This window comes from Saccopteryx leptura, chromosome 1 (genome assembly GCF_036850995.1).
Source record: "Saccopteryx leptura isolate mSacLep1 chromosome 1, mSacLep1_pri_phased_curated, whole genome shotgun sequence".
Classification (NCBI taxonomy): Eukaryota; Metazoa; Chordata; class Mammalia; order Chiroptera; family Emballonuridae; genus Saccopteryx; species Saccopteryx leptura.
Window position 1 is genome coordinate 255,680,716 of NC_089503.1, and position 60,144 is coordinate 255,740,859.

The 60,144-nt window shown below is 50.2% G+C and overlaps 6 protein-coding genes and 1 long non-coding RNA gene across 10 annotated transcripts; 5 read left to right on the forward strand and 2 right to left on the reverse strand.

Annotated features, from left to right (window-relative positions):
* The first annotated feature begins 12,266 nt into the window (after positions 1 to 12,266).
* On the forward strand, positions 12,267 to 21,563 carry ASF1B (anti-silencing function 1B histone chaperone). Its single transcript, XM_066361039.1, has 4 exons — positions 12,267 to 12,508; positions 19,842 to 19,957; positions 20,575 to 20,751; positions 21,113 to 21,563. Exons 1-4 carry the CDS (start codon positions 12,400 to 12,402, stop codon positions 21,317 to 21,319), a joined length of 609 nt encoding a protein of 202 aa, XP_066217136.1. The 5' UTR covers positions 12,267 to 12,399; the 3' UTR covers positions 21,320 to 21,563.
* Positions 21,564 to 23,890: 2,327 nt separating this feature from the next.
* On the forward strand, positions 23,891 to 41,999 carry PRKACA (protein kinase cAMP-activated catalytic subunit alpha). Its single transcript, XM_066347346.1, has 10 exons — positions 23,891 to 24,161; positions 32,550 to 32,611; positions 33,062 to 33,190; positions 36,196 to 36,294; positions 37,235 to 37,317; positions 38,166 to 38,292; positions 38,387 to 38,482; positions 38,583 to 38,705; positions 40,369 to 40,533; positions 41,193 to 41,999. The coding sequence occupies exons 1-10, from the start codon at positions 24,116 to 24,118 to the stop codon at positions 41,316 to 41,318; spliced, it is 1,056 nt and encodes a 351-aa protein (XP_066203443.1). The 5' UTR covers positions 23,891 to 24,115; the 3' UTR covers positions 41,319 to 41,999.
* SMIM46 (small integral membrane protein 46) lies at positions 29,770 to 30,007 on the forward strand. The gene has a single exon (XM_066361040.1). It carries the CDS (start codon positions 29,770 to 29,772, stop codon positions 29,920 to 29,922), a length of 153 nt encoding a protein of 50 aa, XP_066217137.1. The 3' UTR covers positions 29,923 to 30,007.
* Positions 42,000 to 43,503: 1,504 nt separating the features above from the next.
* SAMD1 (sterile alpha motif domain containing 1) lies at positions 43,504 to 46,745 on the forward strand. 2 transcript variants are annotated; one of them, XM_066347359.1, is made up of 5 exons: positions 43,504 to 44,843; positions 45,255 to 45,546; positions 45,619 to 45,736; positions 45,834 to 45,945; positions 46,048 to 46,745. In XM_066347359.1, the coding sequence occupies exons 1-5, from the start codon at positions 43,902 to 43,904 to the stop codon at positions 46,204 to 46,206; spliced, it is 1,623 nt and encodes a 540-aa protein (XP_066203456.1). In that variant the 5' UTR covers positions 43,504 to 43,901; the 3' UTR covers positions 46,207 to 46,745. The 2 variants fall into 2 exon arrangements, with proteins under 2 accessions (XP_066203456.1, XP_066203464.1); XM_066347367.1 differs by having other exon boundaries at positions 45,640 to 45,736.
* A 604-nt stretch (positions 46,746 to 47,349) lies between these two features.
* On the reverse strand, positions 47,350 to 51,747 carry LOC136389239 (uncharacterized). Its single transcript, XR_010748287.1, has 4 exons — positions 51,668 to 51,747; positions 50,997 to 51,230; positions 48,151 to 48,221; positions 47,350 to 47,810 (listed from the first exon to the last, which is right to left on the reverse strand). It is a non-coding gene; the product is annotated as an uncharacterized lncRNA (long non-coding RNA).
* C1H19orf67 (chromosome 1 C19orf67 homolog) lies at positions 47,860 to 50,897 on the forward strand. The gene is made up of 6 exons (XM_066361041.1): positions 47,860 to 48,194; positions 49,167 to 49,311; positions 49,426 to 49,526; positions 49,610 to 49,795; positions 50,136 to 50,270; positions 50,723 to 50,897. Exons 1-6 carry the CDS (start codon positions 47,860 to 47,862, stop codon positions 50,895 to 50,897), a joined length of 1,077 nt encoding a protein of 358 aa, XP_066217138.1.
* Positions 51,748 to 56,352: 4,605 nt separating the features above from the next.
* Positions 56,353 to 58,947, reverse strand: MISP3 (MISP family member 3). 3 transcript variants are annotated; one of them, XM_066347389.1, is made up of 3 exons: positions 57,816 to 58,947; positions 57,243 to 57,316; positions 56,353 to 56,421 (listed from the first exon to the last, which is right to left on the reverse strand). In XM_066347389.1, the coding sequence occupies exons 1-3, from the start codon at positions 58,378 to 58,380 to the stop codon at positions 56,368 to 56,370; spliced, it is 693 nt and encodes a 230-aa protein (XP_066203486.1). In that variant the 5' UTR covers positions 58,381 to 58,947; the 3' UTR covers positions 56,353 to 56,367. The 3 variants fall into 3 exon arrangements, with proteins under 3 accessions (XP_066203486.1, XP_066203479.1, XP_066203492.1); XM_066347382.1 differs by lacking the exon at positions 56,353 to 56,421 and adding an exon at positions 56,468 to 56,636; XM_066347395.1 differs by lacking the exon at positions 56,353 to 56,421 and adding an exon at positions 56,643 to 57,022.
* Between the last annotated feature and the right edge of the window lie 1,197 nt (positions 58,948 to 60,144).

Genomic DNA, 60,144 nt, shown 5'->3' on the forward strand with positions numbered 1-60,144 from the left:
TCATCTCTCCCACAAATTCTTAGAAAGCCCTGGGAGCTGGGCTGAGGCTAGTCCTCCATCCCCACATTTCAAGCTTAGTCTGCTCCTATCTCATCCTTTCAAACACTGTAGTCATGGAAACCAGCAGTGATGACAGGTCTCTGCTGACTTCTCCCTTCCCATTTATATCAATCCACTTCTCACTTGACCTGTGCTCTCCTTAACCAAAACCTTTGCAACTGCTACTCTTTTCTATCTGTCCTGTCCCATTGCCTTCTATCACCCTCTGGCTTGTCCAAGTAATCCCAGCTTCTCACAATTGACGTACTCACGATTTGCTGTAGTCAGACTTCTAAGAGTGAAACACAAGAATAATCTAAAATTTCATCATAAGAAGTTACATAAATTAGCCTGACCTGTGGTGGCACAGTGGTAGAATGTTGACCTGGAATGCTGAGGTCACCAGTTCGAAACCCTGGCTTGCCTGGTCAAGGCACATATGAGAAGCAACTATGAGTTGATGCTTCTCACCCTCTCCCTTTCTCCTCTCTAAAAATCAATAAAATCTTTTTTTTCTTTTTGTATTTTTCTGAAGTGAGAAGCAGGGAGGCAGAGAGACAGACTTCCACATGCACCCGACCAGGATCCACCTGGCATGTCCACTAGGGGGCAATGCTCTGCCCATCTGGGGTGTTGCTCCATTGCAACCAGAGCCATTCTAGCGCCTGAGGCGGAGGCCATGGAGCCATCCTCAGCGTCCTCGCCAACTTTGCTCCAATGGAGCCTTGGCTGAGGGAGTGGAGAGAGACAGAGAGAAAGGAGAGGGGAAAGGGTGGAGAAGCAGATGGGCGCTTCTCCTCTGTGCTCTGGCCGGGAATCAAACCTGGGACTTCCACACGCCGGGCCAACACTCGACCCGAGCCAACTAGCCAGGACTAATAAAATCTTTTTTAAAAGCCACATAAATTATGCACATCAATTCAAACAGAATACCATGCAACAATTAAAAATGATGATGTAGAACATTAAGTGATGAGGAAATATATTCATAATAGTACTAAGTATAAAAAGCTGGATATAAAAACTGCCCCGGTTTTTAAAATAGCATATATATGCAGAAAGTGTGTATATATATAAAATTGTGTATGCAGAATATAAAGCATACACCAAAATATTAACAGTTTATCAGTAGTGGGTAACTTTTCCTTCCTCACAATTCTGTTGGTTTTGTTTTTGCATTAAACACATATTACTTTTGTAATAGGAAAAAGTATTTGTGTGCCCTACTTTCTGTGGAAGAACAAAGACCAAGAATAACCAATATAACTGGAAGAAGGAAAAAACAAGGTGGGAAACTAGTCCTGCCAAGATTGGTTATAGTGTGACAATATTTTAAATGATGTGGTGTTGGCACAGGAAGAGACAAACAGGCCAAAAAAGAGACCTGTGACTAGATGGAAACTTGCTCTAGACAGAGGTTATAAATCACTAGGGAAAGAATACATTAGTCCAGAGGATCTCAAATTTTGTGGGATCCCTTTACCCTCTTAAAAATTAACAAGGATTGGGGGATGACTAGGCAAAGCACAGATGATTTCAGGGCAATGAAAAAACTCTGTATGAAACTATGATAATGGATACATACCACTCATTTAAATGGTAATATAAATAACCTAAATTATGAAAAATATATTGTTTAAAAACAAAGCAGAGAAAAGAAGAGCACTGTTTTACACTTTTATAAAGTTTAATGGAAGAGAGCTGGATTCTCCCATAGGCTTCTGCAAATAATGTTGCAATATGCTGTTTTGGTTGAAGTAATGAAGAAAATCCAGCCTCAGATAGATACACAGTTGTAAAGGAGAGAAGTGTTATATTGCCCTTTCAGCTACTTAGGGATATTCCAATGTGTTACTACACCAAAATTCAACAAGTGGTGGTGTATTCAAGTTAGTTACTATGTGGAATATTAAATTGTATCAATAAACTTTTTTACTGTGTTATATTGAAACTCATTCGTCTATTTTACAGTTTTAATTGGTCTTTTCCCTATGCATGATTTTGTAACAGCATGGATTGGTCTTTTGAAAATACTGATCTATTGAGTTATTACACTTCACTATAGAATATTTTAAAGTCATTATTTGTTAATATCACCACTGAACTCATCAAAAAGCTTTTAAATATTGAAAAGTTGCCAGATTCATATTGGTGAATAAAAGTTTCCCAAATGTTTAAATTTTGCTTGAAAGCTTGAATTTTATCATTGGCAACAACCATCAGTTGGGTCCTTGCAGTGACTCTTCATTCATTTCTGAGAAAGTATCTGCCAAATATCCTAATCTGAGTAACCATAGTCTGTCATTCTTTCAAGTAAAAATGGTGTTCCATGAAAAAACCCCACCAGTTTTACCTCAACTCAAACAATTGTACAAGTATACAGTAGTCCCTCGCCATGTCGCAGTTCACTTTTCACGGTCTCACTGTATCACAGATTTTAAATTGTATATATCTAATTTTGTATTGCGGATTTTTCACTATATCACGAGATTTTACGTAGGTTTAAGAGTGTATAAAGTGTTTAAGAGCATAGGAAGTGTTTATAAGAGTGTGGGAAAGATTAATAACAGTGTAGTAAAGGTTTATAAGAGTATGGGAGGGTTAATAAAGCCTTAAATATATATATAAATAATAAAATAAATATAAGGTCGCTGCTTCGTGGATTTTCGCCTGTCGCAGGAGGTTCTGGAACCTAACCCTGGCACAATAGACAAGGGACCACTGTATTACCTAAACTGCCATCATTCTTCAAAATTCACTTCACCATGCAGAATATTAAAAAGACCTGCAACAGGGCTAAGCTTTAAACAATTACTACTTTTCACTGCTTCTTCAAAAAAATTCTGAAATGAAAGTATTTTATTTAACATTGAGTGTGTGGTGGTGAGGAATACAACAACAATTATTGCTACCGTTCAGTGACACTTCATTGATTTCTGCTAAGGTGCCAGCAGTTTTAACCACCATTGCTTTTATTCCAATAATGTACATCAGTGGTCCCAAACCTTTTTTGGGCCACAGACTGGTTTAATGTCAGAAAATATTTCCACGGACTGGCATTTATCTGTGGGACAAATAAATGCACAAAATAAAATTATGCGACCGGCGTAAAAACTGTGGTACTTTTAAATATAATTGTCAAACTTATGAGGCAAGCGTCAAGAGTAAGTCTTAGGCCTGATCAGGTGGTGGCGCAGTGGATAGAGCGTCGGACTGGGATGCGGAAGGACCCAGGTTCGAGACCCCGAGGTCACCAGCTTGAGCGCGGGCTCATCTGGCTTGAGCAAAGAGCTCACCAGCTTAGACCCAAGGTCGCTGGCTCCAGCAGGGGGTTACTCGGTCTGCTGAAGGCCCACGGTCAAGGCACATGTGAGAAAGCAATCAATGAACAACTAAGAAGGCGCAACGCGCAACGAGAAACTGATGATTGATGCTTCTCATCTCTCTCCGTTCCTGTCTGTCTGTCCCTGTCTATCTCTGCCTCTGTAAAAAAAAAAAAAAAAAAAAGAGTAAGTCTTAGATGGATGTAACAGAGGGAATCTGGTCATTTTTAAAAAATAAAACATTGTTTTGACTTAAATATAAATAAAACAGAAATAATGTAAGTTTATTTATTCTTTCTCTGCGGAACGGTACCAAATGGCCCACGGACTGGTACCGGTCCGCGGCCCAGGGGTTGGGGACCACTGATGTACATGATAACACATATACATTGTCTCCTAAAAGGCTGTTGGGGATCTCCAGAAGATCACATTTTGAGAACCACTGGACAAGTCTATAAATGGAACTAGGACAACTAGTTATCCATGTGGAAAAGTAAAGAAAAATAAAGGCCAGGCAGATTTTTTAAGTGAAATATGAAAAGTCAAACTTCCAGAGGAAAATATAGTAGGATATCTTATTGACCTCAGGGTAAGATTTCTTAAGCAAGGCATTAAAAAAAAAAAACCCACAAAATATATATAGATTGATAATTCTGATGACATTAAAGTAATAAATTCTGAACATTAAAAGTCACCATAAAAATGAAAAGGCAAACTTCAGATGTGAGAAGACAATTCAGCAGGGCAATGGAAAAGACATGAACAGGCAATTAACAGAAGGCAAAGAATCAATAAATAGCTCAATCTCTCTAATAATCAGACTAATGTAAAACTAGCTCAATCTCTCTAATAATCAGACTAATGTATCCTGAAACCACTAATTCATTTCCATCTGAAGGACAAAAATATAAAAGTCTGACAATACCAAGTGTTGATAAGAACACTGAGCAGGCCCTGGCCGGTTGGCTCAGTGGTAGAGCGTCAGCCTGGCGTACAGGAGTCCTAGGTTCAATTCCTGGCCAGGGCACACAGGAGAGGCGCCCATCTGCTTCTCCACCCCTCCCCCTCTCCTTCCTCTCTGTCTCTCTCTTCCCCTCCTGCAGCCAGGGCTCCATTGGAGCAAAGTTGGCCCGGGCGCTGAGGATGGCTCTGTGGCCTCTGCCTCAGGTGCTAGAATGGCTCTGGTTGCAACAGAATGACACTGCAGATGGGCAGAGCATCACCCCCTGGTGGGCGTGCCAGGTGGATCCGGTCGGGCGCATGCAGGAGTCTGTCTGACTGCCTCCCCGTTTCCAACTTCAGAAAAATACAAAAAAAAACACTGAGCATTAGCAACATTATTGGTGGGAGTGAAAACTTGGCCTGACCAGGTGGTGGCGCAGTGGATACAGCGTCGGACTGGGATGCAGAAGACCCAGGTTCGAGACCCTGAGGTCTCCAACTTGAGCGGAGGCTCATCTGGTTGGAGCAAAAAGCTCACTGGCTTGAGCCCAAGGTCGCTGGCTCGAGCAAGGGGTTACTTGGTCTGCTGAAGGCCCGCGGTCAAGGCATATATGAGAAGACAGTCAATGAACAGCTAAGGTGTTGCAACACGCAACAAAAAACTAATGATTGATGCTTCTCATATCTCCATTCCTGTCTGTCTGTCCCTGTCTATCCCTCTCTCTGTCTCTGTAAAAAAAAAAAAAAGGAGTGAAAACTTGAATGATCATTTTGAAGAGCAAACTGTCAATATTTAGTGAAGGTGAGTACTCCCATAACCCAGCAATTCAACTCCTAGGTATGCATCCTAGGGAAACTTCTGCATGTGTACACAAGAAGACATATACAACAATGAACACTGTAATACTGTTTGTAATAGTAAAAAGCTAGAAACTACCTAAATACAAATCAAGAGGTGAATGGGTACATAAATACTGTTCAATAAAACTTTCTGTGATCATGAAAGTGTTCTTTACCCATGCTGTCCAATGCAGTAGCCACTAGCCACAGGTGCCTATTAAGCCTTTGAATAGTATAAACATTCATGTACATTCTAGTGCCTCCTGATCATCCAGAGTATGAGATAACAAAAATTTTTATTTTAAAACTGTGTAAGGCAACATTAGAAAAAGGAAAATGTATGTTCTTCTTGTTTTCATAAACTGGTTAGCAAACACGATTTTAAGTTAATAAAACTGGAACAGGAACTAATTTCATTTTTTGAAAAAAAACCCCACAAAACTCGCTCCTGGGGGTCAGAGAACATGAAAAACACTCACTACTCAAAGGGTTAAACATATAAAACGTGGCTAGCATGACTGGGAAAATAAGTTTTTCAGCCACATGTGGTTAGTGGCTACATCAGTTAGCACAGCTTTCTAGCAATGAAAATAAATGTTTTAGAGCTATACACATATTAACATAGATAAATCTCAAAAGCATTATATTGTATGAAAAAAAGCAAGTTTCATAAGGTGGGGGTGGGGGGACTATAGTGAGGCAAGAGAAATGTCTAGGGTGAAAATTTTAGGAGGCACTCATCCTCAGCATCATGCCAATACAGCCTGGACACTTGAGTGACCCATGTCAAATTTTGTGCCCTATGTGCTTTGCTTGCCTTACCCCTAGATCTAGCCGTGTCAGGATGATAATATGCCAGGGTTCCCTAAATCACCTCCAGGATCAATGATTCTCTAGGAAGACTCATAGGATTTAGCATATAGTTGTATGCATGGCTATTTTTTTTTTCTTATTCAATTTTTTGACAGAGACAGCGAGAGAATCAGATAGGGACAAACAGACAGAAAGGGAGAGAGATGAGAAGCATCAGTTCTTCGTTGCGGCACTTTAGTTGTTCACTGATTGCTTTCTCATATGTGCCTTGACCGGGGGGCAGGGTACAGCAGAGTGAGTGACCCCTTGCTCAAGCCAGTGACCTTGGGCTCAAGCCAGCGACTTTAGGGTCACATCTATGATCCCACACTCAAGCCAGCAACCCTGGGCTCAAGCTGGTGAGCCCATGCTCAAGCTGGTGACCTCAGGGTTTCGAACCTGGGTCCTTCACATCCCAGTCTGACACTCTGTCCACTGCACCACCGCCTGGTCAGGCGGCATGGCTATGATTTCTTACAATGAAAGAATGCAAAGCAAAATTAGCCAAGGGAAAAACCACATGGGGCAAAGTCTGAAGGAAACCAGGTGCAAGCTTCCTAGTGGAGTGACCTGGGATGCACTTAGTTCCTGCAGCAGAGCTGTGACAACTTGTGTGAAATGTCTACCAAGGAAGCTCATTAAAGACTTAATACTAAGATATTTATTGGAGCTGATCAAGTACCAAAAGTCCAGACTCCAGAAAGAAACAAGTGTTTAACATAAACTGAACTATACAAATAGTTCAGGCACCACAGCCACTCTTATCCTTTATGGACTTATGGGAACCCTCCTAGAATCCAAGTTTCTAGACACCAGCCAAAGGCCAACCTTGCCAATAGGTCTTTCTAAGAATAGCTGTCTCAGTCTTGTTAGATTAACTTTTTATTTTTGCATTAATATCATTTATATAAAATGTAAAACATGACAAAATACTATATATTGCTTAAAGACACATGCATATAAATATATATAACATGCACAGAAAAATAAACACCAAATCCAGGGTTGTGATTACACTTAAGGAAGAGGAGAGAGGAGTTTGAGGCAGGGGCCTTTCAACTGCATCCTTAATGTTTTACTTCTTAAACTGGGTAGTGAGTAAACACATATTTTGTTTTAGCATTTTATAGTTTTTCAAGAGTATACCTGACCAGCCTGACCAGGTGGTGGCGCAGTGGATAGAGCGTTGGACTGGGATGTGGAGGACCCAGGTTCGAGACCCTGAGGTCACCAGCTTGAGCGCGGGCTCATCTGGCTTGAGCAAAGCTCACCAGCTTGGACCCAAGGTACTAGCTTGAGCAAGGGGTTACTTGGTCTGCTGAAGGCCCACAGTCAGAGCACATATGAGAAAGCAATCAACAAACAACTAAGGTGTCGCAAAGAAAAACTAATGATTGATGTTTCTCATCTCTCTCCGTTCCTGTCTGTCTGTCCCTATCTATCCCTCTCTCTGACTCTCTCTCTGTAAAAAAAAAAAAAAAAAAAAAAGAGTACACCTGACCAGGTAATGGAGCAGTGGATAGAGCATTGACCTGGGGCACTGAGGATCCAGGTTCAAAACCTCGAGGTTAATGGCTTGAGCACAGGCTCATTCAGTTTGAGCTCTAGATTGCTGGCTTGAGCATGGGATTATCAATACAACCCCAAGGTCACTGGCTTGAGCATGGGTTCACTGGCTCAGCTGTAGCCCCCCGGTCAAGGCACATATGAGAAAACAATCAATGAACAACTAAAGTGCCACAATTTGAGCTGATGATTTTCATCTCTCTCTCTTGCTAAAAAAAAAAAAAAAAGTGTGCACACCTGAAATGCTAAATAAGAATGAACACTTATCTGCTTGTTACTACATACCACTATTGGTTCATGTTTACTAAGTGTTCTTCACATTCCAGGTACTATGCTAAGCCCTTTATATGGGTTTATATGAGAAGCAATCAATGAACAACTAAAGTGACACAACTACAAGTTGATGCTTCTCATTTCTCTCCCTTCCTGTCTGTGTCTTTGTATCTCTCAAAAAAAATAAATCTACTGAAGACTTTATGTGAGGCCCTATGCTAATCTCCAAAAATACATTGATAGGTCAATAAGGCAGGTGAGATATCTACCTACAACTAGCTTTCAATATACTGAGGAAATGATGAACGACAAGGGTAGTCAACCTTTTTATACCTACCACCCACTTTTGTATCTCTGTTAGTAGTAAAATTTTCTAACTGCCCATCGATTCCACAGTAATGATGATTTATAAAGTAGGGAAGTAACTTTACTTTATAAAATTTATAAAGCAGAGTTACAGCAAGTTAAAGCATATAATAATAATTATTTACCAAGTACTTTATGTCAGATTTTCGCTAAGTTTGGCAGAATAAGTCTTTATAAAACAACTTACTATAGTTAAATCTATCTTTTTATTTATACTTTGGTTGCTCCGCTAACGCCCACCATGAAAGCTGGAACGCCCACTAGTGGACGGTAGAGACCAGGTTGACTACCACTGATGAACAGTAACAAGCACAACTTAAAACCAACATAAGCAGAGATTCTGAGTGCTACTAAGATAATAGAGCAAGATGATGTGATTAAGGAAGGGCTGCTTTAACTAGGGTGGTCCAGAAAGGCTTGAGAGGGGCATTTGTGTTGAATAATAAATGATGAGAATGAGACAACCAAGAAATCAACTGAAGGAAGCAGATCTCAGATAGAGGAAACAGCAAGTACAAAGCCCTGCAGCGAGAATAAGTTTGGTGCGTTGAAAGACGGGAAATAAAGCCAGCAGGGCTTGAGAGTGGTGACAAAAGGGAGACTGGTAGAAAAGGCCTGAGAGGTCAGCTGAGGCCACCATGCAGGGCCTCCTTAGCTAAATAAAGATCTTAGGTTTCATTTTAAGTATGATAAGCCTCTAAATATTTTACGCAGGGTAATGACATGATCTGGTTTACAACTGAGCCAGCTGTATGGGTCCATTTTCTTTATTAGCACCACCAGGCTGATGAGCTTTTCAGGGGCTATGAAGAAGTTGGGACTGGGGATAAAGGAAAAAAGTTCCACAATGCAAAAAGAAAACTGCAAAGTTGGAATGAATAGATATTTAATTAAACATCTAGAAAATGTAATATTATAGCAACTTCATTCATCATTAAATTTAGTATTCAAAAACAATCGAGTTACATTTGGAAATAATTTGAACATTAGATTTTGAGTCACAAAAATTCCAAGGAAGCCCAATGACTGCCAAGGTGTAGATACAAAAATATATCTATTTAAAAAAAAAAAAATATATATATATATCTATAATTATGAAACCTTAAGATTTTAGGTTCTGGCCAGGTGGCTCAGTAGATAGAGCATTGTCCTAGAGTGCTGAGGTTGAGGGTTCAATCCCCAGTCAGGGCACATATGTGAAACAATCAATGAGTGCAAAACTGACTGGAACAACTAAATGGCTCCCCCTGCCCCAAGATCAATGTAAAAATTTTAAAAAAGAAACTCTAGGGCCTGACCAGGCAGTGGCGCAGTGGATAGAGCGTCGGACTGGGATGCGAAGGACCCAGGTTCGAGACCCCTAGGTTGCCAGCTTGAGCACGAACTCATCTGGTTTGAGCAAAAGCCCACCAGCTTGAACCCAAGGTCGCTGGCTCCAGCAAGGGGTTACTCGGTCTGCTGAAGGCCCACGGTCAAGGCATATATGAGAAAGCAATCAATGAACAACCAAGGTGTTGCAACGCGCAATGAAAAACTAATGATTGATGCTTCTCATCTCTCTCCGTTCCTGTCTGTCTGTCCTTGTCTATCCTTCTCTCTGACTCACTCTCTGTCTCTGTAAAATAAATAAATAAATAAATAAATAAATAAATAAATAAATAAATAAATAAAAGAAACTCTAGGGAAGCCACAAAGGTGGCTGGATAAAAAATGCTAGTGGCGGCCTGACCTGTGGTGGCGCAGTGGATAAAGCATCAACCTGGAAACACTGAGGTTGCCGGTTCAAAACCCTGGGCTTGCCTGGTCAAGGCACATATGGGAGTTGATGCTTCCTGCTCCTCCCCCCTTCTCTCTCTCTCTCTCTCCCCTCTCTATAATGAATAAATAAAATATAAAACAAAACAAAACAAAAATGCTAGTGGCTTGGATCAGTGCTATTCAGGCTTACACTCTGTATAAACATTGCCCAGGAACCCTTGGAAAAGCTTTCCTGAGGATAGGACATTTAAACAGAGAGACTTCAGGCCCTAGCCAGTTGGCTCAGTGGTACAGCGTCGGCCTAGCGTCCATGAGTCCCGGGTTCGATTCCCAGCCAGGGCACACAGGAGAAGCGCCCATCTGCTTCTCCACCCCTCCCCCTCTCCTTCCTCTCTGTCTCTCTCTTCCCCTCCTGCAGCCAAGGCTCCATTGGAGCAAAGTTGGCTCCAGCGCTGAGGATGGCTCCATGGCCTCTGCCTCAGGCACTAGAATGGCCCTGGTTGCAACAGAGCAATGCCCCAGATGGGCAGAGCATCGCCCCCTGGTGGGCATGCCGGGTGGATCCCGGCTGGGCGCATGCGGGAGTCTGTCTGACTGCCTCCCCATTTCCAACTTCAGAAAAATACAAAAATAAATACATAAATAAATAAACAGAGAGACTTCAGTGACAAGAAGGTACCAGCCATCCCAACAACTGGAAGAGAGTCTAGGTAGAGGTAGAGGGTCATGTTATATATATATATATATATATATATATATATATATATTTTTTTTTTTTTTTTTTTTTTTTTTTTTGCGTATTTCTGAAGCTGGAAACAGGGAGAGATAGTCAGACAGACTCCCGCATGCGCCCGACCGGGATCCACCCAGCACGCCCACCATGGGGCGACGCTCTGCCCACCAGGGGGCGATGCTCTGCCCATCCTGGGCGTCGCCATGTTGCGACCAGAGCCACTCTGGCGCCTGGGGCAGAGGCCACAGAGCCATCCCCAGCGCCCGGGCCATCTTTGCTCCAATGGAGCCTTGGCTGCGGGAGGGGAAGAGAGAGACAGAGAGGAAAGCGCGGCGGAGGGGTGGAGAAGCAAATGGGCGCTTCTCCTGTGTGCCCTGGCCGGGAATCGAACCCGGGTCCTCCGCACGCTAGGCCGACGCTCTACCGCTGAGCCAACCGGCCAGGGCATGTTATATATTTTTTAAATTTTTATTTATTCATTTTAGAGAGAAGAAAGAGAGAGAGAAAGGGGGAAGGGGCAGGAAGCATCTACTCTCATATGTGCCTTGACCAGGCAAGCCCAGGGTTTTGAACTGGAGACCTCAGCATTCCAGGTTGACACTTTATCCAGTGTGCCACCACAGGCCAGGCCAGCCATGCCATATATATATTTTTTAATATTTTATTTATTGATTTTTAGAGAGAGGGGAGAGAGAGAGAGAAGGGAGAGGAGCAGGAAGCATCAACTCCCATATGTGCCTTGACCAGGCAAGCCCAGGGTTTCGAACCGGCAACCTCAGTGCTCCAGGTCGACGCTTTGTCCACTGCACCACCACAGGTCAGGCCCCATGCCATATTTTTAAGGAACAAAGAGAGAGTCAATTTAGCTGGACTGAAGTTGGGGCTTGTGGGTTGCAGGAAACAAAGCATGTAGAGTCTTAAAAGATAATACAGTAGTACCCCCTTGCCAGAGGAGGATATAAATGTTCCAAGACCCCCAGTGGATGCCTAAAACTGAATAGTACCAAACCCTGTATGTACTGTTTTTCCTATACAATCCCAATTCCCAATTGGGTCTTCTTCCCCTGTCCCCTCTCCCCTCTCCCCTGTCCCCTGACCCCTGTCCCCTCTCCCCTTTCTCAACTCAGCCAATCACCTCTCACAAAATCTGCTTTATCCCCTCCCCATTCCCACCTGCCAATCACCGCGGACTCGAGCGCCTCCCTCTCGCCCTCTTAAGTGAGCGCCGCGCGCCACCACTTGGCAGTTGGCAGCGCTGCTACGGGTGGGATACGTCTCCCGGCTGAGCTAGGAGGAGGGCGGGCCACGCCGGTACGAGAACCCTCGGGATTGGCTGACAGGAGCCCTGCGTCCTGACTCCGCCTACCCGGCCTTTGATAGCAGAGTCTGAGACGCCGGGGATTGGTTCCCACTGCCCGAGCACAGCTCGGCGAGGGAGCTCTGTGGATTCGTCCGGGGAGTCTCGGCGCGCACCGCCCGGCGCTCCAGGATTGGATAAAGGCGTGCTACGCCATCAGGGAACTTTTACGATGATTGGTCGAAGGGTGTGGTCGGCTATTTGAAGGAGGCGCGCAGACAGTATACGCACATCAGTCCGCGGACAGAAGTAGTAGGAGATTCTGTGGACAACGCTGTCCCGCTGACCTTTGCAGGGCCCAAACGTGGGCTTTGCCCTAGCTTCGGCTTCAGCCGCGGCCCGGCGAGGCGATGGCCAAAGTGTCAGTACTGAACGTGACGGTGCTGGAGAATCCGAGTCCTTTCTACAACCCCTTCCGGTTCGAGATCAGCTTCGAGTGCAATGAGGCTCTGGCGGACGGTGAGGCTGGGCGTGTGTGGACATTCCCTTAACCCCACTCCCACCCTGGTCTCCTGGTCGGTCTGACTTTCCCGTAGGGATTCTCGGGGCCAAGTCGACTTCCCCTGTGACGACCCCACGCACCCAAATCACGATCTGTCGCCCCACCCCGCCAGCCCCAATCTCCGCGTGGAGGCTACCTCCCACCTCCACCCCAAGGCCAACCTGACCCGAAGATACCCCCGTTTCCCAAGGTGGAGACCTCATCATCCCCACACTTTTTCTTGGGGAGCTCCTGAGTTTTATATGTAGAGACCTTCTCTGCCGCTATTGAACTTACGGAGCCCCTCAGCCACCCTATTTACTATTTCTGTATAGGAAAATTTCTATATTAACATTACAGCCACTCAGTCCTCTCCATCCTTCCCCTCTGCTCTAGTGAGACACCTCAATTTTTTCCTTCCCCAGCCTCCCATTGCCTCTATGGGAACCTTAGCCTCCTCCCCCAGTTTCCCTGTGGAGGTGTCTCTCCCAGTCTCCCTCCCAGCTTTCCCAGTCGAATCCTCCTATCACCCTTTTATCCTGTGAAGAAAGACCCTCTGTGTGGCAAGACTTCACTCAGCCCCATCTCCCAGTTGGTCTCCCAATAATCCCCTTTTCATCTTGCTATTTAAACAATCCCACCCATTTCTTTTTTTTTCTACCCCAAAGCACATACCCTGGAACCTGGCTTTCCTCCTTAACTTGGCTCCAGCCCTCTACTCTTGAGCTCCACCTGGGAAGGCATGGCCTGGCTTCCAGCTCCAGTCTTTGAAGATAACTTGGTCTCCCCCACCACTCCCGTTCTTCCCTCTTCCCTAACTTTGGTCTTTGATTAACACAAATCTGAAGAATGGGCTAGCCAGACAAGCATTAGCCAGTTATTAGTTTGCCCACCAGGTTCCAGCTGATCTACAGCCCAGTTCTTCCAGCACTTTTGATGGTCTGAGCTAGTCTGAAGGGTAGGAGGGCTGAGCCACGTTGCTAGTCAACTTCAAACAATCAACTGGGAGGTCACAGTCTTTGGGCATCTTTTCCAAGGTGCTTTTCACAGAGGTACTTATTCATCTGTGTAATGATGACATGGCTCTCATCTCACAGGTGAGAAGGTGGTAGCTACAAAGAGTGAAAGACCTTTCGAGGAAAGGTCTATAACAGTGGTTGTCAACCTTCTAATGCCGTGACCCTGCAATACAGTTCCTCATGTTGTGGTGACCCCAAACCAAAAAATAATTTTGATGTATACTTCATAACTGTAATTTTGCTACAGTTATGATTTGGAATGTAAATACCTGATATACATTATGTATTCTCATTGCTACAAATCAAACATAATTTAAACATAGTGATTAATCACAAAAACCATATTTAATTATGTATTGAGAAATATTTATTACTAATGGATCTCCTTACCTAGTGTATTGGGGCTACCATTCCGTAAATAGCTGCTTAACTAATGGATCTGTTTTTTCCAGATTAGTGGCAAGTTTTCTATATAGAACAGTGTGAACTACATCATAGGATACACTGCAGTTTCTGCACAGCATGGTATCTTTCAGGGCTCTTTCACACTATAAAGCAGCGGTTTCTGCGGTGGAATCCACATCTCATTTACTTCAATGGGAGACCCGTGGATTCCGCAGAAGAGAGATCCCCTGTACGGCAGAAATGCAGTTCCGACACATTTCTTCCTCTCCTATTCAAGCCAATGGTAGGCCGCAGCAGATTCCGCTCAAATGTAGAGCGTGTTGCTTAATTTTTTCCACACTAGAACTTTTCCTAGAGCAGAAAAATTCCAAAGGTGGAATCTGCCACCTCCAATAGGCTTCTATAGGAGGCAGATCTTTTACACTGCAGAATCCGCACAGCAGATTCCTCAGTGTGAGGCCTCTTTCACTCTATTGGGGTGGCGGATTCCACCTTTGGAATTTTTCTGCTCTAGGAAAAGTTCTAGCGTGGAAAAAATTAATCAACATGCTCTACATTTGAGCGGAATCTGCTGCGGCCTCCCATTGACTTGAATAGGAGAGGAAGAAATGTGTTGGGAACTGTCATTTCTCCGCCTCTTATTGAAATCAGAAGGAGGCTGCGGCTGATTATGTAGTAACCCGAGGTTCTCGGGAGCTCTCTTCCACAAAATCCGCAGCACTTCCAAATGAAATAATAGGAGGCGGATTCAATGCCGGAAACCGCTGATTTCAGCAGTATCCTCATTCAGAATATGGGAAAATAGTGGGAGATATGGGAGATAATTATACATTGGGGAACTGTGTGAACTACATCTTATAGTGGTCTCTTATAGTATAAGACCGATGTAGTTCACACTGTGTTAATGTATGGTGCTTTGTGTAAGTGTAAGCTGCTTTGTGTACTGTGTAATGATTGCATAAAGCACCTTACACTTACACAGTATTGTGTGTATGGTGTGTGTACTGTTTTTACATTATTAACCTTTTTTACACCAGCAGGCTGTCTCGCAGGCTCTCTTGGCTCTCCGCCTCTTGCCTCTCCGCCTCCGGCGCTTGCTGCACCCGCCCACTGATAACGTCAGCAAGCACCGGACACACGTAATACGCTGCTATGGACTATAGCCTCCAGGGGTTTCCAAACTTTTTACACAGGGGGCCAGTTCACTGTCCCTCAGATCATTGGAGGGCTGCCAAATACAGTGGTCCTCTCACTGACCACCAATGAAAGAGGTGCCCCTTCCAGAAATGCAGTGGGGGCTGGATAAATGGCCTCAGGGGGCGCATTGTGGCCCGCCGGCCGTAGTTTGGGGACGCCTGCCGGTTCTCCCTCCCTTCCCCCGCCCCTTAGGCCCGGGAGGGATGATGCAATCACGTCTGCACATGATGCACATGACCGCAGGCATTCAGTTTGGAACACACGTCCATGACCCATGACGGCGTGCGTTCAAGCTGAATAGCGCTGCTGCAGATGGTAGTGCGGCTTCTCAGCGGCTAAAGCCATCGGAAATATGTATTTTCCGATGGCTTTAGGCGACCCCTGTGTTTTGGTCGTTCGACCCCCACTGAGGTCACAACCCACAGGTTGAGAACCGCTGGACTATAAGAATAAAAAAAATCTAAGGTTGCTCAGGGAGTCTTGGCACCACTTTCAGGAGGAAGTACCTCTGTTTTTTTTGGTTTTTTTGGTTTTTTTTTTTTTTTTTTTCATTTTTCTGAAGCTGGAAACAGGGAGAGACAGTCAGACAGACTCCCGCATGCGCCCGACCGGGATCCACCCAGCACGCCCTCTGGGGCGTCACCATGTTGCGACCAGAGCCACTCTAGCGCCTGAGGCAGAGGCCACAGAGCCATGCCCAGCGCCCCGGCCATCTTTGCTCCAATGGAGCCTTGGCTGCGGGAGGGGAAGAGAGATACAGAGAGGAAAGCGCGGCGGAGGGGTGGAGAAGCAAATGGGCGCTTCTCCTGTGTGCCCTGGCCGGGAATCGAACCCGGGTCCTCCGCACGCCAGGCCGACGCTCTACCGCTGAGCCAACCGGCCAGGGCGAAGTACCTCTGTTTTATTGCACTTCACAGATGTTGCGTTTTTTTAGAAATTAAAGGCAAGACCCTCACCAGCAAAAAAGATCACTATTCACTTTATTGTGGTCTGGAACCAAACCTACAGTATCTCTGAGGTATGCCTGAGCTCCATCAGATTACTTCTTCGCATGGTGGTTAAAAAGAGAAGAGTCAGCAGCTGAGGATATAGAGATCAGTACAGCCCGGTGTACAACTAGCACCTCTAGGTGGTAGCTGAGTAATTTGCTTGCAAAATCAGCCACTTGGGTTAGTTTAGGGTTGATACAATTAGAAATGTTTGTGTGCTTGGGCTGGATGAATAGATCAGTCGCTCCCTGGTTTCTCTTTTTAAATTACGGAGTCTACTTGTGGCTAACTATAGAATAAGTAGTTAAATTCTTCCTGAAACAAGGGAAGGTGTAAATAATTTAAATGTAGAATGTATGGAATGAGATGTAATGTTAAAGCCAAGAAGAGATGTAAGGAGCTAACAGGGTAAGGGATTCAAGGCTCCCAAATGGCAGGAGATCAGGTTTCAATCAGCCTTTTAGTGCTCCTTGCATTTAAAACTGGTTGTGTGATAATTATCTAGTATTTTTGTTCATAGTAAACCTCTACCCTGTTACTTTACTAATTTGTTTATAGAATCAAAAGAGAGGTCCATAGTCAACCTGCTGGTCATTATATTTTAATAGAAATAGAATAACTTCTCCAAGGTCACATTGTTGGTAGAATTATTGACACTAGGGGTTGTTCTGAGTTCTGAGTCCAGGGTTCTCTATCTTTGCCAAAAACTGAGAAAGAAAGGATGCTTCCTCTGTTTTATTTTATTGTTTTGTTGTTGTTGTTTTTAAGTGAGAGGAGGAGAGATAGACTAACTCCTGCAGGCACCCTGGGATCCACCCTGCAACCTGAAGCCGATGCTGGGACCAGCTGAGCTATCCTCAGCTATCCTCGAACCAGTCGAGCCACTGGCTTCAAGAGGGTAGGGATGGGGAGGGGGAAAGAAGCAGATGGTTGCTTCTCCTGTGTGTCCTGACCAGGAATTGAACCCGGGACACCTGCATGCTGAGCTGGCACTCTCTCCACTGAGCAAACTGACCAGAGCCGCTTCCTCTGTTTTGGAAGTAGAACATAAATAAAACTGATCATAGGATTTATTTCCATATCTAGATTCTCAAAAGAGAGTGAAGGGGGTACTATTATTAATTATACCCCGACAGTAAAGCATTTTCTCAGAGAAACTGAAGTTGGAGAGCAAATTCTGGTCTGGAAACCTAGACTCTGGTTCTTCCCCTCAGGGCTCTCCAACTCGAACCTCTCAACTTGCTTTCTGCCTCTTCCCACAGAGCAGAGAATTTGATTCCTGCCTGTCTCCCAAAAGATGAAGTGGGCCTGGCCTTAGAAGTCTCAGATCCTAAAGAAATATCAGTCTTATTACCTCAACACTTGCAACTGCATATCTGACAAGACACCTAAACACCAGTCAGCTGACCTTGTTTCCTAACTGCTCCAAGACCCTTTTGCTCCCTTTTCTCCTCAGCATTTGGAAATAGACGCTTCCAAAATATGGGTCCGCATTTAACACATTAGGTTTGTTTCCTACCCATCCACCCATTTAGTTAAATTCAGTAGGCACTGCTTGAATAAGTCATGGGCCAACTGTTCTGACCTACAGCTGTGGTCAGGTGAAGGTTCATCTGTATAATTATGAACAAAGATGAACTGATAAACAGAAAGAGGCCTACTAGGTAAGTGTTTTTAAAAGGCAGGAAGCAGGTTCCTTAGCTAGTTCAACTGCAGCATCTTACAGTATCTTACATGCTTTCATCATACTGTTGGTTTTGGTTTTGTTTTCATTCATAGTGGAAAAGCATCTTGTGCAGTGGTTATATCATAAAATCAAGGTATAAAGACAAAATGTAATGTCCTCAGGTTACCTTTGAAATTGCCGCAAAGGTTAGCTACACATATTACATATATATAATTGTGTCCTGTATTCCATAGGCGTGAGTTTGTGCTTTATTGGTAACTGATATTATGTATCTAATTCTAAAGAGGGGTTGTACTGAAAGACTGAAGTCACTTAAGTATGCTTGAGCTTAAAACACTTCAACTTTAAGACAATTCCAATTTGTAGGTCCTTATATTTTGTCTTCCATAGATGATTTATCAGCTCCTCGAACTCTCAGGTCAGTATTTCTCTGATCATCTGTTAACTCTCTGGTTAATTTCTCCAGCATTGAGGAATCCACTGCAGCCCATTTGCCTGGCCACCCATCCAGTGTGTGTTTCTCTTCCTGTCAGCACCCACACAGTCTTTGTTTAGGTTTTGCTAACAGTATTGAACATCAGCGGCTGTGCTGTGGCTCAAGTTTGCTCTATTTCAGTCTCCTTTTTATCTCTCCCTACCCAGCACATTAGTTAGGTGCACACATATGTCATACCAATTGGTGATGGGGGAGAGGCTAGAAGGAAAGATACTAAAATCTTGACCTGTATGAAAAAGATGAGAACAGCTAGCTGGTTTTCTGTTTGTTGCAAACGTTATGTCTAGTCATATCACTACTTGTAACAAAAATAAATCCATAAACTTAATCCTCCCTGAAGATAATAAGAGACTAGAGTTTGAACCCCAGTGAGCCCAGGGCTCACTATCTCACAGACTTGCTAGGATCCCTGAGTAAGCCTTGGGGAAACTGCAAAGGAATAGGAAGCCAGTGTATCAAGGAAGAACTTGGGGCTCAGGTGACCAGCCTCTGTAGTTGTGGCCCAGCATAAGTGTGCTTCCAAAGTTGTATGCACTTGCATGACACTGGACCAAGGAACAGGACAGCTTCCAAGAGCATTTGCTTCCTGTGAATATCACAGCTTGTGAAACACACCCCAGTTGCTGGAGTGGTGGGTTGTGTAATTTCAGAGAACCTAAAATAAGTTTCAGGTCTCCTGCCAAGCTTCCCTGTACTAACGTGACCTTGCCCCTGATACACTTGGACCTCTTGCAAGAAGCAGCAGTCCCTGGGAATTTCCTGTGATTGGTGGGTAGGGTCTCCTTAAGCACTTTTCCTTTCATCTTACCAGAACATACTCAGGGATGGGGTCCCCCCTAGTGGATGGGTTGTAAGAGAATTGGGGTTAAAAGGATCACCATATGATGCCACATTCGTTGATTGAGTCATCAGTTGCCCCATGACTGTAAACGAGTATGACTTGGTACCAGATCTGGAAGACTTGGAGACTGGCTGACTCCCACAGCAGCCTTGTCTTCTCCTTCCTACCGGCTAAGTCTCCTGCTGGATTGGAATCTGTTGCCCTGCCCCAGTTGTCGAGGGATCTACTCAGTTTGGTGGCACCAGTCCCTGTGTGTGAAAGAGGATGCTGCTTCCTATCCTAGCACCCAGTGGGCAGGGCCCTGAAATGGCCCAACTCCTGCTGTTCCCTCTTTGGCATTCCTCTGTCACGTGGGTCTTAATTCAGCCTCTGCCATACGGTTTGTTCTCAGGCTCTGAAAGGCCCAAGTTTTCCTGGGGGTGCAGTGTCAAGGTCGGTTGGCAAACCTAGGCCCACGGGAGAAAGTTCCCACTCCCACTGGAAGTAAGAGCTTCCTGTCTGCCCCATTGTTCAGGACTACAGTTCCTGGCACTTAGTGCCCAAGGGATGTCAGGTGTTGTTGAGAATAAGGATTTTTCACTGTATTAAGGATCTGTCCAAAATTAGCACAAAAAGAACCTTTCCCTGCCTTCTTGCTGTCGAGTTATTTCAATTCCTTAACACCTATGTCCTTGCAGACCTGGAGTGGAAGATCATTTATGTCGGCTCAGCTGAGAGTGAGGAATTTGATCAAATCCTAGATTCAGTGCTGGTTGGCCCTGTCCCAGCAGGGAGACACATGTTCATTTTTCAGGTAAGAGAGAAGACCTTAGGCATTGACACCTAGAAACATTGTACCCAAAAGCATACAGCATGGTTTAGTGGTCAAAACTTCAGGTTCAAATCCTTGCTCTGCTCTCAAGAACTGTCTGACCTTTTAAAGGTACTTCAAACACCTCCGTTCCAGACCAGTCAAGTCCCACGTCCTAAACCCCTGAGGTCAATGGCTTGAGCACAGGCTCGTCTGGCTCGGCCCCACCCCTTGTCAAGACACATACGAGAAGCAATCAATGAACAATTAAAGTGACACAACTACAAGTGGATGTTTCTAGCTTTCAGAAAAAAAAAACAAAAATACCTCTCTACGTTCCACCTCTCCTGGCTATTATGTTGAGCCACTGGTGCACAGTTGATCTTCACTATTCACAGGAGTTATATTGTGTAAAGCAGCTGTGAACAGTGAATTAATGAATACTGAACCATGGCCCCATAGGAAATCAGGGTTAGGTTCCTGTGTGTCACATTTCTGTCAACTAATCAATATATAACCCTTTTTTAGGTGTGTTTAAAATAACCTCATTTAGTATTATTGATCTATTAACACCGAATTCAGAACAGTAGGCGCTAAAGCCCAGGATGTGTTTCCCCTAGGCCGATGCCCCCAACCCATCCCTCATCCCTGAGAGTGATGCCATTGGTGTGACTGTTGTCCTAATCACCTGCACCTACCATGGACAGGAGTTCATCCGCGTGGGCTACTATGTCAACAACGAGTACCCTGACCCAGAGCTACGGGAGAACCCGCCCCCAAAGCCAGATTTCTCTCAGGTGGGGGTCTCTTTACACTTCCTGCTATATACCAGCTGGCTCCTTTGCATTTGGAGGGAGTTGAGTTTGGAAGCCAAGGTCACTTAAAGTTTTCTAGTGCTCAGCTCTGGCAGTGCTGGGCTAGAACAGAAGAGAGGTCTTTGTCTCTCAGAAGCACACTTTGAACAGTATTAAGATTAGATAGGTTCTGGCCCTAAATCCTGGTGCACAGGCATTCCCTGGAATCCCACACATATTGTTGGTGATAAAATAAACAAGGTCTGCTTTTCATGGGCCTGAGGTAGGGGATTAGGGGTTCCCTGGCTTTGTGGGAGTAATGAGAGGGCATATTGACAAATTGATGTTCCTCTTCCTGCCTCAGCTCCAACGGAACATCTTGGCCTCGAATCCCCGGGTGACCCGTTTCCACATCAACTGGGACAACAACACAGACAGGCTAGAGGCGATAGAGAACCAGGACCCTGTCCTAAGCTGCAGTCTCCCCATCAACTGCACCCCTGTCAAGGGCTTGGGGCTCCCTAGCTGCATCCCTGGCCTCCTCCCTGAGAACTCCATGGACTGCATCTAACTGCGGGACTCCAGGCCCTACCTGGGCCAAGCCAGGACTACGGCCAGTCTTCCAACACATCTGGAGGGGGCAGTCGGGCTTACCGGAGTGTCATGTGGGCGATATCTGGAAGACTTGGTGCCGTCAACTACATTCAAGCCTGTCAAAGTTGTCCCCAAGGAAAGAACAGGCCTCAAGTCTTTCTCAGCCTAAAGGATTATCTTACCTTTACTGCCCAGACCTATAAAAAGCGGATACTTCAGTTTTTAATTCTCTTTAATTTGTGTCCTTTCTTCCACACACAGGCCATTGTGTCACCATGCTCTCATATAAGTACCATTGACCTAGGGCTCTTCCCACAGACCACCCTGGCCTTGAGACTTTCTTGGTCAATGGCTGGCAAGGTTCTGGCCTTGTTGGGCTGAAGACTCTGTCATTGCTTTCCCTTCCCAAACATCTAAGTAGATCCACCCAGCTTCCTGGGGTCACAAGGAATCGGGATGCTTTTTAGGTCTTTCAATCCAATAGCCCCTGGAAAACTTCCCAAAAGTGTGATCAGCAGGATGCTGAGGAATGGTTGTTGACTCTTCTCTCAGTCACAACCACCTTCTAATTACCTAACTGGATCTGGATTTCCCTGGAGGCTGCCACTGTGGGGAGATGGCATGTTGGAGTGACCTGCCATGCTCTGTCTCAGTGTCGGCCCCTCTGCCTCTGGTTGCCTTGATCAGCTAGGACCTCATGCGCTCATAGGGTACAAAGTGGTTGTAGGCATGGGAAGCAGCAGGGACCCTGAAAACCTCCCTCTCCCTGCCATGCTCTCTAAAATGATCCCCATCCCCTCGCTGCTATGTGGATGCTATTGTGATTACAGTTTGTATATTAAAGGGTTTTATATTAAATATGTTTGGTTGGTCTAAAAGTGCATTTCATCTAGACTTGCTGGTTTTGTCTTGGATGGGCTGAGGCAGCTTTGTCTATCTTTTCTTGGGACATAGGGTAGGGGTTCTCTTGCCCCAGCTAGTAGATTGACTTTCCCTTTTCTCTTTGCTCAGCTTCTTGCTCTAGTCTTAACTGGTGGTACAGTTGTAATCCAGACTGAGATTCAAGAAAAGCTTTTCATTTGTTGAAACTTAAGCAACGAAGTTAATAGAGCATAACCAGAGATTTATTTCAGATGTTGACCTTGACCCACAGGAAGAAATTAACATTGTACTCCAAGAACACAGCAACACTTTAATTTTTACTTAACCTTTCTTTGCAACCCCGCAGCCAGAGGTGGAGTGGTTTGGCTGGTGAGCCATTTCCCCATAATTAACTTAAGGGCCCCAACTCTTCCATTCCTGAAAGTATGGTCGAACTAGGAGCATGGGTGCAGACAGCAGCTGGATAGGGTGAATTTGTATAAATCTATTGGCAGAGCAGTGATTTGCCTGGCTTGTAGACCTAAGACCCCTTAACACTTCCAAGTCAAGAAGAGCTGACTCATCCAGTTCCCTGCCCCTCTGACCTCCTTCTGTTTGAGCTTTCCTCTGCTTCAGTGGCTCTCAACTGGGGGCACTTTTCATAATGACATGGTTTTGGTTATCACATCGGTGAAGGAGAAGGAGGTTCTACTGGCATCCAGTGGGTAGAGAAACTGGGAATGCTGCTAAACTAGGGGTGTGCTATAGTGCAAATAACAATCAGGCCCCAAAGGTCAATAGTGTACAGTGGGAAACCCTGACCTCCCTCAAGCTGTGTGTATAAAAAGGGCACCCTAAAGGCAAGGGCGTCTTTCTGTGTCTGCCCGTGGAGAGCAGATTCCCTCGGCATTGCTCAGAGGGAATCCTCAGCCTGATTCTGCGCCACATTCCTCATCTGTAAAATGGGAATAATAGTACTGCTGACGGCTGTGGTGTGAACTAATGTAATGAACCAGTGGCCCGAGTCCAGCGTGGGCGCCAGCAACGGGATGGACAGTGAGCGCCCCTCCCAACTTCCCTTTGCTCCTGAGGACCATCCTCCTCCTGGGAGCCCAGCCCCGGCCCTGCCGCTGCTATCCTGCGCCAGGCCTTATGAATGACGGCGGCCCGGCGACCTCTGACCCGCGGCGCCCCTCCCTCGCTGGCAGGTGGACAGCGTCTGCGCCAGGGGGAGGGCGGGGGCACCGCAGAGGCAACCTTGGCTGGCCCGCGGCCGCTGCCGCACTGAACGGGGGCGGAGGACTGCGGCGTGCACGGGGCCGGGAGGGCCTGCACCGGTCTGGACTGCCTCCTGGTCCTCCGAGCGCCGCGCGGCCAGCCCCGGCAGCAAACTGCGCCTCCGCCCCGCCTTCTCACCCCGGGATTGACACTGAACGTTCTGGGGAGGACGGGCCGGACTGCGCGTTTCGGCCAATTGGCGATCTCGTTGGGCGAGCCCGGGGCCCTTGTCGCGAATCTCAGCCAGTCAGGCGCCTCGCGAACGCGCGAGTGGCCGAGTGGCCGGGCACCCGCAGCATGCGTCACGGGGCCCGGACCTATAGCGGCAATGGAGGGTCGCAGAGGGCCAATAGGCGGCAGTGTGGTGCCGTCAGTCAGGGCTGTCTGGGCCAATGAGCGCAGGCTGCGGGAGCGTCACAGACAGACAGCAGCAGCGGACTTGGGCTGAGGTTCCCGGGCGGGCGCGGAGAGACGCGGGAAGCAGGGGCTTGGCGGGGGTCGCGGGGCCGCAGCCAGCGCAGCAACCCGAGGGGCCGCTACCCCCGCCGCCGCCCAGCGCGCTCCTGGGCCGCAGGCCGCCGCCAGCACCCGCCGCGCCGCAGCTCCGGGACCGGCCCCGGCCGCCGCCGCCGCGATGGGCAACGCCGCCGCCGCCAAGAAGGGCAGCGAGCAGGAGAGCGGTGAGTGCTCAGGCCGTGACCCCAATCTCGGCCCCCGTGCTGTCAGCCCCCGCCTTGTCCATCACCGCCTGGCCCCTCCCCCATGAGCCCCCCCCCCATTTCTCTCTGTTTACCCCCCAGCGTCTCCTACCCCTTCTTGTCTAAGGTTAGGGCCCAGGCCCACAGAAGACCCCTCCCTATAAGGTCGCCCTTGTCAAAGGCCGCCCCCCACTGCAAAAACTGTGCGCCCCCCCCCAAAACCCAGCTGTCACTGCCAACCATGGCAGTATGACCGCTGGGGCCCTGCGTGGGGCCCTGTCACCACCCCACTCCTTACTTTCCTGGACCCTCTCCCCAGATTCTACTCCCCCCACTTCCTCACTCACCTGTCCCATAGATGGGACCCACCACCAGACCCTAACCCAGGCTTCTGCCAGTCTTGGGAGTGCGTAGGATTTGCCTACAACCTATAGGGACCTTGGTCACTTGGTGACCACACCCCTCCCCCCTCAAGCCCCCGCCATCTTTCTCCTGCCCTTTCCCTCTTCGTCTTACCACAGCCCCGCTCCGAACCCACTCTGCCCCCTTGAGCTTTTCCCCGAGCCATCTCCAATATTGTTTTTCCCTTCTGTGTTACTTGGCATGGGGGACAAGATCTTTCTGGGTCCCTCTGCCCCTCTCTCATCCTGTCACTCTGTCACTGCTTCTCTGCTTGTGTTATCTTTTCCAGCAAGCATCTGTCCCTGGCTGGGGTAGCACACTGTTTATGAACCTAGAGAACTGCTTTAGTGTGTCCAACGCCAAGTTTGCGCTGATCTTGCCGGGTTCATTTCTTCCTCATTCCCAGGTTGGGATTTGGGGGGCAACAGCAGAGCCCCATCCCATCTGCTGTGCAGTGAGCTCTAGTCTCCTTGGAGGGCCCCTCAGTAATAAACGGTTGTTTCACAACTGAGGCTCCGTCATTCACCCAGTCCCCCGGGCTTCTTCACCCGCTCCTGGCTCGGGATGAAAAGTGGGGGATGAAGAGTCTGAGTTTAACAAGGCTTCTTCAGCTTGAGTTGGAATGGTGAGAAAGGGGACTTGAGATGGCAGTCTAGGAGAGTAATGGGTGTCATCTAATGACTTGTTTGCCAAGGGACAGATTCTGATTATTCCCAGGGCTCAGCTTGAAAAAGGCTTGTTCTCTGCTCAGCACCCAAATTATGTTGGCCTTTTCCAGCCGAACAGAGTAAGAAATTTTGTATCTGGAAATGCCTTGAGAAATGGCCTTACTCCCCTTCCTCAATTAGTCCCGCTCTTAAACTGTTATCACTCCAGGCCTAAAGTTGCTCTTCAGCTAGGATCTACTTCCCGTTACCCAGAAAGAGTCAGAGCTGAAAAGGGAGGCTACATCCAAATATGTCCTTCCCAGTTACTGGTCTCAAACCCCAGTGTCTGAGTCCCCTGAATGCCTCCTCCCAGAAAGACCCAGACATAAAAGTCAGGGATCTTTATTCTCATACAGATTTAAATGGCAGAACTCAGAGTCACTGAGCAACCATGGGGAGAGCTGACATGTCACCAATGGGCAGGGAACATGGAGGCAAGTGCCTGTAGCTGAGTACTTGATGACAGAGAAGCAGGTGGGTAGTGACCAAAAAAGGTCTGCACATGAGCTTGGAGGGGATTAGGCAGGAGGGAGGGGCTAGGCCCCCAGCAGGTGAGGCCCGGGAGGTAGAAGGTAGAGGCAGGCAGCTAGCAGTATATTGCAGTTGAAAGTTGGGGAGATGACCTAGTCCTGGAAAACTTTCCAGGTATATCAAACACGTGCAGTGGGTGACATGGGGCGCTGGGGAGCTGCCTAGGGAAGAAGATCAGAGGCTCTGGAAGGAACCACTAATTCTCTCAGAGCACAGGGCAGGAATGGACCATCATGGTGAAATAAGACCACTGTTTATTGGGCATCTAGGATATGCCAGGCTAAATTGTTTCCATAGATCTATCTGCTCGAGTAATTTTCATATGGGCTAGTTTCCGAATTTTCTAAACAACTCGCTGAATTTGATATAGATGATGTCACAGAGGCAGGATTCACATCCAGATCTGCCTACCAGCCAACTTCCTGGACCTCAAAATTTCCCAACCCAGACATGCTCAAGTTACCTCCCTGATTCTTATTCTATTTACTTATATTTTCTTAATTTATAATAATAAAAATTTTGATTTACTTTTGTTCAGATGTAAACTTTGATCTGTCCTAAGCAGTAATATAAATGATATCATGGGATTACTGTGCCAGTTATATTCTCTTTGCTACAGATTGAAATACAATATGATTAGAAAAGTGAAATGTCCCTAAAATTATTTCATACCCTGCCAATGGGACCCATATCACACATTGGGAAATGCCTGAACATCCAGTTCCTTCCAGAGACTTGCAGGGGCTCTCATAGAAGGAAATAGAATAAGAAAGGAAGCCCCTCTTTGCTTGGAACTCTGATTCTGAAAGGATGGAGTTAGACAAAATTTGCCCTCTTGTAACTAGCATGGGGTGGGGTGGGAGTTAGGGGCAGTAGCCAGGCCAGCCTGCAGGGGGCACCTGAATTTCATCTGCCAGACAACAGTCAAATTGGCGTAAGGAGAATGCCCAAGCTTTAGTAGGCACTAGTTAACCACCATCCAGCCCCCTGTGCTACCCTCTGGTGCCAAGGCAGGACAGTGTCAGCCTCTCTCAACAGAGTGGGAATCTGCTCTGGGGTAGAGTGGAGGATATCTGTATCCAAAGATACCAAAACCACTGGCAGGGGCCTCGAGCAAGATGCTAAGAGGGCAGAGAAAAAAAGACCTAGCACCTGGCTCCTGAGCAAGCTGCAGAAATTGAAAGAGGGCAGTGGCCCCAAGAGGCCCCTGGGATAGGCAGCCAAGTGGGGCTCAGGCTTTAGCTGGCATTGGCCAAATTCACCAGCACCCCTGGGAGCTGGCCCACAAGGGAAGGTGTAGGGCCAGTGAAAGGGAGCCCCCAAACAACCCTCCAGGCCAGGGGTCCCCAAACTACGGCCCGCGGGCCGCATGCAGCCCCCTGAGGCCATTTATCCGGCCCCTTCCGCACTTCCAGAAGGGGCACCTCTTTCATTGGTGGTGAGAGGAGCATCCGCATCCTGTGCTCCTGGAGTACTGTATGTGGTGGCGCCGCAAAGCGCTGAGACGCTCACGTACAGTACTACTTCTGGTGACACAGGACGCACGCATTACAGCTCCGGAAGCATGTCATATCACTTGTTACGACTAGCAGTGACAAATATGGAACCGGACATTGACCATCTCATTAGCCAAAAGCAGGCCCATAGTTCCCATTGAAATACTGGTCAGTTTGTTGATTTAAATTTACTTGTTCTTTATTTTAAATATTGTATTTGTCCCCGTTTTATTTTTTAAATTTAAAATAAGATATGTGCAGTGTGCATAGGGATTTGTTCATAATTTTTTTATAGTCTGGCCCTCCAACGGTCTGAGGGACAGTGAACTGGCCCCCTGTGTAAAAAGTTTGGGGACCCCTGCTCCAGGCCCTAGGGACAAGCAGATCCAGACTCTGAGAGTGAGAAGTTTTCCCAAGAAGTCCCTGGATAGGAAGAATTGCTGCCTTCTAACATGCTACAGAAGTACAAGAGGGACAAACATTTGTGCCATGGCAGTTGTATGGGTGCCCCAGAGGGTCTTGCCAAGGTAGCTTTTTTCCCTTTGCCCAGTCGGGCCTACCAAAACTTGAGGGTCCTGTTTTCCCCTCCTCTGCCACCACTGGCCTTGATTGGGTTTCTCTTATTACCACCAACACCAACACGCCCACCAGCACTCCCCTGGCAACTCCCTTGCTCCCCCTATCCCTGGCAGGTCTCTGGGGATGGGCAGTCAACCTAGTGCTGCAGGTCTCTTGAGCCTTCCCAGCCACCATAGTTTTGGTGCCCTGAGAAGAAGACTTGAGTGATGGCTTCCAGCCCCGATGGTGAGCCCCTGTTGCTATAGCAACTCTAGGCACTCTGCCCCTGAAATGAGGGAGGGACTGCAGTAGGGTTGGGGAGCAGATGGAGAGGAAAAGGCTGTTGACTTCTCATTGGCCCTGGAAACCCTTCCCTTACAACCCTGATTTGGGAACCTAAGGAATAGCAGGGGGGATGATGGGTGGCCCAATTCAGACAAGGGAGTATGGTCTACCCAAAGCAGGGGTCCAGCTCAGAGCATGGGGGTAGTCCAGCCCAGTGTTGGGATTCAGCTCAGAATGGAGGTGGGTCCAGCTTAGTGATGGAGTCCAAGTCAGAATGAGGATGTCCAGATGGAGTCCCAGGTCAGATAGGCCAGTACAGAATGGGGATTCATCAGACTGGGGAGTGGTCCTGCCCAGTGTTGGGGTCCAGCTCAGACTGTGGGGTATTCTAGTTCAGAGCAGGGGATCCAAGCCAGACGGGTGGAATCAGCTAGCTCAGAGCAGGGATCCCAACCCAGGCTTGGCATCCCTCTCCCAGAATTCCTGGGACAACCAGGTTTTGGTGGGCAGAGAGTACTGAGATTTGTCTGGGGAGTCTGAGTCTGGGCTCCTGTTTCCTGCTGTGGTCCTGGCTTTTCAAAAGGTGTCTGAGGTTCTCTTTGAGTCCAAATCAAATCCTGACCAGGATGGAGGCTGGCATATGCGCGCGGCGCGCGCACACACACACACACACACACACACACACACACACACTCACCCAGTGGAAGACATGGGCAGGGAGGCAGGTTTCACAAGTCAGCAGCTGGCTGAGTTTCCCTTCTCTGCCACTTCCTGTTGTCAGAAGAGCCACGTGTGCTGGATACTCTGGGAGAAGCTGCCACTGACCCTCCACGTTTGGGAAAAGAAGGAGGAAGATGGTCAAGGCAGTCTCCCCCTCCCCCACTCCTGGGTTTAGCCTTTCGTTTCCGGTTTGGACTTTCATGGCCTAGAGCAGAGCCAAGTACAGGGCAAGGTTTGACAGAAGCCAAGGACATCCCAGGATGCTGTTCCACTCTCCAACCCTGCATAGGAACAAGAGAAAGTCAGATATACCCATTTCTCTCTCGGGGTAGCAGAACCAGGAGGAGATAGGGTTGGAGATAGGGTTGCTCTGCACCCCCACCCTCCCATCCCTCTGCCCCACTGCCTTTCTCTCCAGCTGCTCTTTCTGCTAATTAATGGAGCTCGGGGCCCTCCTTAGCCCCCAGGGAGCCCCTGTCTGCTGTCTGGGCCTAAGCCTTAACTCCTTCTCCTCTGCCCAGTTGGCACTGCCCTGGGCACATCAGGTACCATCCTCTGGGTAGTCCAGCATCCACTGGGGAAGGCAGGGTTTGCCATCCTGGGAACAATGAAGTCCCTGGAATAGGAAGTTCGTTTTAGCACCCCTCCCCTAGGGTCAGGGAGGCCAGCCAGAAGGAACATCCTGGGGAGAATCTTCCCACTGCCTCCTGCCAGGAGGGCCTTTGCAAACCTTGGCCATCCAGGAGCAGGTACCTTTAAATGCTTCCCAGGCAACCAGCTCCTCCTCCAGGGTCCCCCCGAGGCCCTCCCAGAGGAAGCCAGCTCAAAAACTGCATATTCCTGGTTCCCCAGCAAAGGGAAGATTCTAGGGAGATCCCAGAGTATCCTGGGATGGATCTGTGGTTAGACAATGGCCAAGGTAGGGACTCAGAGACCACATTCCAGTTCTGGCTGCAGCTTCTTCTTTGGGCCCATCTGACTATTCGTTTCCTGAGCTACCTGCGCCAGGCCCTCTGGGTACCTAAGCCACAGCCAGCACCCTGAGCCTCCCCGGTGAGGGGCTAATGGGTTCCCGATAATCCCTTCCCACGCCACCCCCTATTGCACCCTCTGCTGGAAGAGGCAGGAAGCAGAGGTGAGTATGGGGGCTCCTGGCTGGGGGTCTCCCCATCATTCTTCCTCTTTATCTGCCTGTTCCTCCTGGCACTGCCCCTCCCTTGTGCTTCATCCCCAATCTGGCAAACCAGTGGCACTAGAGGGGACAGAGAAGGGCTGTGCTAGGACTGCAGCACATTGTGGAGCCTCTCAGGAGGGTTCCCAAGTCAGAAAAGCAGGACATGACAGTCCTCAGGGATAGCTGAGAGCGAAAAGGGAAGTGGGACCAGGCATTCTGGATTCCTCTCGAGCGCACTCCTCCCTACATTCCTGGGTGGGTGAAGGTAGGATTCTAAGAAAGTACCATTTCCACCACCTTCAATCAGAATTACTATGTACATTGGAAGTGTCCAAGGAAGGTAGTGTGAGTTAGGAAAGATTCAGCTAGTGAAAGCATTGGATGTGGTGCTGTCCCTAAGTCCAGAGAGGTCTCTCAGATAGTTGGTGGCCCAGCCAGACATGAGCTTAGGACTCCTGACCATTCCTTGACTGCCCTCTCTCTGCCTGGTCACTCTTTGTAGGGTTTTTGTTTTGTTTTGTTTTGTTTTTGTATTTTTCTGAAGCTGTAAACGGGGAGAGACAGTCAGACTCCCGCATGTGCCCAACCGGAATCCAGCCAGCACGCCCACCAGGGGGCGATGCTCTGCCCCTCCGGGGCATCACTCTGCCGCGACCAGAGCCACTCCAGCGCCTGGGGCAGAGGCCAAGGAGCCATCCCCAGCGCCCGGGCCATTTTTGCTCCAATGGAGCCTCGCTGCGGGAGGAGAAGAGAGAGACAGAGAGGAAGGAGAGGGGGAGGGGTGGAGAGGCAGATGGGCGCCTCTCCTGTGTGCCCTGGCCGGGAATCGAACCCAGGACCTCTGCACGCCAGGCCGACGCTCAACCACTGAGCCAACGGGCCAGGGCCTCTTTGTAGGTTTTTATTGGCCAGTGGTCTCTCCTCCATCTGCCACTCATAGCCACAGGGAAGGCTCTTTTGTCCTAATGTTGGGAACAATGGGGGAGTGGTAGCTACCTGAAGGCCATATGGGACTCCTGGCACAGCATAGGGGTGAGACACAGAAGACAGGCAAGGCTAAAGTACAAGTGTACATGGCCCCTCAGGGTGGCAACCATCTAGGTCTAGGAACATCAAGGGGTGGAGGACAGGTCTGTCTATGGGCTACTCTGGTGCACTACAACCTGTCAGCAGTGAAGTAGTTAATTTTATAAGTAGTGGGGTCCAGCAGGCGACCTCAGGCCTGGTCAGTCTTCTTCACAATGAGAGTAAGAGCTCTGAGCCATCAGGGTAGGACTTAGTGCAGAAAGCATTCACCACAGGGCTGCCTGCCACATAGGCAGGGTTCCTGAACAACAGTGTGCCTGGCACCGGGGGGCACTCACAGGACAGTTCTATAATGTTCAAATTTGTCAGGCCACACATTTAAGATTTGAACACTTAACTCTTCCCTTGTATTTTATACTTCAATTTTTAAAACTACTTGATAGCAAAATTAATAGTTGACAGATATATGGTATGAACCTCGTGCAGGTCACTGTCCAACGCACTTTGCCAAGATTAATTCCTTCAGTCCTCACAACTACCCTGCCAGGCCATTACTAGTATTATCCCCATTTTACGGATGAAGAAAACTGAGGCCCAGAGAGGTAAGTAAGGTCAGTCACACAGTTTATCCAGGATCAGGCTGGGGTCTGAACTTGATCTCAATCCCAGAGCCCTGGCCCTTAGCTGATATGCTTGGCTACTTCGGGACAAGAATTACTCTTCAAGCCTCAGTTTCCTAGATTATTAAACAGAGAGAAGGACAAAAGGAAAGTTGCAAGCTAACCAAATGAGATAGTAGAGACAAAGCAGCAGGCCCAGGGTCTGCCTACAGGAAGTCTTCAGTTTTAGCCAGATGGTAATGATATTCTCTTTAGGGTACTGAGGATCCTCTGGGGAGTGGGCATCAGGTGAGGCCTCCCTTGAACCAGCTCTGGAGCCAGAGCCCCTGAATTGGCAAAGGTGGGAGTAGGGCCAGCTGGGCACCAAGGGACAGCTGAGCCCCCCAAGGGCGCCTGCTACCCGAGCCCCAGAGGCCTCCACTCTGAACAGGCCCTCCCAGAGAAGGGGCTTGAGGAACAGCCAAATCCTGAGGCTATAAATACCTTGGCTGGCCTCGTCCCTGGCCATGGAATGTTGGTCAGAACTGGGGCAAGTGGGGGTGGGCTGGCCTGGGTACTGCTCTCTGTCCCCCTGAGAGTGACCCCCGAGTTGCCCAGCACCCCATTTTGGAAGTGCTGAGGCTAGATCCCACATCTCTGTAGTAAAGGGGGCCCAGGCCTGAGCCCAGATTAGGACCCCCTAAAGCTGCCCTCAGAAAGCCAGGGCACCCAAAAGCCCTGGGGGGGAAAACCAGACTCTGGTTGAAACAGCCACACCCCACTTTCCACAAATGGTTATCTCCCCAGAAATACCCTGGACCTGCCCCAACGAGATGGAGTCTCCCTCTAACTCTCCCATTTCTTCCTTCCAGTGAAAGAGTTCTTAGCCAAAGCCAAAGAAGATTTTCTTAAAAAATGGGAAAATCCTGCTCAGGTAAGCCCCCCAGATATAGAGCCCTGGGATAGGCAAGCTGATGACCCCCTCATCTTCTCATCTTCCAGCTTCATCCCTGTGACATGGCTAGGATTTAGAGCCCCGTGGAGGGTACCTAGACACCCATGGGGGCTCCTGGGTAGAAGCACCTGATCAGCTACTGAAGGATCCCCCATCTCATCCTACCACCCCCTACAACTGATGGCCCCTGCCCCCCATGCAGCTGCCAGCAGCTCCTGGGCCCCAGGCCAGGGCCAGATCTGGCCCCTGCCACTCACCTCAAGGAATGTGCCCTGTGCCATCTTATTTTCCACCCTCTGTCTTCACCCCATCACCCCCCCCCCCGCTCCCCAGGGCCCCCTCTGCTGGTAGCAGAGAGTATGCCCCAGATCTTGGCCCAGCAGGCCACAGGGAAGAGGGTCCCTGACTTTCCCAACCCTCCACCTACAGAATACAGCTCATTTGGATCAGTTTGAACGAATCAAGACCCTCGGCACAGGCTCCTTTGGGCGGGTGATGCTGGTGAAACACAAGGAGACTGGGAACCACTTTGCCATGAAGATCCTAGACAAACAAAAGGTGAGCTCAGCTCTGCCCTATAGGCTGGTCCCACCTGCTACTAGAGTGCTCTTCCTATCCAGCCACTCACCAACCAGTTCTTTTTTTTTGCATTTTTCTGAAGCTGGAAACAGGGAGAGACAGTCAGACAGACTCCCGCATGCGCCCGACTGGGATCCACCCGGCACGCCCACCAGGGGCGATGCTCTGCCCATCCTGGGCATCGCCATGTTGCAACCAGAGCCACTCTAGCGCCTGAGGCAGAGGCCACAGAGCCATCCCCAGCGCCCAGGCCATCTTTGCTCCAATGGAGCCTTGGCTGCAGGAGGGGAAGAGAGAGACAGAGAGGAAGGTGCGGCAGAGGGGTGGAGAAGCAAATGGGCACTTCTCCTGTGTGCCCTGGCTGGGAATCGAACCCGGGTCCTCCGCACGCTAGGCCGACGCTCTACCGCTGAGCCAACCGGCCAGGGCTCCAACCAGTGCTTGAGCCCCATCCTATGCCAGACTGAGGACTAGAAGAGCACCATCTTGCCTTCATGAAGTTCCCCTCCAGGCCAACCATCTAGAGAAATCAGGCACTGGGCATGGGTCACACACCTAGCCTGTCTTCCAGGAAGCCTGAGGTCTTTCTGGAGGAGGTGGTATTTACACAGGCCTGCTTTCTGTACATATTTTTAATATCCTACTTATGACAGGCACTACTGTAAAGCAGCACTGTCTTGCCTGACCAGGTGGTAGCACAGTGGATAGAGTATCAACCTGGAATGCTGAGGACCCAGGTTCAAAACCCCGAGGTCGCTGGCTTGAGTGTGGGCTCACCCAGCTTGAGTGTGGGTTCACCAACTTGAGTGCAGGGTCGCTGGCTTGAGTGTGGGATCATAGACATGACCTCATGGTCGCTGGCTTGAGCCCAAAGGTCACTGGCTTGAAGCCCAAGCTTTCTGACTTGAGCAAGGGGTCACTGGTTCGGCTGGAGCCCTTGGGTTAAGGCACATATGAGAAAGCAAATCAATGAACAACTACAGTGCCTCAACTACGAGTTGATGCTTCTCATCTTTCTCTCTTCTTGTCTGTCTCTGTTTGTATTTTGCAAAAAATAATAATAAAGCAACACTGTCTAGTAAAAATGTCACACAAGCCATGTATGATTTTAAGTTTTCTAAATCCCCATTAAACAAAAGAAACAGGTGGAAAGCATTTTAACAATATGTTGTAATTAAGGTAGTATATCTATATTATCATTTCAATTACATAACCAATGTAAATATCATCAATGAGACATTTTAAATTTTTTTTCCATACCAAGTTTTCAAAATCCAGTGTGTGTTTTACACATCTCTGTTCTGATGTTAAATCTTCACTGGAAAGACCAGAGAAAGTAGAGAACTTGAAAAAGCAGATTGGCATAGACCAAGCTGTTCCAGGTAGGCTTGAAAATTTTCCAGCAACTGTGTTAAATGTCAGTTTTTAAAATTTCACTTTAGATACTTAAAATTTTAAACTAGGTTCCCCAGTCTCCCTGCTGCCTAAGTGCTCAGCAGCCACACATGCTTAGTGTGGATGGTATTGGGCGTGCAGGTATAGACTCAAAGGATACAGTTGGCCCTGGCGGCATAGCTCGATTAGTTAGGGCATCATCCCGATACACAGAGGTTGCCAGTTCAGTCCCCAGTCAGGGCACATACAGGAATAGATTGGTACGTTTCTCTCTCTTCATCTCTCCTCCTTCCTCTCTCTCTCTAAAATCAATAAGTAACTTTTAAAATTTTTAAAAATGATGCAGCTGCATGCAAAGCAGAAAAGGCCCCAGGACAAGAATTTAGAGGCGACTAAACAGCTAGGGTACCGGTGTGTGACACGCCAGCTGGCCGCTAACTAGCTGTCTGTCACGATATTGCCCCTATCTGGGCTTTCAAACTGGTATGCTCACAGTACACACCCCTCAGTGCCCCTGTCACTGCACACAAAGTGCCTGCTGGCAATAGCTGAGGGCTGAGGAGGAATTAAATTGCCTGGGGTCTGGGTGGCTGTGTGGCGTGCTCTAGAAAAGTTTTTTTGGTTTTTTTTTTTATGTTTTTTATTTATTTATTTATTTATTTACAGGGACAGAGAGAGAGAGTCAGAGAGAGGGATAGATAGGGACAGACAGACAGGAACGGAGAGAGATGAGAAGCACCAATCATCAGTTTTTCGTTGTGACACCTTCGTTGTTCATTGATTGCTTTCTCATATGTGCCTTGACTGCGGGCCTTCAGCAGACCGAGTAACCCCTTGCTTGAGCCAGCAACCTTGGGCTAAGCTGGTGAGCATTTTTTATTTGCTCAAGCCAGATGAGCCTGTGCTCAAGCTGGCGACCTCGGGGTCTCGAACCTGGGTCCTCGGCATCCCAGTCCAACGCTCTATCCACTGCGCCACCGCCTGGTCAGGCTAGAAAAGTATTTTGTAAACCCCCTACTCCTTGAGTACTACTATTGTCCATTTTTGTTTCTACTGCCCCTTCCTCCAAGACGCCTTCTCTGACTCCCCCTGCCCCATACTTTGCCCCACACTTCATCTGGGCATCTGCAGGCCTCGAGCTTCCCCCATCACAGCTCTGATCCCTCTGGGATGAGAGGCCTGGTGACTCTTGTATTCTTGCCATGAACTGCATGCCACATGGGGACAGGCAGCCTCAAACTCCTTGTTGAGTCCCCAGCACCCTATATAGCAAAGGTGGATTAAGGTCGGTTGAGGCCCCAGGTGCAGAAGAAAATATTGGGCCCCTTAAAAAAAGAGAGAGGGGGGAAATAAAAATACATGTTTACCATATTTTTAAATAAATAAAAAATATCATGTACTATTAATGTTAAAATTGCACATATGAAACCAAACTGGGTGTCATTAGAAAAATGTATAAATTTTCTCTAGGGCTCCACAGGCCACAAATACTCACAGGAACCATTCCGACCCTGGCACCCCTACTTCTAGGCGCCAGGGGGAGGAGAGCCCTCTTATACCTCCTCTTCTCCACCCCCTCTCCCCCACAGGTCGTGAAGCTGAAACAGATTGAGCACACGCTGAATGAGAAGCGCATCCTGCAGGCTGTCAACTTTCCGTTCCTTGTCAGACTTGAGTTCTCCTTCAAGGTGGGGCCAGGATCACCATTGTGGGTCCCAGTCATCAGGGAATAGAGGGGGCAGGGAGGGAAACTGCGCCTAGGAGCTAAGAACAACCAGTGGCTGCCCTAGGGGCTTACCCACTGATGGGGGTGGGGGTCAGCCTGGGGCTCTGATACACCCAAATTTAACTCCTGGATCTATTTGATAACCTTGGGTGGTAGTGTTGCTCAACCTGGATGACATCTTTTAAAATCACTGCTCTGTTTACAAAAACCTGACCCATGGTCTGTGTTCAAATCGCAGCTCAGCATCGCCTGCTTCTATGACCCTGGCAAGGGACTTCACTGTCCTGAGGCTCAGTTTCTTCATCTGTAAACTGGGGATCATAAGGTTGCCATGAAGTTCCAAACACATCATGAGTGCCCTGTGTGAGCTATTTTGGGTGCCATCCTAAGCTGGACTTTGAGAAGTGGGGAAACCCACTCGGGGCCTGCCACCCAGGCAGTCACAAGGGTCTGTGCTTGATGCCATGCTCTACTGCTGCTGCCTTGAAATTCATAATCAGTTTCATAATTACAACTTTACTTTTGGGGTGGGTATAAATTCTGTAGCCTATCCTGGTTCCATTTTACAGATGACAGCCTGTGGCCCAAGAGCCTTACTCAGGACAGTCACAGATATGAGCTGCTGTGGAGTCCCCTCTCCAGCCCAGGCACCTCTAGCCAGCCCTCCCTTTCACTGCCCCCCATAAGCAGGTTAATGGATTTCCTTTTTTCCTCATGGGCAGAGGGAAGTGAGACAGGTAGCTCACTGAGCAGAATGCCTGGTGCCTGGCATAAGCTTCATATAGGAGCCGAGATTGGTGTTGTCACCTTATTTCTGAACTCCTGCTGGCTGAGGGCACCAGGCTTTCGGGTGGGGCCAGGGCTTGGGGAGCAGGGCCCTGATTAGCTACTGCTCCCCACAGGACAACACAAATTTATACATGGTCATGGAGTACGTGCCCGGTGGGGAAATGTTCTCACACCTGCGGCGGATCGGAAGGTTCAGGTGAGTGGATTGCCCTCTGCCACTCCAGGCCAGGGGTTGTCCACAGGCGATGTCACATAATCAAGCCATCTGGGGACATGGAGATGGCCTCTCCAGGTCCTTGTGGTTTCTCATTCTCCCCAAGCTGAAGAAACTGCAACGTCTCAACCACCACAAAACAAAACAAACATGGTAACTTAAGTATCTCCATTTAATGGCAATCTTATACAGCTTTTAAATTTATGCTATTGTTTTATTTTGTTTATTTGTGTAACTATGCACTTTACATACAATAAAATGCATAGGTCTTCAGTATTCTGTTCTATGAATTTTGACAGTTGCATACATTTGTGTAATTACCACCCAAAACACCATATTGAGCATTTCATCTCCCCAGAAAATTCTTCGAACACCTTTTTTGGCAGATTACCACCCTGACAAAGGCAGTTGTCCCTTCTGCTTTAAACACCATAGAATATGTTTGGTCTAGGTTTGGACTTTATATAAATGGCATTGCATAGTTCATATTCTTTTGTCCTTTTCTTCTTTCTCTTCACATAATTGTTTTGAAATCTAGCCACGGGTTTGAGCATATGCATCATTTGTCCTGGTGGTAGTGTTGGGTAGGATTCCATTGTATGAGTCTGTCTGTGACACAATCTGTGACACTATTCCTCTGTTGATGGACACCTGGGCTCTTTCCAGTTTGGAGCTCTATGTGAATAAGGCTCTTCCTCTTAAATATTTGGATAGCTAGGTTGGAGGCCACTCTGTAGACCCACCTGCTAGACCACTTGGGGGTAGATGATGGGTCCTGCTGGGTATGGCCACCCATAATTACCCATCCTCTCTCCACCTGTCCCCACCAGCGAGCCCCATGCCCGCTTCTACGCCGCCCAGATTGTTCTGACCTTCGAGTACCTGCACTCACTCGATCTCATCTACCGGGACCTGAAGCCGGAGAACCTTCTCATCGACCAGCAGGGCTATATTCAGGTACCCGCTGGGCCAAGCAAGGGACAGCCTCAGGTGGCCATGGCCTGGACCCTCTCTCCCTCCCTCTCGACCAGCCCCACTCTTGTGCCCTCAGGTGACAGACTTTGGTTTTGCCAAGCGTGTGAAAGGCCGCACTTGGACCTTGTGTGGGACCCCCGAGTACCTGGCTCCTGAGATCATCCTGAGCAAAGTAGGCACCTCCCCACCCTGCCTGCTGCCCGTGGGGCCCACTCTACCCGTGCTCCCTTTTCACCCTTCTCCCCTCTTCCTGCACCCCATTCTTACCCCAGGGCTACAACAAGGCTGTGGACTGGTGGGCCTTAGGGGTTCTCATCTACGAGATGGCTGCTGGCTACCCACCATTCTTCGCTGACCAGCCCATTCAGATCTACGAGAAGATTGTTTCTGGGAAGGTGAGGCCTGGATGCAGGGGCTCCACCCAGGACAGACCCTTCCCCACCTACTATCATTGTCAGAACAATGGAGCAGTTCATTAAGTCAGGCCAAGCAGTGAAGCCGAGTACATCAGCCATGCTAACTGAGGTCAGAATTTCACACAACCTCACTGGCTATTCCTGCACCCACAGTGCCAACCTCCCGAGGGCTTCCAAAACCCCAGGCCTCACCTGCACTCCCGTCCTGCCCAGTGTGAGGTTTTACTCACCCCTAATCCTCCCTTTGTGTGAGTTTTCACAAGTTTCACAGCAGAAAAGCTAATGTGTTTGGTTCCCAGACTCCACTGGGCAGTCATTTGGTGTGTATAGCCTATACCCTCTTTCTCAAATGCAGAGTTCCTAACTCAGAGCTTGCAGATAAAGGGACTGATAGAGCTGTCTCTACAGAGAGCACCCCCTCCATTTTTCCCAGCACTCTGAGGGACTGAGCAAGCTGAGGCATGGAGAGGGGATATATTTGGTCCAAGACCCAAGGGCCTGAGAAGACAAAACCCCACTTTTGTCTTCACCCATCTCCCTGGGGGGACCCAACCATCCCTCCATCTGACCCAGGAAATGGTGCAAGCAACTCCCAGCTCAGACCGGGTGGGTAGACCCACTCCAGGTACCAGTGCTACTCCTTAGCTTTGACACCTCGGGTAAGTGCCTTCCCCCTCGGAGCCTCATCTTACCCACCCGAGAGCTGGGGAACCAGCCACCTGCCTCTCAGGGAGATTGAGAGAAATTAAAAGCTGAAAAGTGAGGGTTACAAAAAGGAAAAAATGAGTTGTCTGCCACCAGGCACAATAGAAATTGCCAAGAGAATGGCCCAAAGTGGGAAACAAAGAAAAAGCCATAGAAAGTTCCAAGAGGGGAAAGGAGACGAGCATAAATCCTTTCTTTGTAGCATTTCACAGTTCCCACGCACCCTCAGCAGTATTATCTCCTTCATGCAACCCTGGGATATCTGCCCTGTGCAGGAAAGGCAGGCACAGGCCCAGAGAGGTTAAAGGCCATGGCCAAGGTCACAGCCTATAAGAGGCAGAGCAGTGCTGGAAATTGGTTCTTGCAGCTGTAAGTCCAGTGAATAGTTGCATATGAGACTGGGTTCAGAGCATTTGGGGAAAGTTTCTGGAAGATTTGAAGAACCTTAGCTATGCAAAAAGAAAAATAGAAGAACAATAACTTCTCATAAGCATGGATATTTCTGAAGTCCCCAGACCCCAGCAGAGCCACCTTAGAAAGCAGTAGCTAAAAATGCAAGTTCAGGAGTCTAAGAGACCCAAGATGGAGCCACCCTGTTCTATTCCTCTTTGTGACCTTGGGTATGCTGTTTAACCCTTCTGAGCCTTAGTTTCTTCTTTCAAATGGGAACCATCATAGCACTTAGCTTGGAACAGCAGTTCTCAAAGTGGTCCCCTCTCCATCACCATCAGCATGGCCAGGAAACTAGCTAGAAATGCAGACTCTCAGAATCAGAAACTGCAACAGGCCCCATGAACTGTTTTAATGGGATTCTGATGCCCACTCAAGTTGGTCCTCTGCCCTTTAGGACTGTTGGATGGCAAAGGGAGTGTTCTGGGGTCCCCAAGCTCCAAGCCAGTTTCCCACCTTGTCTGTGTCCCCTTATCCCCACATCCAGGTGCGGTTCCCATCCCACTTCAGCTCGGACCTGAAGGATTTGCTGCGGAACCTCCTGCAGGTGGACCTTACCAAGCGCTTTGGGAACCTCAAGAATGGGGTCAACGACATCAAGAACCACAAGTGGTTTGCCACAACTGACTGGATTGCAATCTACCAGAGGAAGGTGGGGGCCTCCTCTCCTCCCTGGGTACACTGAGGACTTTAGGGGCAGGCCAAGAGCCAGGGAGAGCTGCCAGGAAAGACAGAAAGGGAAGAATTTGAAAATAAGCCATGGGCTCTGGGTCATTCTAGCTGGGGCAGTTTAAAGCAATAGAGGTCTAGAGATGGGATTGTGGGGTCACTTGGCACCACGTAGTGAGCTTGGGCAGTAGAGGCTGCTCTCTGGAAAGACATTTTCCCATTGGTGAGCTGGCTATAAGAAGATTCTTGGGTTGTTAAGGTGAGTTCACATCCTAATGCTAAGCTCAGGCCTGAGTCTGAGTAAGTTATCTTGTGAATGTTAGCCCATTCTTATTTATTGTTTGTTGTTTTTTACAAGCAAAGGTTTATTTAGAAAGTCACAGAGGTAGAAGTGAATCATGGAAGAAGTGAGCCAGCCAGGCCGTGTGGGCTCCAGAAGCAAGGTACAGAGGCAAAAGAAGGGCCCTTGGAGCTTAGGGGGGAGAGAGAGAGAGAAAGAGAAAGGCAAGGAAAATGTGCCTGGGGGGAAGGAGAGGGGGAAAGGTGCAGGCATGCTCAAGAGAGGGAGGACACTCATATTTATTGTTTTAATAAGGCTTATGTTGACTGCTGAGGTCTGGGTGGTTCTTGACCCTTCTCCAGGTGGAAGCTCCCTTCATACCAAAGTTTAAAGGCCCTGGGGACACAAGTAACTTTGATGACTATGAAGAAGAAGAGATCCGAGTCTCCATCAATGAGAAGTGTGGCAAGGAGTTTTCTGAGTTTTAGGGGTGTGCCTATGCCCTCAAGGGATTTCTTTCTTTTTTTGTGGGGGTGGGGGGGAGGGAGGGTTGGATTGAACAGCCAGAGGGCCCCAGAGTTCCTTGCATCTAATTTCACCCCCACCTCACCCTCCAGGGTAGGGAAGCAGGAAGCCCAGATACTCTGAGGGACAGAAACACCAGCTGCTCCCCCTCACCCCTTCACCCTCCTGCCCTCCCTAATGCTTTGTCTTCCTTCACCCCAGCCTACTTCTGCTTGTTTTAAAGGAGTATCTCAGTTCTAGTCATACCAGGTCTTGCTAGTGTATCCAGAGACAAGGTGTGGAAAGGGGGGCCCAAACTTAACTCCAGCCCCTTTTCCTCCCCACCTCCCTCACCAAACCACCAGCAAACTTGCTAAGGGAGAATAAAAGAATGGCCAACCTTCCCTTCAAAACAACCTTGCCTGGGAAGGAGAGATTTTAGTGACCTGTGCAGTGGGCTACTTGCTAGATTTTTTTTTAAAACCACTTACAAACTTATTTACGTTACACCAGTGCCTCCCTCCCATCTTCCTATACCCTCTTCTTATCCCCCCTCTGCAAATCCATTTTAACAAGCCTGGGAAGCAGATTGACTTGTAAAGGAAAGAGCTGGGGTTCCAACCTCTCCCCCAAGCTGCTGATTTCCCTGAAGGGTCTCAGCCCCTTTAGGAAGCCCCTACCCCCTTATACCCCAACAGACCTTTCTTCACTTCACCCTTGGGCTTTGGGACCCATACAAAGCAGCTGCCCCTCTCGCTGCTAAGGAGTTGTACCCCAAAAAGATAGAAGGGGAGCCCCAAGCCCAGGGTCCTTCTTCCCAGCAGCACTCCCCCAAATTCCTTAATTTTATTCTCAGCTGGATTTTAATGCCCAGCCTCCTCTCAACTCGGGAACGCAACCCCCTAAAAAAGAGGCAAAGACCCCGTTCCCCTCTATGGTCAGGGTTCACTGCCTGGGTTGCTCGGGAGGGACTGTTTTATTTACCCAGCATCCCCTCCTAACCCCCTCATCCTGGGCGCTCCTCTGCTCAGCTGTCAGCTCTTACACTTTCCCCCCATTTGTGCTTTTTTCTCACTAGGAAAGTGGGGAGCCCGTATTCAACCCCAAATCTGTCTCTCGTAACTTCTCCCCATCCCAGGAGGAGCTCACAGGCCTGGGGTGGGGCCCTGGGTGGGCGCAGGAGTGATTCAACCTGTGTGCTGGGAAGGACGCGACTTGCTCTTGAACAGTGTGCTGTTGTAAACATATTTGAAAACTATTACCAATAAAGTTTTGTTTAAAAAAAAGTGTCACTGGTGTTCCTGGCTTTGGTCAACCCCACCCCCATACACATACCCAGGATGGGTTGGAAAGGGAATTTCGTACACCAATATCCAGGCTCATCAGGACCTAGCCTGGAGTCCTTGTAAAACTGGGTTTAGCTGACTTCCGCCACTCGCCACCAGGCCCCGCAGGAGAAGGGGGCGCTAAACTGCCCTATAACCCTGAATTTGGGGTTCCAATGTCAGCATCGGTGCCCCTTCGGCATACAACCCCGGGCCGAGAGGGAGTTCCAAGGAGATTTCTGGGGCCACAGCGCCGGGAGGCCAGGCTGCGGGGTGGGGCGGGGAGGCTCTAGTGGGGGCAGTCAAGGATTGGGGAGATGGTGCGCGTCCCCCTTCCTGCCTTCTCAGCGCCCGGCCAAGCGCGCCTTCGGGGCACTGGGGTGGCGGCGGCCCGAGGGTTCGAGGGTTCCCGCGGCGCCCGGGTAGCGCGGCAGCCCAGCCCTCGAGCGGCGAGTTCCCGGTAAATGCGGTCCCGAGAGCAGAGCGCGCCTGGGAGGCGTGGAGAGGGGGGCTGGGCGCCGGGGACGTCTGGGTCCCGCGCCCAATGGCTGGAGGGCGGCCGAGCGCCGCGCGTCCGCCCTGCCCGCCCCCTCTCCCCTCCCTCCCCCCCCCACCGGCGCTCCCCTCCCCCTCCCCCGCTCGCCGCTTTCCCCCGCCCCCGCCCCGGCGCCAACTCCGCGGCGCCTCCTTAAAAAGCGCGCGGGAGTTGTAAGGGGGGGTGGGAGCGAGCCAGAGTGAGCTAGAGCGCAGGGTAAAGAGGGCGGGCAGGGGGCCCGGGCTCCACCTTAAAAGCGGGCGCGTGGGGGGTGGGAGGGAGGTAGGCGGGCGGCGGGGCGGAGGGAGGGAAGGGAGGGGAGTCGGAGTGTCCCGGGCGCAGGGCGCGCGAGCGGCGGCGGCAGTGGCGGCGGGGAGGGGCCGGCCGCGCCGCGCTCCCCTCCTCCCTCCTCGCATCCCCGGCCCCGCGCGCGCCCAGCAGAAGCGGGTCTGTGTGTGCGTGCGTGCGAGTGAGTGAGTGCATTTTTTTTCTCTCTTTTCTTTCTCTCTCACTGTTTTCTCCCTTTCTCGCTCGCTTTTTTTTTTTCTTGCAAAGAAACAGCAGCGCCGCCGCCGCTCCGCCGAGGCGCTGCGCCCCCCGGGGGGGGAGGAGGAGGCGGGCAGCGGCGGAGGGAGGGGAGCCGGAGAGGGGGGCGCCGCGCTGGGAGGGAAGCAGCGCGCACGGTGCAGCCGGGCCGGGCGGGAGGCATGGCGGGGCCCCCGGCCCTACCCCCGCCGGAGACGGCGGCGGCCGCCACTACGGCCGCCGCTACCTCGTCGTCCGCTGCTTCCCCGCACTACCAAGAGTGGATCCTGGATACCATCGACTCGCTGCGCTCGCGCAAGGCGCGGCCGGACCTGGAGCGCATCTGCCGGATGGTGCGGCGGCGGCACGGCCCGGAGCCGGAGCGCACGCGCGCCGAGCTCGAGAAACTGATCCAGCAGCGCGCCGTGCTCCGGGTCAGCTACAAGGGGAGCATCTCGTACCGCAACGCGGCGCGCGTCCAGCCGCCCCGGCGAGGAGCCACCCCACCGGCCCCGCCGCGCGCCCCCCGCGGGGGCCCCACCGCCGCGCCACCGCCCGCCCCGCCGCCGCCGCCCGCCGCCGCCCCGGCACGGGCGCCCCGCGCGGCCGCCGCGGCTGCCGCCGCCACAGCGCCCCCCTCGCCCGGTCCCGCGCAGTCGGGCCCCCGCGCGCAGCGGGCCGCGCCCCTGGCCGCGCCGCCGCCCGCGCCCGCCGCTCCTCTGGCAGTGGCGCCTCCAACCGGCCCGCGTCGCGCCCCCCCGCCCGCCGTCGCCGCCCGGGAGCCGCCGCTGCCGCCACCGCCACAGCCGCCCGCGCCGCCACAGCAGCAGCAGCAGCCGCCGCCGCCACAGCAGCAGCAGCAGCAGCCGCCGGAGGGGGGCGCGGCGCGGGCCGGCGGCCCTGCGCGGCCCGTGAGCCTGCGGGAAGTCGTGCGCTACCTCGGGGGCAGCGGTGGTGCCGGCGGCCGCCTGACCCGTGGCCGCGCGCAGGGGCTGTTGGAGGAGGAGGCGGCGGCTGCGCGGGGCCGCCAGGAGCGCACCCGCCTCGGAGCGCTTGCACTACCCCGTGGGGACAGACCCGGACGGGCGCCACCGGCCGCCAGCGCCCGCGCGTCGCGTAGCAAGGTGAGCGCGCCGGATAGGAAGGGCGCCGCGCAATGGGCAGGTGCGGGCGAAGTTGGTCGCCTGGGCGCGAGTCCCAGGAGGAAAAGGGTGGCTCACGCTTTGCGCGTCTTCCCTACGGGCCCGATGCGTAGTGTCCTTGGTAAGTGACTTAATCTTACGGAGGCTCAGTTTTCTCTGCGGTAAAACACTACTTAGCAGCAGCGGCTTCTTAGGGTTATTGAGCGTGTTTAGTGAGGTTTGGCTGTTGGAGGCTTTATTAACACAGAGCTTGGCACTGAATGAACGTATAAAAGTTAGTCCGCGTTGATATTAAAGGTGGCTGTTAGGTATAGTGCTCCGTTCTGAATCCCAGGAACTGGGCCCAGGACCAGAACAGCTGCTAACCTTGCGTGCCTCTCTTCCTCGCACCAGAGAGGTGAAGAGCGACTGCTTGAGAAGGAAGAAGAGGAAGATGATGATGAAGATGAAGACGATGAAGACAATGTGTCTGAAGGCTCGGAAGTACCCGAGGTTGACTGTCCCGCAGGTGCCCAGCACCACCAACTTAATGGCGAGCGGGGTCCTCAGAGTGCCAAGGAGAGGGTCAAAGAGTGGACGCCCTGTGGACCCCACCAGGGCCAGGATGAAGGACGGGGGCCAGCGCCAGGCAGTGGCACCCGCCAGGTGTTCTCCATGGCAGCCATGAATAAGGAAGGGGGATCAGGTAAAGATCCCTCTGGGAGGGGGAGGGTGCTTGTTGGTGGCCAGGAAACAAGTCCCAAGACAAGACCACAAGGCAGATGCTTTTTCTTCCCAGTCTCTGCTGCCACTGGGCCAGACTCCCCGTCCCCCGTGCCTTTGCCCCCTGGAAAACCAGCCCTGCCTGGGGCCGATGGGACCCCCTTTGGCTGTCCGTAAGTTGGGATGTTTGAGACACAGGGAGGTGCCAAGGAGCCTGTAACAGAACCCTGGGAGCATCACTGCTCATTGGTTCCTTCTATTCCAACACAGTTCTGGGCGCAAAGAGAAGCCAGCTGACCCCGTAGAGTGGACAGTGATGGATGTGGTAGAATATTTCACAGAGGCTGGCTTTCCAGAGCAAGCAACAGCTTTCCAAGAACAGGTAAGTCCCCAACCCTCAACTACCTCCTCTGTCTCATGGCCTCAGTGGGGGTCTGCTCTGACCCTGTTCTCTCTTTCTCTCTCTCTCTCTCTGCCAACCCAGGAAATTGATGGCAAGTCTCTCCTGCTCATGCAGCGGACAGATGTGCTAACTGGCTTGTCCATCCGCCTTGGCCCAGCCCTGAAAATCTACGAGCACCACATCAAGGTGCTCCAACAAGGCCACTTTGAGGATGATGACCCTGATGGCTTTCTAGGCTGAGCACCCAGCCTCACTCCTGCCCCTACCCATTTTAGCCCCATATCATCCAAGAGCCCCAGAGTCCAGAAGCTGGACCAGAGACACTCTCAGCCCTCATAACAGATTCCAGTGAGGGGGTACTTCCCTACTCATCTCTTCCTTTCCTGTGTCTCCCTAGCACACATCTGGCCTCCAGCATACCCCACACTGAAGTGTGGGTTGGGACAGGACCTGCTTATTTCACCCCAGGAGGCCAGACCTTCCCCCCAGCCTAGAACATTTTTGAAAAAAAAGGGGGGGGCTTCCTATCTCCCCTAGATCTTCAGTCCAGCCAGATGTTTCCTATATAAATGATTTGTTCTGCCTGTTCAGTTCGGTGGGTGGCCTTTCTCCCTTCCCCCACCACCCAGGCTCCTCTGTGGTCTGACCCCAGCCTCCATCCCTGGGAACAGTTGGGGTGGGGTCAGTGGGCCTTCCCTACTCCTCTTTCTGTTGGTTGTCGCTCCAGCTGGCTGTATTGCTTTTTAATATTGCACCGAAGTTTTTTAAATAAAGTTTTAAAAAAAAAAGGAGTCCCATTTTATGGAGTGGGGGAGGGGTGTTGAAAAGCCACACCAGCCTCCTAGGAGATCAGGTTAGGACTGAATTGTTCTTGGAGGAAGACAAGTAGTGAATGGTGCTGCCTTGCAGCAAGCTGTGATAATGACTTGCTTCATTTTGTCATCTCCCCATGCCCAGACAAGTGCTGGGGTGTTCAAATGTTTGTTGAATGACTAGCAGGTAACTTAGCTTGACATTTTTTCGGTTCTCTGCAGCCCCTTGAAGCAGAGCATGTTAAAAGCCACTTACAAGGCAGCTGGTTCCCTATAGCCAAGATACTTTCTCAGTTACATAGGGTGTGAGCACTTTAGCCAGGGTGACATCCAACACCTGTGAGCACTTTCCCCAGAGTCTTTATATTTAATATATTTGGTTTCATATGTACATATGACAGCCTTTGCAGAACTGTTGGGAGCAGGCATCTGTGCTGGTCTGTGGCAGGATGTCCAAACCACCAGGTCCTCTCTCCATAAAAGGAACAAGAGATTGGGTTATCAAATGAGATCATGAGATGGGAAATTTTTTCCAAATGAAGAATTTTATTAGTACTAGTAGTAACAGCTACTACATCACAAGTCCCTACTAAGTTCTAATGCAGTTTCTCCCAACTCCATTAGTTTTTAAAATACAGATTCTGGGGTCCTAGACTCAGAGTCTGCGGGTGGGGGAGTCTACCTTTATATTCCTGTACCCCAGGGTTTTGACGCTCTGTAGAGACCCCTCCTCCCTAGGAAACTGACTCAAAAAGAGGCGGTGGTTCCCGGAGCGTACTCCTGACAAATAGCCACTCCAGTGCTGGCTCCGGTTGACCCCACTACGTTGGATTGTAGGAGCGCGCGCCCGAGCGGACCCAAGCTGCGCGCCCCTTCGATATGTTGAAATTCAAACGAGGCAAACTTCCTCCGCGTGGTGCCGGCGCTGGCTGGTTGGTAGAGAGAGGTCGAGGCGGGGTGAGATGGACTGGGTGGCGCTCCTAACCCAGGCGAGTCCGAGATTCCCGATATGGGGTGGAACCCGTGGCCAACCTAAGCGGTAGGGATTTAAAAAGCTCAGATCCCTTCACCTAGCCCCACGATGGCTACTGAGCAGTGGTTTGTGGGGCCGCTTCCCCCAGGTACTGGGGAAACAACGCCCCCAGACGACTTGGAACCTGGGGCACAGCGTTGCGGAGACCACTCATGGTCGATGTCGCCTGGCCAACCAGGGGACCCAGCCCAGGCAGAACTGGAGGATGTCCAGGAGCAACTGCCCGTGGCCTCCCCATCTACGCCTTCCCCGGAGCTTCTGGGCCCAGGCCCGGGGCTCACACCTCCTCGCCTACCCTTGGACACCATATTCAGCCCCATCACCGACCAGCTTCGCTACCTGCTCAAGAAGGCGGACGATTTCCAAAGCTACTTGCTCTACAGGTGATGCCAGACAGGGTTTCAGGATCCCTGTAGATAAGAAGAGGGAGGAGAAGGTGACTGGATAAGCAAGCAAGTGGAACACACCAGAGTCACAAACTAAAAATCATCGGAGTCAGACACAATGAATGAACCTAGCTGATTAGGAAATCCAATTTGAAAGAGCGATGAGGGCTGTGTACCATTTGAGGCTAAGGAGTGCCTGCCATTATGTGGGCACCAGGCTGCCAAATCTCTAGGATATTTTTCAGTTAACCAATGACTTAGGTCAGGGGTCCCCAAACTACGGCCCGCGGGCTGCATGCGGCCCCCCATGGCCATTTATCCGCCCCCGCTGCACTTCTGGAAGGGGCACCTCTTTCATTGGTGGTCAGTGAGAGGAGCATAGTTCCCATTGAAATACTGGTCAGTTTGTTGATTTAAATTTACTTGTTCTTTATTTTAAATATTGTATTTGTTCCTGTTTTGTTTTTTTACTTTAAAATAAGATATGTGCAGTGTACGTAGGGATTTGTTCATAGTTTTTTTTTATAGTCCGGCCCTCCAATGGTCTGAGGGACAGTGAACTGGCCCCCTGTGTAAAACGTTTGGGGACCCCTGACTTAGGTTTTGGACCTTGGGCAGGCTAAACAAAACCTGAGTCAGATTTGGCCCACTGGCTACCAATCTGAGACCCCTAAAGGATAATGTGATTCCCAGCCCAATGAGAAAGTCTGTTTAAACTCTAGGTTTCTGGGCCCCACCCTGCAGAGAATTTTGATTCAAAATTAGTCATGACACTCAAGTGTTAGCATTTTAACAAGTGTTCTAAATAGTTGTGATGCAGGTTGTCCTGAAAGGTGCTCTAAGGCTTGGCACTAGGGAGTGGGGGCTTGTAACAGGTCCAGACCAGGGATAAAGGAGAGGGGTGAGTAGAATGGAAAAAATGAGGGGGGGGGATGAGGGAACCAGGCAAAGGCCCTCTCCTCCCTTCAGCAGAGACCGAGTTCAGAAGGAACAACTGGCAAAAGCCATGCCCACCTTCTTAAAGATATGTGAGCCTTACTTCCTGTACCTGGAGGCAGCTGCACGGAATGTGACCCCCATCTATGGAGCCCTGCAGGCGCTGGTTCGAAAGGGGGTGTGTGGAGCCAATTTTGTAGACTACCATGCCCAATTTTTCATCCCTCAGGTCTGGGGAGGGGGGTGCTCCTGGCAGGCCAGCTAATCTTATGATGCCCCATCTTCCATGCAGCTGTTGGAGATCTCCCAACAGCTGACTCTGCGCCTAGAACAGCTGGTGCTCATGTATGCCTCCTCTGGGTTCGTGGACTTGGAGGAGACAGACCCCCTAAGGTAAAAGGGTGGGAGACTGGGATGGTGGGGGTTAGAAGGGTCCAGGGCACAGCCTCCTGACCCATTCTCCCATCTCCTGCCAGCATCTCCTGTTTCTTCTGTGGGAGGTTCTCCATCAGTCCTTCCCATGAGGTGTCCATCTTCAGATACTGTGCCCCTGCTGCCTACACCGCCAGCCGCCTCCCCCGGTATCTCTATAAGAAGATGCGCTGGAACCTGGAAACCAAACTAGAGCATAGCAGCTGGGGACATGATTCCCATATGGATTAGTGAGTCCCCTTCCAGAATCAATGTCCCTACCCTCTCTATGGGGAATGCCAGTATGGGCCTCTGAACCACTACCACCAAAGTGTGGAAAGCCAAGCAGGAAACCAAGGGCCTTTGTAAGGCCATCCTCACCTTTTAAAAACTTCATCCCCCACACAAAATAAAAGTCCTCATCTTAAAAGTAGTCTAGCAGGGAGAAAAGCCTCATTATTGAATCATATCCCTATCTGAGAACTTGAAGGCAACTTCTGTTGAGTTTCTACCTCACCTCCAAAATTAAAGCCCTCAACAGAAAAAGGTAGGAAAGTGCTCACTCTTAATTGCTGCCTTTTTCCCTCCCAGCTACTTCCTGTGCTATCGAGATACATGGGAAGACACAGGCAAGAGTCCGGCCAATTCGTGCCCCCAGATTCAGAAGCTGTGGTCCATCGGCCGATGGGTGCCCCTAGGACCAGCTGAAGATGACCTTTATTCCTGGTAGGAACTAGGGTGATGGCAATATAGACATGGGCTCTGGAGGGAGGAGCAGAACCCCACCAAAGACCATCTACCTCCAGAACATTGTTTCCCTTGGTAATAACGATAGCATTGTATTGTGCCCTGAAAACTGTTTTATGTAAAACCCAATGAGATCTATACTACTAGCTCCATTTTACAAAGGACATACATGCCCAGAGAGATTAAGTTACCTTCCGAAGGACACACAGCTGGCTAGCTGAATGACTGGCCAGGTCAGGGATAAGTAGTTCAGCCTTCCAGAGCTATTACCCTCTAGGTTTCTAATCAACAAGGAAACCACTTTCCCACAGGGTTTTCCCCACCCCCAGTAGAAACAAAGCCTCTTTCAACCACAGCCTCGCACTCGAGGGGAGGGGCTCCCGAGAAGCAGGGGGTGCTCACATCCAGTCTTGTCTGACCCCGGCCCCCAGGATTTTGTGCCCTCAGCCACCTGGAGACTACCAGCAGCTGCTGACTATCGGCTTCGAGGAGCCGTCGCATATGCTAGCCACGGACCTGCTGGTGCAAATCCTCACGGGCCAGGCGGGCTCCGCCCGGCCCCCAAGTATGGTCGGCCCCACCGCATGGGCCACGCAGGGGTCTTGAACCTGAGACATGGTGGGAGCTGGAGCTTGACAATTCCAAACTCCAGAAAAGGATGCAGGGGAGGGGTTAACTCGTCCTCCAAGTGCTGCTCGGCCTCACCTTCTAAGGGGCCAGGCCGAGCTGGTCCCTCCGCACCGGGTCTGGCCCTGCTGCGGACACAACAGTTTTGTGTTAAATAAAACAGGTCACAGACTCTGCGTCTGCTTGGAGCGTAGCTCCTCTCCTCTTTAGGTGTGAAGCCCCGTCCGCTCGCGCAGTCTTCTGGGAAATGTAGTTTTTGGTAAATCATGTTCCTTGGCCTGGCGGACGAGAGCTCTCGGCATGCGCAAAGGCCTACAGGAAGAGAAAAGGGAAGTAGTGGTGCTTGTCAACAACCGGAACTCAGAAAACCGCAAGTTTAGGGTAGCTGAGAAATTCAACGCTCTTTAGGGGTTGGCGGGCGTGTGAGTGTTTGCGTCTGTGTGTGTGCGTGCGCGCACGCGCGTGTGTATTCCTCCAGAGTCATGCCCACGCGCATATTTTGACCCGGAAATGATATCTTTGTACTTTAAAGCACCGCATTTCCCGACGTGCCCCAGGTTAGCGGCCTTTCATCACTTTCCTAAGAGCCAAGGTCAGATCTTCCTCTTCTATCTGCGAATTACCAGGCAGGTCGCTGTAACCCACTGGCGGGGTGGAAGAGCTGCAAATAACTACACCTTTTGAATCTCCAAAGCCTCACCCCAACCTTGGACTGGAGAAGACACCCGGGTTGACACAGTTGAACTCACCTGTCCAAAGCTACGGAGAGTAGCGGAGCCTGGACCTGAGCTGGGTCCTTCTGATCGCAACTGGTTCCTTGAGAGGTGAAGGGTGTCCTTCCTGGCCTTGAGTCACTCAGCTGCAAGTTACGCCCTTTAATTCCTTTTAGTCCTCACCATCACCCCCATCCCTGCATATTCAGAGTCAGAGGAAGAAACCTAGAGCTTACTTTCATGCTTTGAGCCAAGTACTTGCTTACCTAATAGTCCCTGACACAGTATTATCATAAGCCCCAGTATACAGATGACAAACACAGATGTGAGGGGCGAAATGTATCAGGATTGATACCAAAACCCTTGTTCTGGGGGAGGGGGGACTTTTGGTGACAATTTCTGACTGCATCAAGGATATTTTTTTAGTCCACAGCCCATGTCTGAATGAATTCAAGAGGGTTGTGAAGCTCCCTAATATTGTTTTCTCCCGGCTGAAAAACTCTGTAAGACTGTCCTGGTTCAATAGAAATATAAAGTGCAAGTCATCTAATTTCAAAATTTCCAGTAGCCACATAAAAAAACCCCAAAAACGTACAACCCTGGTAGGATGCTCAGTTGGTTGTCCAAAGTGTAGAGGTAGCTGGTTTGATCCCCGGTCAGGGCCTATAAAGGAATAGATTGATGTTTCAGTCTCCCTTCTTTCCTCTCTATAAAATCAAATTTAAAAACATTTTTAAGTGAAAGGAGGGGAAATAGTGAGACAGACTTGAGCATGCACTCTGACTGGGATCCACCAGCCAACTCTGTCTGGGGCCAATGTTTGAATCAACTGAGCTATATTTTTGGCACCTTCAGCTCAGACTAACTGAGCAATGATGCTCGATGCTCAAACCAATTGAGCAACTGGCAGCGGGAGGGGAAGAGAGAGAAGGGGGAGAGAAGCAGATGGTCACTTTGCTTATGTGCCTTGACCAGGAATTAATTGAACAGGGACGTCCATACTCCAGGCCAAAGCTCTAGCCACAGAGACAATCGGCCAGAGCCACGAAATAAATTTTTTTTAAAAATAAAAAAGTTCAAAAACAAACAAATAAAATAAAAAAAAAAGTTCAGGCTAATTTTAGTGTTATTTTTACTTAACCCAATATCTCAAAAATATTTCAACATATAATCAATGTAAGAAATTATTAATGAGCTATCCCCCCCCCCTTTTTTTTGTATCGAGCCTTTGAAATCGTATTTTACACTTACAGTACATCCAATTGGGAATAGCCACACTCACTCAGCTTTAGACTCTGTTCCTTAAGACAGATCTATAGGCCACTTAAGACTAAAGGTTTCTAGTAGGTAATGGCAGGACTGGGAGAGGAAGGAAACAGGCTAGATTTACTGGTCCTGTTGCTACAGAACTGTCTACACCCATGATTCTCCAACTTTAGCATCCCCTGAGAATCACATGGCAGTTTTGATAATGAAGTCTAGGATGGCACCCAAGAAATGTGCATTTTTAACAAGTTCTCAAGCAATGTTGGTGCTGCTGATCCAGGCAGCACATTCTGAGAACTACTAGCCTACATCTACTTCATGGTTCTCAAACTTGGCTCCATGTGGGAAGCACCGAGGAAGCTTTACTGATGCCAAGGCCTCCCTCAGATTCTAATTTACTTGGCATAAGGGTGTCTCGGGTGATTTTAACTTGCAGGAAAGTTCAGGAAACCAGGTCTACACTTAAACCACCCTGTCAGCCCTTTACATGCTTCATTTTTAACTGCCCTCCTGGGAATTAAGAACTGGCTGTGGGTGTTCCATGTCTGCCGTGGTAGTTCTGATTTTCCTGCCTTTCTCTCCAGACCTCCCAGAGTCACAGTCAAGCATGTGGTCAGTGTGCTGATTATGGGGTCTGGTGGTGAGCTGAGCTGCTGTTGGGGTGCAATGCTGTGTGAGCAAGCATTCCATCCTTCATAACCATTTGTTGTCCCTATGCAAATTCCAGTCTTGACCCAGGGTAAACAGAGTTGGGCAAATCCAAAAGTTCTTTTAGAATCATTTCCTGGGTCTCAGCCTTTTGTAGGTCTCACTGCACTGCTAAGAAGCAGATGCACTAAAACCACAGACTATAAATGCACAGGTACAGTGTTACAACTTGAGAGTTTTACAGAACTTTTTATTTTTTGACAGAGACAAAGAGAGTCAGAGAGAGACAGGAAGGGAGAGAGACGAGAAGCATCAATTCTTCATTGCAGTACCTTAGCTGTTCAGTGATTGCTTTCTCATATGTGCCTTGACCGGGGGGCTACAGCAAAGCAGGTGACCCCTTGCTCAAGCCAGCGACCTTGCCTTTAAGCCAGCGACCATGAGGTCATGTCTATGATCCCACGCTCAAGCTGGTGAGCCTGTGTTCAAGCTGGATGAGCCCACGCTCAAGCCAGCGACCTTGGAGTTTCAAGCCTGGGTCCTCCACGTCCCAGTTTGACACTCTATCCACTGCACCACTGCCTGGTCAGGCTTACAGAACTTTTTAAAAATTAATTTTAGCCCTGGCTATATGGCTTGGTTGGTTGGAGCATCGTCCTGTAACGCAGAGGTGGCTGATTCAATCCCTGGCCAGGGAACATACAAAAACAGATTGATTAAATAATTGTGACTGTAAACAGATCCATCTCCCTCTCTCCCCCTTCCTCTCTGAATTCAATTTTTAAAAAAAGAAGAAGAAGACTATCCTGACCAGGCAGTGGCACTGTGGCTAGAGTGTCGACCTGGTATGGTTAGGACCCAGGTTCAAAACTCCAAGATCACCAGCTTGAGTGCGGGCTTACCAATTTAAGCAGAGTCATTGGCTTGAGCCCAAAGGTCTCTGACTTGAGCAAGGGGTCACTGGTTCAGCTGGAGGCCCCCCCCCTCAAGGCATATATAAAAAAGCCATCAATGAACAATTAAGGTGCTGCAACTATGAGTTGATGCTTCTTACCTCTCTCCCTGTCTGTCGGTCCCTGTCTGTCTCTCTCACTAAAATCCTTAAAAATAAAAATAAATAGAAATGACAAAAATATTAGACAACAAAGAACATTTAGAATAAAATAAAAGTGGATTTTAGAGAGGAAGGGAGAGAGAGAAAAAAAGAAACGCTGATTTGTTGTTCCATTTATTTATGCATTCATTGGTTGATCCTTTTTTTTTTTTTTTTTCTTTTGTATTTTTCCGAAGTTAGGAGCCGGGAGGCAGTCAGACAGGGATGCGCCCGGCCGGGATCCACCCGGCATGCCCACAAGGGGGAGATGCTCTGCCCATCTGGGGTGTTGCTCCGTAGCGGCCAGAGCCATTCTAGTGCCTGAGGCGGAGGCCACAGAGCCATCCTCAGCACTCAGGCCAACTTTGCTCCAGTGGAGCCTTGGCTGTGGGAGGGGAAGAGAGAGAGAGGAAGGAGAGGAGGAAGGGTGGAGAAGCAAATGGGCACCTCTTCTGTGTGCCCTGACCTGGAACCAAATCTGGGACTTCCACACACCAGGCTGATGCTTTACTGCTGAGCCAACCAGCTGGGGCCTCACAAAACTTCTTGAACTCCATCCAGAGGTCCACAGCCCTATTGCAAACAGGTGTTGCTTGCCATCTCCCCCTACATCCCCCCAATTTTAAAAGTTTTCTAAATAGTCACAATTATTTAAAATTCAGTAGATTTCTCACTTAGGCTGGCTGATCGCTCAACTGGAGGCATTGGCACGAAACACAGATGTTGCTTGTTCAATCCCAGGTCAGAGCACATACAGGAACAGATTGATGTTCCTGTCTCTGTCCCTCTACCTCTCTCTCTAAAATCAATTTTTTATATTTGTTGAAAAAAAGTTTAGATTTCTTTTTTAAAATTTTTAGAATTTTTTTTCTTTTTCTTTTTTTTTTTTTTTTTTACAGGGACAGAGAGGGAGTCAGAGAGAGGGATAGATAGGGACAGACAGATAGGAACGGAGAGAGATGAGAAGCATCAATCATTAGTTTTTCGTTGCGACACCTTAGTTGTTCATTGATTGCTTTCTCATATGTGTCTTGACCGCGGGCCTTCAGCAGAACAAGTAACCCCTTACTCAAGCCAGCGACCTTGGGTCCAAGCTGGTGAGCTTTTTTTTTTGCTCAAGCCAGATGAGCCCGCACTCAAGCTGGCGACCTCGGGGTCTCGAACCTGGTTCCTTCCACATCCCAGTCCAACGCTCTATCCACGGCGCCACCGCCTGCTCAGGCATCTTTTTTAAAATTTTTAAATTGATTTTTAGAGAGAGAGGAAGGGAGAGAAACAGAGAAACATCAACTTGTTCCACTTATTCATGCTGTCATTGGTGACTCCTTTATGTGCCCTGACCTGAGATTGAACCCGCCACCTCTGGATGTCAGGAGGACGCTCCAACCAACTTAACTACCCTGCCAGGGCAGTAGATTTCTCTTAAAGATTGGGATTCCAGTTGCTTTTGGGAAGCAGAAGCTCTGGCATCTCTTAATTCAGTCATTGGTAGCACTGCTGATACAGAGGAACACTTACCTGCAAATGAGGCATTTAGCATTTGTTTTCAAGCACACCTCATCTTTCTCAATATTTACCTGGGGCCGCAGGCATATGAGTTTTTCCATCACTGGGCAGATTATAAATGAACTTGTGTGCCCTGCTAAGGAGCTTGCACCCTCACCTCTTTTTTTTCTTTTTACTTATTGTTTACATCCCAGGGCCAGGAACAACCTCTTATCATCTCTGTCTAGCCAGAGTCCAACGCGAGGCATGCCGTTGGCACCAATAAGTGTTGACAAGTCTGGAAAGGAAGGCGTGAGGTCATTGATCCGAACACCGCAGTTTGCACCCGCGCCGCCAGGGGGCATTAGAACCTGGGCAGGGCCCGGGGAGACCAGCAGCCCCAGGAACAGGGCTTTAAGGGCACATTCGGTATTCCCGTCGGCGCGTCTTGCGGCTTTCTCCATCGTTCGCCATACTCTCACCCCAGACCAGGAGGATCCAAAAGAAAACAGCCTGCACTGCCCAGAAAGAAGCGACTTTATTGGGGAATAACGACATTTGAGGTGGTGACCCCGGTTCTCTAACAGTCAAGGCCGGAGGCAGAAGCTACCTCGGTTTGCAGTTAGGTGGAGAAGGGCTGGACAGTTTCACTGGCTGGGTAGTGGTCATGGTGTTTCCCAAAGGGGAATAACAGTTTTATAGCAGAAGCTGGTCAGTTTCACAAAGTTCAAGAATGGGATGGTAGATTTCATTTTCCCTGACGCAAACTGCTGGCCCCTCTTCAGGATTTCTGCATATCCGGAGGGCACTCCTGGGTGCCTCTGTCCTGGTCCTCTGACGCGCATATTATTTCTGTCCGAGGATTCCAGCCCGCTCCAACCTCAAGGCTTCCGCTCCTCCTGGGAAAGGGAGCCAGTCGGGACACACAGGCGAAGGGTGGAGCCGTTTGGGCCCCAGGACCAACGCGTCCCAGACTTTATACCCTAGCCCAGAGTGATTTACCAGAGGGCGCAGGGATGCACTTTCCTCAGCCAGCATTCTGACGCCGCGGGGACATGTGTGGGTGTGTGTGGGGAGATTGTGACAATGGCCTTAGCAAGAAGGACAAGGGAATCCCACCTGCGCCAGGCCGTTCTCCGAAGCCTTTCTGCGGGGAGGCCAGATCACCGCCAGCTTTCCATCGCCCCTAATCGCTGCAGGGAAAGGAACACTTAGCCGGAGTCGCTCCTCCTCTCACTAGCTAGAGGCGACCAGGACAAAGGAAACCGGCTGCACCTCTTAAACACACACAAGCGTCTCCCCTCCCCACCCCCAACCCCCTGGAAGCCTCCATTCTAAGGGAAGAGGGAAGCAAACCCAGAGTGGGGAGTTAGAAACCCGAAAATTCAGGACGATCTCGGAGTGATAGAACCCTGGAACCCAATAAAGAAAAAGATATAAGGAATCTGTCTCCCTTCCCCCACCACAAGCCTAGGTGATGTGTATCTGGAAGTGGACTACTCCGAGTGGGGAATGGAGCATAGAGTGGGCATCCCAGAAAGGGTGAACAGGGAACGGGAAGTTTAGAGGGGGCCCAGGTATCTGGGAACTAGGGGGTAAACACCAGAGGGCCAGAAAAGGGGCCACTGGAGTTGGGCAGTGAGGGCTGCTGGAGCCCTCGGGGGCCCGGTTTTTCCGACGTGAGTGGCTTACCCATTAGGCTCGGCGCGGGCTCCTTGACCTCGGCGGTGCCATAGATGCTAAACCTCTGGCGCTGCAGCTCCAGCTCGCGCTCCTGGGCCTCGCGCACCTCCTGCTCCAGCAGCGACGGCGCAATCGGCAGCGCGGCGCGGGCCAGCACTGGGCACCGGCCCTGTACGGCCGAATGCGGCCGGCTTCCGGGCTCCAGCCGCTGCGGCCCAGCGCCGCCCTCGGCTGCCGGCGAGGAGCCGCACCCACCCGCGGCCTCGAAGAAGCGTTTGAGCTCGTCCAGCGGCTGCGGAGGCTGCCCGGCGCGCTGCTCCAGGGCTGCGGGGCGCGCTAGCGCCGCCTGCCGGTGGGCCTCACGCTCGATGTCTCGCTGCATCTGCGCGCCCGCCCGCGCGCGCTCCAAGGCACGCGGGAGCGCGGGGCCCGGGCCTGGAAGGCTGAGCACCGGCCGCACGCGCAGCTCGAAGAGTTCGCTGCCCGCGCGACCTGGGCTCAGGCCCCGGCTCCGGCGCAGGCTTTCCTCGCGTTCGCAGCTGCGGCGGATTTCGCGCTCTATGGGCGTCTCCATGAGCAATTTATTCTGAGTACTGTTGATAGGTCTCAGAGCGCAGTGGGCTTCCGACTCTGACCCGGAGGAGGAGGTTTCGGGACCCTGAGGGGGACACTGCCCCGGGACCCCTTGGCGCTTGGCGTTTCGGATGGCTCGGAGTCGTCGCTGCCTAGCCCAGGAGTCTCAGAGCCCCCAGGTGGGCACGCCCAGGGAGCTCTGCGTCCTGTCCCACTGATGGTTCGAGCACTTCGCGATCTTGTTCGGGAGTCTCCCAGTCCTGCTCTGCAAAGGGCAGGGGACCTCGCCGCCTGGCCTAGGGACTTCGTTGACCTGCCCTGCGACAGGCCTAGAGACTTCGCTGTCTGACCCTGGGGGTTCTGGGCCCCGCTCTTTGGGAAACCCCAGGGCTCCACTCTCCGGCCCGGGGGCCTCGGTGTCCCGCGTTAGGAGCAGCACGGAAGTCTGAGTTTCCAGCGCCGGAGTTTTGATGCCCACAGCTGGGACACAGTGCCCTGCGCGGCACCTATGGCCGCAGTCGCTGCCCACAGGTTCCAGGGCGTCGCCCGCACCGGCCGTATTCTCTGACCCGCCCCTGGCCTCCAAGAACAGCCCCGGGGGCAGGGCCGGGCACCGCCCCCTGCACCTGCCCGGAGGACTCGAGCCCCGCCCTGGCCCCGCCCTCGGGGCGGGAGCGCCTCGGGAGGGCACTGAATTTTGTCCACTGACACGTTTTGGGTCAGCTCAGGGCACCGAACTTCCCTAGACTTGGTTCACTACCTGGGGGAGCCTGACTGGGTGCTGTTTCACACACTGGGAGGCAAACTGGCGCCTTTTCATCCCCATGTTCCTGGTATTGCCAAGATGCGTAGTCCCAGCCACTGGCCCTCTAGTAAGGGTATCCCCAGAAGACATCATTCTGGGGCCTTGCCAGCCCCGCCCAACAGGTGCCAGAAAGCAACGACGCCCCTGGCCTCTGGACTGTCAATCCACGTTTCACCCCTGTGGCGCACAGCTCATGCTGGAGGGGGCGCCAGGAGCATGAGTGCCAAGTACCTAAACACAGGGGGGCCTCCAGCGGTGCCCGCGGCTGGCGTCAAGACCAGAGGCCGTTTCACCCTCTCTCTGAAAAGTCCGCGAGGAGTCCTTTGCTAAGTGCGCTCCCAGCTTGAGTAAAGAAGAAGAGCCAGACACAGCGCGCCCAAGGCTTTCACCAAGTGACTGCGTTTGAAAGGCGGTCTTGGGCTCAGACAGCTGGGAAGGTCCAGAGAGGTATCCACGCTTGCAGGAGGTAGCAGCTCCTTGCAGCTGGAATCAGATCCTGGCCCTTCCCCTGGGAGACTCACCGTGAGGGACATTGTCCACTTTCTTCCCCCAGGCTCTCTCCAAATACACCCTCCAGCCCCTGACCATTCTAGGGTGACCAGGCAGAAAGCTATAATTACCTAGAGAAAGTGGTAGTGTCACACAGCCTCAGAAACCCCCAATAATCCTACTCTCTGACCATTCCTTCCCCCAACTCTCTGCCTACCTTGGTGACTCCCCTCTCTGCAGCCTCTCATTCAGTTCTCTCCTGGGTCCCAAACTCTCCTTCCTCTGACCATCTGACCTCCTTTCTCCCTCTGACCCCACTGGCCTAATTGGAATTGGGCCCATCTGAGTTCCACCCAACTCATAACCTGACTAATGTACAGCCTTTTTCTAGGCTTGGTTTTCTTGTCTGTAATATGGGGATAGCAGTGCCTACTCGCTTGGGAGGTAATGAGGAAAGAGTTGTATCTATAA

What these genes read in the sequence shown, in the direction of transcription:
- ASF1B (XM_066361039.1), top strand. Translation starts at nt 12,400, where the DNA reads ATGGCCAAAGTGTCAGTACTGAACGTGACGGTGCTGGAGAATCCGAGT. An exon ending in CAATGAGGCTCTGGCGGACG is followed by an intron (nt 12,509 to 19,841) that starts GTGAGGCTGGGC and finishes ATGTCCTTGCAG; the next exon opens with ACCTGGAGTGGAAGATCATT. An exon ending in CAAAGCCAGATTTCTCTCAG is followed by an intron (nt 20,752 to 21,112) that starts GTGGGGGTCTCT and finishes TTCCTGCCTCAG; the next exon opens with CTCCAACGGAACATCTTGGC.
- PRKACA (XM_066347346.1), top strand. Translation starts at nt 24,116, where the DNA reads ATGGGCAACGCCGCCGCCGCCAAGAAGGGCAGCGAGCAGGAGAGCG. An exon ending in GGGCAGCGAGCAGGAGAGCG is followed by an intron (nt 24,162 to 32,549) that starts GTGAGTGCTCAG and finishes TCTTCCTTCCAG; the next exon opens with TGAAAGAGTTCTTAGCCAAA. An exon ending in AGATCCTAGACAAACAAAAG is followed by an intron (nt 33,191 to 36,195) that starts GTGAGCTCAGCT and finishes TCTCCCCCACAG; the next exon opens with GTCGTGAAGCTGAAACAGAT.
- SMIM46 (XM_066361040.1), top strand. Translation starts at nt 29,770, where the DNA reads ATGGATCTGTGGTTAGACAATGGCCAAGGTAGGGACTCAGAGACCACA.
- SAMD1 (XM_066347359.1), top strand. Translation starts at nt 43,902, where the DNA reads ATGGCGGGGCCCCCGGCCCTACCCCCGCCGGAGACGGCGGCGGCCGCC. An exon ending in CCCGCGCGTCGCGTAGCAAG is followed by an intron (nt 44,844 to 45,254) that starts GTGAGCGCGCCG and finishes TCCTCGCACCAG; the next exon opens with AGAGGTGAAGAGCGACTGCT. An exon ending in GAATAAGGAAGGGGGATCAG is followed by an intron (nt 45,547 to 45,618) that starts GTAAAGATCCCT and finishes CAAGACCACAAG; the next exon opens with GCAGATGCTTTTTCTTCCCA.
- C1H19orf67 (XM_066361041.1), top strand. Translation starts at nt 47,860, where the DNA reads ATGGCTACTGAGCAGTGGTTTGTGGGGCCGCTTCCCCCAGGTACTGGG. An exon ending in GAGGAGACAGACCCCCTAAG is followed by an intron (nt 49,527 to 49,609) that starts GTAAAAGGGTGG and finishes ATCTCCTGCCAG; the next exon opens with CATCTCCTGTTTCTTCTGTG. An exon ending in CATGATTCCCATATGGATTA is followed by an intron (nt 49,796 to 50,135) that starts GTGAGTCCCCTT and finishes TTTCCCTCCCAG; the next exon opens with CTACTTCCTGTGCTATCGAG.
- MISP3 (XM_066347382.1), bottom strand. Translation starts at nt 58,380, where the DNA reads ATGGAGACGCCCATAGAGCGCGAAATCCGCCGCAGCTGCGAACGCGAG. An exon ending in GCCCGCGCCGAGCCTAATGG is followed by an intron (nt 57,317 to 57,815) that starts GTAAGCCACTCA and finishes CTTTCCCTGCAG; the next exon opens with CGATTAGGGGCGATGGAAAG. An exon ending in CGGAGAACGGCCTGGCGCAG is followed by an intron (nt 56,637 to 57,242) that starts GTGGGATTCCCT and finishes TGGGCAGTGCAG; the next exon opens with GCTGTTTTCTTTTGGATCCT.